Source organism: Blastomyces gilchristii (assembly GCF_000003855.2).
Source record: "Blastomyces gilchristii SLH14081 genomic scaffold supercont1.31, whole genome shotgun sequence".
Lineage (NCBI taxonomy): Eukaryota > Fungi > Ascomycota > Eurotiomycetes > Onygenales > Ajellomycetaceae > Blastomyces > Blastomyces gilchristii.
In genome coordinates, this window is record NW_003101652.1 from 14,670 (window position 1) to 86,758 (window position 72,089).

A 72,089-nucleotide genomic window follows, 5' to 3' on the forward strand; every position below is an offset into this window, starting at 1 on the left:
TCATTGAGAATATTCTCAATCTCTCACTCAAGCTCATTATCTTCTTCTATGATACCTGGTGACTGTCAGTCAGAAGTCAGTTAAGAAGAGAACAGATTGATAATAACACAGCAGAGCAAGCTTGTGTGAAATACATTATGAATCTCTGATAATATGTTAAGACAGTAGTTATAGCTATCTAGAATTTCTATCACTTTATACTTGATATGATGGTAATCTAGTATATAAGATGAACATATGATTCATATATTCTTAAGATTCAATCATATCAGATCTTCTATCTTATATTATTCAGTAGAATCTTTATAAACATTAATTTAATTCTCTTGATCTTATTTTACAGTTGTTATGAAGACCTCTGCTTAATCACAGATATCTCAGAGCTTTATTATAATATTATCAGTGATCTGAATTAAACTGCAGAGATTCAGTGTGAACTGTGTATTCTCTAGAAGATTCAACACTTTCATGTAATATTTATATGTAAGAAAGAACAGACTTATATCTATTAAAATAGTATCTTGACTATTGATAGCAATCTCTGCATGTAGAAGAAGATTATATCAATCATCTTATAAGTGATTACAGAACTTATAGAGATAATTCTTCATAGTCTGAATTATCTGTTTCAATATATCATCAGTCTCAGAGTGATAGACAGTTAATAGATAGTATATAATCTTGAGAACTTGACAGATTCTTGTTCAGAGAGTACTCATGAATTAACAGTCTTAATCTGATACTATAGATCTCAGCAATTCATACATCTGATAGAATAAGCTCTGTAGAAAAGCTTCAGTGACTTGTTCAGTATTCATCTTATTACAAGATTTCAATATTATATCTTTGCTCAGTTGATTCACAATAATCAGAATATTTCTATAACTCTTACTCTCAGATAGATTAATAGTGAAGTTAATTACTACATCTCATCAGATTCTATCAGAGATATTAAGTGATTTCAATAGATCTTTTCTATGATTCTTTCATAAGATAATAGAAGAACAGTAATTACAGTTTCAGACAAAGTATCTGATACTGTTTAATATCTCAGATTGATAGAACTCTTAGAAGATCATTCTATACAGTTGTTCATAGTCTGAATAATTGATTATATATAAATCATGCATCTCTTACATTATCTAAGTGTGTAAGAGTTCAGAGTGAGAAACCCAGTGTCATTTACAGAATTATAGAGTGTTATTATCATCAATTAAACATTCTGAGATATCAGTTCTTATATGTAGTTCTGAGCAAAATCAGAGTGCTTCTTAATATACTGCTTCAATGAGAGTCTGAAGAAGTTCATTCATCTGAGCTGCTGTATATCACAGTTCATTCAGTGTAGAGAAAGTGAAGATATCAATGACAGTTCTAACTGAAGAAGTATGTATAGTTCTAATCAGAGAAATATGTATAGTGTTATAAACTGTTTCATCTTAATTAACTAGTATCTTTGAGTTCAAGAGCTGATGCTCTCAGTTCATTCAGTGAGTATCTGTTACATTGAATAATATATCTTACTCTCATTGTGAGAGGGTATCTATCATTGAATTCTGACTGTCAGAACAGTAGTGTATTATAAAATAAAAGCAGCTTAAGAACTCAGATCATCATATCTATTATTCAGTGAGTTTATAGATAGTTATGAAGTATTTGAGATTCTTATAATCTGTGATTATCTCAAATTCAGAGATATTTTGAAGTTCAGAGTTTCATTCTTCTAAACAGTGTATAATCATAAGAAGTTTCTTATCATAGATCTCATAATTGTATTCAGTGAGACTCAGTTCCTTAGATATAAAGATACATAATTATAGAACATCTTCATCATTATATTATAATATCACTTCTTCTATTACATAGTCAGAGAAATCAGTCTCAATAACTGCCTCATGATCAGAATTGAATATTATCAGTAGAGAGATATTAATGAATATCTTCTTCATCTATATAAATACAGCTTTGATGTTCACTGACTATTGAAATACTGAGTTCTTCTTAGTAAGGTCTGTAAGTGATCTTATAATATCTGAGAAGTTTTATATAAATCACTGATAGAAGTTAGTGAATTCAATAAAGCTTTATACATCTTTCACAGTATATGAAGCTTCTCATTCAAGAATGATAGAGATCTTCTCAGAATTCATTCAAATCTTCTTATCAGCTTCTATGATGAAATGTAAGTATTTAGTACTCTTAACTTCAAAATTATACTTATTAATATCAATTGATAGTTCTGCTTCTCATAGTTATTATAATACTCTTTATACATACTCTTGATATTCTTTTCTAAATTTATCAGTGAAGATGAGAATGTTATCTAGATAAGCAGATATAAACTTATCAAGAAAATCTCAGAGTACTTAGTTGATATACTTCTGAAATATACTGAAGATATTAGTCAGTTCAAAGAGTGTGACTATTCATTCAAGAAGATCATAACATGTTCAGAATGCTGTAAGTCATTCATCTCCTTCAGTGATATAAATCTTATGAAACACAGTGATGACATCTAGCTTTGTAAATCATTGAGCTCACTCAATTCATGCTAGGATTTCATTAATGAGAGATAAGAGATATCAATCTTTCTTTATCAATCTATTCAGACCTCAGTAGTTCACATAGAATTGAAGTTCTTCATCTAGCTTCTTTGTAAAGAGAATAGAAGCTGCAGTGAAAGAGTTGCTAATCTATATAAATTTCTTATCTAACAGATCATTGAGTGTCTTCTGAAGAAGAAGAAGTTCATCTCAAAACATATTATAAAGAGAATCTCATGATGGTTCAGAGTTCTTATCATTCTTCTTTTTCAACTTGATACTGTGATTCACTCCTGAATCTCATAAGAGAGGTAGATTTGTAGTATTATTATCTTATCAGAAGATATCTAGATATTCATGATATTATTAAGAGTAGACTGGCCGCCGGAATCATGAATTTCACGTTTGGTCTCATTTGATCTGGTCTCATACATTTCTTAGCGTGAATCCCGCTGGGACTGGCTATCAAAAAAACATGTAAAGTGACTATATATCAGATCTTAAAATGAAATCATGACTTGAAAAAAATGAGAAAGTGGTCTTATTTGGTCTCATTTAGTCACATTCTTGGCATAAAGTTACTATTTTTAGACATTTTAAGGTTTTTTTTAGACTATTTTTAATTTTTTAAAAAGTAACACTTTTTGGTAACACTCAAATGAGATTTAAAGTCATTTAAAGCAATAAAAATAATTTAAATTGAGAAGTGAAAATCATGATCTCATTTGGAAAATGTGATAAGAGTAGACAGTAAGTCTCACTGAGACAGTATGAGACTACTATCTAATGTTAAAACTGTGTAATGGGATCAGTCGAATTGATAATGAGACTATCAAAAAATCTGGTCCTGGTCTCAGACACGGTCACACGGTCAGTCTAATTAAGAGAGTTTTGTATGAGAATCTGTTATTATAATACAGAATAACTTTTCTAGAGTCTTTTTAATATCAGTCAGACTGGCAGAATAGATTAATAGATAATTCTGCTATCAATGATTCTTTTGATGACTTCTTTTTCTAAGCATTTTGTAGATGTTGACAGAGATCTGTGTCAGATTCATAGTCTTGTAAATGTTATTCTTGTGAATTCTATCATTGTTAGAGAATATCAAGCTTCTGTTTTAAGCATTTAATAAGATGTCTTGTTCAGATAGTCAGGCAAGTTCTAATATAAGATTATAATCAAGATTATCAACTTTATATACATAGGCATCTTCACATTGATATTCTCTTACATCTATGATTAGCTTCATCATGTAATCAGTATAAATGTCTTTTAAATCATCAAATCCTGTGAGAAGTCAGAGTCTTAATAAGAGAATATGCTGAAGATCATGATGTCTTATAACTGAAGATTTTATCAATGCATAGTGACATAGACTGCTGTCTATCATGGCTTTCATATTATACATATTATCAATCACAGTAGATACAAGAATCACATTCATTATCATTTTCTCTTCAAATCATTGTTATCTGATCTCTTCAAGCTTCTGTTTACAAATTTGAACAGAAGCTAATCTTTTCCCTGTTTCATTGAGACATTCTTATAGTTATCTTCTGAATCTTTCTTCACTGTAATATGATTAGTACAGACAGATGCTGATTCATTCTTTGAATGAGAAGACACTGATCTTTCTCTTGATTGAGAAGATGCCAGTCTTTCTCTTGAGTGTGAAGACACATAGATCAATTAGCAGTTGAAAGTGATATATTCTAATCAGTTACAGTTGATGCATACTTCACATTGATATTAATCAGCAACTTCTTCAGAAGTGATCTCAGAGATTCAGAAGCCTGTTTGAATGACAGAGACTCTTACTTATACATAGACATTCAAGTCTACTCAATTCATGACATCTGCATCATTGTTATTCCTCAGTATGAGTGTATAAGTTACTGAGATGTAACATCTTCTATCACTGTTCTGTATACTCTTGAGCTTGATAAGACAGTCATTTATTGTCTGAAGCTGTGTGCAGAAGTCTTCATAAGTCTGGTCTTTGTCTACACTTATAAGAGTCTGTAAGAGTTTGAAAGTTAATATCTTCTTAAGCATGCTAATCTTCATTCAATTCTCTCATGATTGATCACCTGCTTCTAGAATCTTGATGTTGAAGTCAGAGATGAATGTTATAAGAGAAGTGTTTCTCTGTCAGATACTCTGTAATTAATCTAATACTTTCTGTTGTATAGCAGTGTCTCAGAACAGAATATCAAGATGTTTTATAATATTATCAGATGTTCACAATGCTGGTTCACATGCTTTCATTTATGAATGAAACTTCTGTTTCACACAATCTTTCAATCATTCATTAATATATCAATCTTAATTAATTAATAAACTGATGATATCTTCATCTACACTCAGTTTCACAAGCATTTTCATTCTTCATGATGAGTAGAGAGTGAGATCAGAAGTATCAAAATATACAGAAGTATTTAAGTATTCTTTCAGTGCTTTTATATTTGATTCTGTAGATGTTAAAATCACATAAGTTAATCATTGAATCTCTTTATATTGATGTTATTAAGTTACATGCATATCAGCTATTTATTGTTATTGTAGTTTCAATGTTGCTCAGAGTCACTGTGACACTGTATCTATGCTCATATTTAAGAGTTCTTTCATATTATTATTCGCCATGATTATATCATTTATTAAATGTGTGATATCTGTGAAATCTGAAGAAGTGTAATTGTATGAATATCTCATATGTCTGAGTATCAGAACTCTCAGATTCTTCACTAACATTCTCTTTGTAAGATTTTATTACAGGGTCAGAATAACTGATGAGTAAGCTTCTATCTGAGAACTCAGTGTCTGCTTAACTGTTTAACTGTTTTTCTATTTCTTACACATCATTACATATTTAAATATCTCTCAATGAATAATTGTTTCTGATGAGAAGACAATGCATGAATAATTATTTTCTAATAAGAAGACAATGAACATTTTTCTAGTATAAGAGGTCTACACTGAATAGATCAGTATAATATTGATAGATCTTATATAACAAAGAGAAAAACATTAAAGAAGAAAAAGAAAGAGAAAGTGTAGAAATCAGCAATTGAGATGAATATTTATAAACATATGTGATGGTGTACACAATGGAGCTTCGGGGTGGAAGAATCTATACGCGTTCGTGGCGGCCGAGGATCGGTGATTGAGAATGGCCGAGAATCGGGGTGTATGTATTCACTAGTGAAATGGAAGAATCTATGAAGTGTAACGGAATAGTCTATATGATTGATCAGGCGCAGCCCGCCACACTGATACTGTGAATTCACACTCACACTAAGAAACACTATACCTATTCTGAAAGTCATCAGTCACTGCTTTTTAAGTGTTTATTAACACATGATCTCATCTTTCTGCTTGCATAACTGCTTGTGAACTGCTCACTCTGTTTCAGTTCATTCATTTGTTCAAGTCGCTCAGCTTGAAGTGCTTCATTTCTGATACTCAAGTATAATGACTGTCTGAATATTTATGACTTTCTTATTCTATAAATACTATCATGTCTTTCTTCTCTTTCTTCTTTCTTTTCTCTACCTTTTCTCACTTTTTCTTCAATTGCTGTTGATTTCTCTTTAAGTTATTATATACTCTTATTACCAGTTTTCTCTCTCATCTACTGCAGCTCTCTTACAGATGATTGATCAACTTCAGTCTTTCTTTATAGAATCACTTTTCTATCTACCTATATATCAGTGACAGTCTGATGCACTCATCTGAATAATATATCAGTTAAAAGACTCAAAGTGCTGAAAGCTGACAGATCACACACTGCAGATTAACTGACTTCACTCAGAAAGCTAAACTACAAAGCTATATTAAAATAATATAATATCACTGATCACACATTCAGAATCTACTCTGTAAATACTGAGAAAAACAGATGAACAGTTCAGTAGAAGCTTCAGCAGTCAGTAGTGATCTCTATGAAGAAATTGAATTTAATCTTCTTATAAAGATAAGCTTCTGCTGTGCTGAACTCAAGACTATAAAAGAGAAGTTCTTCAAGAATCTGATAGCAGACTGAGTCAAGACATACTTCAACTGACTTAAGAACACTCACTGAGACAGTATTAAAATAGTATCAGTCTTTAACAGTTACTGACAGCTTCTGAAGACTCTGTATGTAAAGTACACTAATCATGATATAAATAATGAGATAATGCAGAATTGTCTGAATATAAGATTATCAGAATATCTGATATGATCTCAGCTGACAGATATTCTATACAGTATAAGAATATTATTATCAAGAGATGAGATCTTCAGTGACAAGTGAGAAGAAAGCTGTTCAGTATTAAGAATAATGTGTACTGCATTCTTCATGCTCATTGAACACAGTGTATGAAGATATATGCTGATAAGAAACAGTGACTCTATATTACTACAGACATTCTTCTGTTCTTCATCTTCAGTGAGAGACTGATCTCACTGTTCAACACCTGAATCAAAACAGATGATAAGAAAGTCAGAGATAAACTATCAAAGAAAGTGTTACACATCATTAGCAAGAACTCAAAGTGCAAGATCAACTGTCACTGTCACTGTTTCTGAGAAACAGAGACTCTCAGTCTCTACTTGAAGATAAGATTCTGAATCAGTCAACAAGATAATAGACTCATAGTATCAGAGAAATACAAGAGAACTCATTCTGACAATAATAATAAGAAATATCATGATATAAAGAAGGCATGAATTATAGCTTCTTAAAGAAGCTGTTACTTCATCTGAGACAAAGTATTCTATAGCAACTACAGAATGTGCAGTGAAGACATTATATACAATACTCTGAATAGTGATCTGAATAGTCATATGAGTAATGATACAGACTTTAACTCAGAGTATATTAATATAGAAAGTAATAGCACTGGCAGCAATTTCAGAGAATCTCTGTTTAGTAAGCTCATGTAAGAAAATGATACTGACACTGAGTTAAGTGTAGAGTCAGTGAAAAGTGACTACATCAGTGATATATCTGCTGATAATAATATCAGTGAACTTGACTGTTTCATAGAGAATATGACAGATGATAAGTATAATACAGACTTGAAGAAGACTGAGACTCTTGTCTGACAGTATATTAAATTTCATATTATTTGAAGTCTCTTGACTGATCAGCTGAACATTCTTCTGATCAAGATCACACTTCTTTATATAAAGAGTGAAGATAAGAAGTCATGAGTATAAGAATCTACAGCTTTCTCTCTTTTTAATCTCTGTGCTGTTTTACACTTCAATGACTGACTGACTGCAGAAAAACATTTATTATCAGTTATAATTCAGAGCTGCTTCTGAATCTTCTGAGTCATCTTCTCTTAATAATAATAGATGACAAAATCTTCATATCTGAATTCAAAAAGCTTGAAGATATCTACTGATATCTCATCATATCATATCTAAGTGATATGAATCTAAAGATTAAGGCAGAGATACTGAACTTACTGATATTTCATCAGTCTGAATACACAGAGAATGAATACTGAACATCAGAGAGAATGTCTCTTAAAGAATCTATATAAAACAGTTATCTCAAATATCTTGATCTGATGACTGAGCTTAAATATAGTCTGACTCAGTATGTCTGATAATACTCTCTTATCAATATTATTAACAGTATATATCTTATCACTCTTCTTGATTCTCTCTTCTATTCTCTCTTTCTTTTCATTCTCTCTGATCAGACTGTTTGCTGATCTACTGAATTCACAGTCAAAGCTCTGTTCTCTGTTCAGAATTAAGTCATCAATTATGAATTCAATGCAGTACAGTACTATCTAGACATGATCATCTAATTCAATCTGAAAGCTACAGTCATGAAGCTCTCATTAAATGAAGTGATTCAGAAAACAGTTTATAAGCTGTTCTTGAACACTGATACTACTGCTCTTACAGAACTTAATAATGAGCTGAAAAGAAAGATTACTAATAACTTAAAAATTAGAGAGCTTACTGAGTGTAGTAAAGAGCTGACTGAGAAGCTGAGAGTAATGAGATTCTATTTCATATTGACAGCATAAGATAAAACTTCACTGTATAAGAAGAAAATAAAGACAGTTTCTCAGTTGAACTGTAGCAAAGTTTATCTTCACTTTAAGCTTATTAAGTAACAGAGATAGTGACACTTTCAGCATGCTGATACAGAGTGATTTAATCAGTAACTTTATAATAGCATAATCTGTGATTCTCTGAATGAGTGTTCAGTCTCATTCTCACTTCAGATCTTAGAATGAAGATAGATCATTGAGCTGACATGCACTGACACTCAGAAACTGACTGAGAATGAGCAGCTCACACACTGATATATATGTATTATTATCTAGTTCAAGCTGCAGTGTCAGAAGAAGATTCAGTATTAAGATTATCACAAGAAACAGCAGTTATCACAGCAATATTTTCAGTATGACTTATCTCTAGATACTGTGTGAGTGAAAGAATATATTTCAGTGAAGCTGAGTGAAAAGCAGTGTTTATTCTATATCACTGATATCTTATTGCTCTGAAAAGAGTAAATGAAGGTCTGAAAGCATATAAACAAGTTCTGAAATCATATTAAGAGTATTCACTGCAAGCAGCTGAAGATGTACTTCTTCAGATAAAAACTCTGTGAAATCTGTAAAATACAGAGTATCACCTTGATTTCACTCTGTCTCATGAAATTCAAGAGTCATACTCAGAGTGTACACAGCCCCTGTTTACATTCATAGGTTTTTACAGAGAATGTCTGATAATTAAATCATATTTCTATTATTTCTAATCTTTTCTTACTTTTAATACTTTTGCTACAAAGTGCCCTGCCATCAATACATAAGCACAGATTATTAGATAAAATCAAACAGGAATAATCTGTAGAAATGTGAAAGAGCAGATTTATTCACTAGAAACTCTTGAAGAAACTATGAGGTCACTTTTTCTCTAGAAATGATATTTGCCATGACCAGGCACTGTTTTTGACTTATTCATGTTTTCTCATCTTTTAATTTCTTTCAGTGACTTCATTCTAGAGGAAATCTTGCTATGATATCATGCAAAAACTTATCATATAATTATGCACAGCTCAAATTTTAGTTGTGTAATTTTAGTTTATAAGGGTTATTAAACTATGTTTAACAGCAGAATAAAAGAGATTTCTCACCAAATTAAGGTTTCCCGGCATAAAGGCTGCTTCTGTTGAAAGATACTTCGAGCGATCGGCCATTCTACTGTAGTTGTTTACATTCTCAAGACTCTGCGATCCAAAATCGTGGAGCTCATCATTTTGACAACGCACAACTCATTCTCTTTTGCAATCCATTTCTGACACCCGCCTATTCTTGTTTCTTGCTCTCTCCTGGGAAATTGGCAGGCACTGGAATGGCAGGCACTGAAAATCAGCTTGCATTATCTCCCAGCTAGTATTCAAAGACAGCTGCAAGCCCAAAAATAGTTCTCTTCCCAGGGCACGGGGCAGAATATAGCCACGGCCATATCCTCGAAACCGTGGCCTCATGGTGCGTATATACCCACCTTCCCTCTTCAACCGTCTACCAGGTAAATGTTTTCTTCCAGTGTCGACCATGGCATGAGATGCGAGGAATAACGCAACTATGCACCAAAATGGTTGACTGGTAGAGAATTCTCACCAGCTCTATCCCAGAAATCTTCCTAAAGCTCACCTGTAATTGGTGAGTCTTCAGTGGCTATTTCAGGTGGGTTTTTTCAGTGACCTTGCTAGTTGACTGATATATTTACTCAGACTCATGCTTCAGTTCTCACCTGACTTAGAAAGTTGCTTCTATGACAGATTTATTAGAATTTTCAGATATGTGAAGTTGCTGTTGACTCACTTCTTAATCATTCTGTAAATGAATTCAGACTGTGATATATCATGTGAATAGTTGTGATATATTTAGTATGACCAGGCCACAGATGTTCTGAAGAGTAGAGGATAATTTTCTTTTAGAAATGATATCTAGTATGATCAAAGTCATTGATCTATTCTTCAGAGCATTAATAAGCTGGTCATGTCAATGTCATCTCTAGAGAAAATATCTCTATTCTTCAGAGTATTAATGAGCTGGTCATGTCAAATGTCATCTCTAAAGAAAATATCCTCTATTCTTCAGAGCATCAATGAGCTGGTCATGTCAAATGTCATCTCTAAAGAAAATATCCTCTATTCTTCAGAGCATCAATGAGCTGGTCATGTCAAATGTCATCTCTAGGAAAAATATCCTCTATTCTTCAGAGTATCAATGGGCTGGTCATGTCAAATGTCATCTCTAGGGAAAATATCCTCTATTCTTCAGAGCATCAATGAGCTGATCATGTCAAATGTCATTTCTAGGGGAAATATCCCCTATTCTTCAGAGTATCAATGAGCTGGTCATGTCAAATGTCATCTCTAGAGAAAATATTCTCTATTCTTCAGAGCATTAATAAGCTGGTCATGTTAAATATCATCTCTAGAGGAAATATTCCATATCCTTCAGAGCATCAATTTCAAGAACTAGAGAGTGCATCAGCAGAGTTAAAGAACTTTATTCAGAAATCTGCATCTAGTGATACATTATTACAGATAAGATTCTATAAAATTTTCATCACAGCTGAATAACTTGCTAAATTATGAGGGAACAGCATGAATTTCTTCTAAAATCCCCAGGCTCATGGTGTTTAAAGCCATATCTTTTGAAGGCAGAGCCATACATCACTGAATGGCTTCTAAGTTCTAGGTTATTGAATCAGATTCCAAGCAACGCAGACACTCTCAGGTCGGAGTCCCTTCTCTTGAGCCATGCAATATTCACAATTTTGAACCCTTTATCTGTGAGCTCATTTTCTTCTGTTATTTTGGTGATGCTTCTGGCCTTATCATCTGTCAGGTTAATCTCGCGGGTCGGCGTGCGGTGTACCACGATCCCGAACTGTGGTCTGACCACTTTTGTCTGGTCGCCCAGGTCCCTTAACCATTCACTATTCTTGTTGGCTGCTTCCTTCAAGGCTTCATCCTTGAATCAGACAATGTATCCAGTTTTCATTGTTCCTATTCTGACAATTTCAGCAGCTTCTGTTGGCTTGTTCTTGCGCAGTGCCTTTACCACTCGGTTTTTGACTTCTTCTGCTGGCAGGTATCTTGTGAGAGAGTCTTCCGTCTTGTCGCTAGGCGTAGGTGTGATCACTGTGCTGATCCGGATGCATAGTAGCGCGTCCTTCTGGTCCCTGTTCTTTGGCTTGGAGGGCGGGGGTGGTGTGGGGTTGGGGGGGTGTTCACCCGCACCTATGGCGGCGATCGATGCCCACGACGGTTGGTTGATTTGAGTTTTCAAGGTAGTTATCTCTTCTTTAAGATCCGAATTTTGTGCCTGTAGTATTTGTTGGCCTGCTTTCAGCTCTTCGCAGTCCATCTTTAGAGTATCAATTGCCTGGCTTTGTCAGGTCGTTGTATCCCTCAGCTCTATCATGAGTCTTGTAAGTTCATTGAGTCTGTTCATGTTTAACTCATTCTCTCCAGTGGAGTCCTGGGGTCCACTTGTTGTTTTCAAGTTGTCAGCTTTTTGAGTCAACACCATTATCATTGCGTGGATGTTGTCTAGCTTTGTCAAGAATGTTGATCTGAACCCAGGTTCACTTTTCAACATTGCTGCAGCCTGAGGGACTGTAGCCTTTTTCTTCAGGGCATTCGACGGTTCTAAGTCATTGTCTTCAAGCCTTGTTGAGGGTCTCATAGTCCAGTGAGGTCTCGGATTTGCCTCCTCAGGGTCTGGTGCAGTGTGTGACGCGTTCTTTGATGTGTCATCCAACACGTTTTCGTGGTTTTGATTACTTGTTGTACAGATATCAGTCGATTTTGTGAGCTTGTCTTGTGCCACGAGGGCTTCCATACCTCTCTCTCTTTCAGATCGAGTGTATTCCATCATCCCATCCCATCGCAACCTTCATCCGGTCTGCCCTTGATGGTCCGGACCAGAAGGGCGCCAAGGCGTGACTGGGATAACTGTGATTGGTCGGTTTACTTTATTCATCGCAATCACAAGGACGCCAAGCCGTCACACTTTAGTGGCGGGTTTTTTCAGCGACCTTGCTAGTTGGTTGGTTTATTTACTAAGACTCATGCAAGTCAGGCTTTAACCGTGCCATGCTGCGCCACAGTGTATGAAAAACCACATCATAAAGAAAATATTTTGAATATAGTAATCTTCAAAAATTAATTAATAATCATCATCACATCTATCTATAATATAAAGATTATCTATATACTCATTAGAAGATGTAAAATTCACTGTAAGTTAAGATTCTATAGAATTATCTTATTATGATTAAGTAACTGTAGATTTTATAGATTTAATTTTAATTAATTGAAGAGTCTTATTAAATGTCTTTTTCATCTCATCTGCTCTACAGATTGTAATCTTACAATTGATATTGTTAATAGTGAGAACTTCATCTACTTGTATCTGTCTATAAAAGAATTTAATAATCTAATATCTATTTACTTAATAATGATCTGTAAGTTCACTCTCACAGTGTGTATTCAATTCTGTCTGAATTATACTACTCTTGAAGATCTTGTTCAATCATCTTATTAAATCAGATATAAGAGTATTCTTCACATCTTCTAAGATCTTGACTGCTGTATCAATTTAATGATGTAGTTTTGTAATCATCTCTGAGAAGATTAATTATCAGAAGACAGTTAACAGTTAATCTACAGATGATGAGATAAAGTGATTATATATATTATTATTATTATTATATATGTTGAGATTCAGAGTATCATCAATAGTAAGAGATCTTAATTAATTAAGAATTATATCATAATTAACTGAATATATTCTATAATTGATAAAGTCAGCTCTTATAGTATCAGATTTGAATACTTACAGTTGAATACTCTTCAGATTAGTAAGAAATTATCTGTTCTTATACTGCTTATATCTGTAGTAAGTAGTCTCATTAACTGTCTTTATATAATAATGCTTATACTGCTGAAAAGATATATTATCAAGAGATTGTAGAATATAACTTATATAAGATAAGAATCTGAATAGAATAATCTTATGAAGATTACAGTATTGAATAAATTCTTCTATAAGATAAGAATTATGATTATTCATTAATAGTAGTTAATAACTGCTTATTTAATGCTTTTTTATCATCTTATTAAACTGCTTGATTCATTCAAATTCAATCTTATCATTTATAAAGTCAGACTTAAATATAGTAATAACATAGTTATCAGATAAGTTAAAGTATGTATATTAATTCTCTAAATGAATTTTTGCTTTCATTATAATCAATGAATTTAATACTATATTATCTGCACTTAATCTGCAGAAGTATAATAACTGTATAATGAAATTTATATCTCTAAAGACAGTTATAACTCACTGTTTATATTCTTCTTTTTCTTGAAATTCAATCTCATCAAAGTCGTAGATATCACAGTGAAAAAATTGATATTAATTAAAGACAGCTTCATATTAATTAAATCAGTTGATAATGAAGCTCATATTCTTATAAGACACTTATTTTGAATTCATGAGTTTTTACTTGACTTATTTATAATCTGATAGACATTTGATAAATTGATATATTTATATCTTACTTACTGTGAGAGATGCAGTCTCTGAATCTGTATAATACTGTCTCAATATACAGTTTATAATAGCTTTGATATACTTAATAATAAATGAGTAAAAATTAATATTTAACTGATGAATTCATATCTTAATTATCTCTTTCTGACTGTCATTCAATACTCAATTCAGTAAAACTCTTATAGTTCTTGATTTCTTTTCATTGATTCTCTTATATAAGATAATATATGAGACTTTGAATTCTTATAACAGAGATGTGATTTTTAATTTTGAATTATTTTTATATATGTTAACAGCTCTTTGTAACTGCTTCTCAGTGTAATTAGAAGATTTAGACATGATTATAATTAATGATAATTATTTAAAGATGAAGAATGAAGATATTGAAAATATTTTCTATACAGTGTGGTTTTCTGTACACTGTGGCGCACTCACTACAGAGAGTGAGTAAGCATGGCACGGTTAGTCTTCATCTCAACAATTCAGCTGCATCTTCTTCTTTTTTCGCCAGCGTGGCCCAGTTGGTAAGACTGGTAACCATGGCCGCACACATTAGGGGTGTGTGGGTTCGAATCCCACCGCTGGCACCTGCCACTTCTTACCCATGAAAGCCCCCATGTAATAGGGGCTGAGCCTAATTAGTAAGGCTTGGTGCGGGGTAGAACTCTCTACTGCAAGCCAAGCCACTAGTTAAGTGAGATCCTGCGAACACCCACCAGGGCCGGCATGGGGTGTCAATGTCCCACTATCCTACTGTGCACCTGTCAAGGTTCTAACAATATAGAGTCAAGCCTAATGTAGTGGTTATACACTACTTAAGCAAGTCCCTAACTAGGGCTGCCATCGGAGCCTAGCTCCCCCTCAAATACAGGGAATGATTTTGAAAATCACCCGACTAGCAGGCCTAGATGCGCATCTAGGCCCTAGACAGGGCATCCTGATAGGCTAGTGCCTGCAAGCTCACTGCCAACCCCTAATACTGGCAGAGAGGACTGCAGTCATCAAGCCTATGATTAGTCCCTAACATGGGGTGAGGCCACAACAGCTGATTGGTAGGCCTATGGGCATCTAATGGGGCCGAGATCAGCAACCGGAAGCTTGGTGTGTATGCCACCAAGTGGGCGGTGGCAGCCACTAACTAACACCCCTGGAAATTAGTGGCTGGCCTGAGAGGACGGACACGGTGGTCAGTTAATTATAGAGGGTTAAATGTAATTAGCTTAAGGTGCATCCTGCGGGTGGCTAGCGCCTGTAGTCAATCAAATTCAATTTGATATGAATAAAACTGAGTTAATTCACTTCTTTCTGAGATTCAATGAGAAAGAACTATCTCTAACTCTTTTAAATAGAGAGATTAAACCCAGTGTAAATATCAAATGATTAGAAGTGTGATTAAACTTCAAGTTGAATTTTAAATATCACATTTAATAAAGAACTGTTAAGGCAGAAAGACTATTAAACAACATAATCAGACTATCAAATACAGAGAGAGGTCTATTCTTCCAGGCTATGAAACAGTTATATATAGTCTGTATTACATCAGTAGCTGATTATAAAGTTCAAGTTTGATGAAATAATCAAGAGAATTTCACTGAACTCTTTCAAAGTCTGTAAAACAGAGCCTTGAGAAGAATTCTGAGAGTATTCAAATCATCTTCTATTAAAGCAATGAAAATTGAAGCTTCAATTCCTTCTTCTGCTATTAAATTTGAGAAGGCCTGTATAAACTATACTCTGAGAGTTGTAAAGATGAGCTTAAATCATATAATCAGAGAAAGAGTCTCTTCTTCATTTTTATTAATTAACTCTGGAAATGAACTGGATTGAAATAGATTTCTTAATTGAAATGAAAATAATTCTTTAAAGAAAATATCTTCTCAACTGTACAGACTATACTCTCTGATTAAAAATCAATTTTCTTCTTTAAATATTGAAAAAGTTGATTATGAGAAGTTATCTCTCTGAAGAGAAAAGCTTGAATCTCTTATAGACTTATAAATAAGTGAACTATCAAAAGAGAAAGAATATGAACAGTATTTGAAGAGAATTTCTATAATCAATATAAAAGACTCTATTCTGATTTATTCAGATGACTTAAAAAATGAGAACTTGAATAGATTAGGCACAGACATTGCTTATACTGAAGATAATATTAATTTTATCTCAGATTTCTGAAATCTAGACTCTGAATATGAAGTCTTTGATGCTGAACTATTTGCAATAGTGAAAGCTTTCAAACTCATTGAAATAAAATCTCATAAAAGAGGAAATTGTTTAAAAGAGACATGAATATTCTCTGATAGTCAAGCTGCTTTAAAAAGACTTAGAAATAGTCAGATTTATAATGATCAAATGAATCTTGAACTGATCTTAAGCTCTATTTTGAAAATTCAAAAGAGAAGAATATTAAAGCTGATAATTCATCTGCACTGAGTTCCTGCTTATATGAATATTCATGACAATGAATTGGCTGATTCAGCTGTAAAAAAGGGTGCAGAATTAAGCAGATCTATTCAAAAAATTGTGTCCTGGTCTTTTATAAAGAGAAAAATAAAAGAATCTTGTTTAGACAAGTGAAATGAAAGCTGGCAGAAATAAAAGAAGAGTATACATTATTCAAGATTTGAAACAAAACCCAAGTGAAAATCTTGTTCAATTAAATGTAAAAAGAAAATATTCTCATCTATAATACAGCTGAAACTAGGACATGGCTATTTCAAATCTTATATACAAAGATTTGATGATAGATTTGACTCAATAGAATGCTTATTCTGCAATATAAATGAGAATTCTGAGTATATTATAATGCACTGTGCATTATACAATAGTCTCAGAGTCAGATTGAAAGAGAAGTATGATTTAAATCAATTAAATATGAGATTCTTATTCTCAACTGAGACAGGAATTAAATACTTAATAGACTTTCTATCAGAAACTCAAGCAGCTATAAGAAAATGACTAAATTCAGAATTATCTGAATATGAAGAGGAGAAAATCAACCAGATATAGTCTGTTAAAACAGCTATATACTATCTTTCAATAATTTGTTTTGTTACAGTCTTTCTTTATTTTATCTTTTTCTTTCAATTTCTTTCTATCTATCTATTTAATGTGTCTATCTTTAAGACTGTGTTCTCTTTTCCTTTGTCATGATATTGTCAAATGATTTCAAAGTATGAGATGATGTTAAAACACTGCAATTTATAAACAGTTTTTGTATTCTGAGCTGGAATTTTCTGATTTTGCATATCTGAAATTGATGAATGTATAATAGTTAACTTTACAGATATAGGAAAAACCCTGAGAACTAAAAGTTCTCAGGCAGATGTCATAGTCTCTGACTGCATACATCTATAATTGAAGAATAATAATAATAATAATCTTCTTTTTTCCATTTTTATTTTCATATCTGACTTAGAAAGTTGCTTCTATGACGGAATTATTAGAATTGTCAGATATGTTTTACCATCCTTCATAGCCCACAAATGCGAAGTTGCTGTTGGCTCGCTTCTTAATCCATTCCAAGCTTCCTTCTGTAAATGAATTCAGACTGTGGCATCCATGGATGATATCATGACCAGGCCACGGATGTTATGAAGAGTAGGGGATAATTTTCGCCTAGGAATGATATCCGGCATGACCAGGCCATGCCTACTCCGATTCGGGATCTCCCTGAGTCAGCAGTTTCCCTAGGCCAGCAGTCTCCCTAAGCCAGCAGTCTCCCTAGGCCAGCATTCTCCCTAGGGCCAGCAGTCTCCCTAAGCCAGCAGTCTCCCTAGGTCAGCAGTTTCCCTAGGTCAGCAGTCTCCCCCAAGTCAGTAGTCTCCTCAAGCAGGCAGCCTCTCCTAGGCCAGCAGTCTCCCTAGGCCAGCAGTCCTCCCTAAGCCAGAAACCTCCCCAAGTCTTCCTTAAGCCAGACGTCAATCACAGTATAATTCTTCAGACAATTGTCTGATTGTCTTGAATATGTTTTCCTTTCTACAATTCTATAAATTTTTGATGGCCCTGCCCTTCAGGTCCACATTGTTCTAACTTTCACCACCCGCTATTCTTACTGACATTTCGTTCGCAATCCATTCCGCCCGCAGCTCATTTGGCTCTCCTACGTAGCACTCTGGTTTCAAAGAAGCCGCGAATGTTGCCACGCGTGATTTCTTTCAAAAAAATCAAATGACTAAGCTTCCTTGACCGTTGATTTCTAGCAACAGTAGTGCTTTCTGTTGTTGTTTCTCACTCAATATCTCTCTATTCTCACTGAGCATTTTTATACTGAGGAGTAACCCAGGGGCATTCCATGTATAGCCTTGAAATGAGACAACTACTCTGTCGATGGATTGTGAAATGGCGATGGATTGCGAGCGAAACGAAATGGGATTGCAAGCGAAATGGATTGCGGGCGAAATCGGATGGCGTGTAAGGAATTGTACGTACAGAATCGTACAATACATCTCAATCAGGTAAAAAATAATGATTAATATTAAGTAGGAGGTTGGTTCTAGGAACGAGTCGCAGCAAAGGAGAGAGGAAGAAAGGAAACTAGCTCGAAGCATCTCTCCTGGGTAAAATAGAGGGATTACAGATCTTTGTTGTATGTCACGTGGCGCCTTAACAGCATGCTTCGAGAGAGGATATATACTGCGCCCGGAAAATTAGAGATTCCGGATGCTGAGTGGCGAATTCTACCAAGCTGTAAGAATCTCTTTTGAAAATCCAAGCTATCCCTATTTTCTATATAATTTCGATCCACCCTGGGCACACTGCACCCCAATACCCATGCTGGCCGAACGGCAGCGATGCCAGCCTTTTACAGGCACTACTAGGTTCAGCTCAAACCATTCTTGAATTTTCCTCAGCAGTGAAATAAATGTGTTGGCAGCATGCCCTGCAACTCTTTTTGATGTGCTTGTAGAGGCTGACAGTTCTTGGTCGCCACAGAACTACAGATATCAGTTCAAACGCCCTTGACACTTCCCATTTGTGTATGAATAGAAGATGAAACTTTACATAATTAACTGACAGGCAACAGTAGGAGTAGTCAGCAACCTGTTGTCGTTTGCTTAGTAAAACTCACTAATAGGCAATGAGGCCATCAGCAAGATTAGTCAGCATTCTATTAACATCTCTCAGTTGTGTCCCTATATTCGATGAGCCGCATGGGCGGAGAAGAATAGAAATACATGTTCAGAATAGAGATTAATTCAGTTGACTGAGAGTCAGCTAGAGTACAAACCTGAGGACTGAAGTTCTATAAGGTCAGAGGCACAGTGGCAGAAGAAGATTGATAAAAGATCAGAGACTACATCATGTGATCACTAGCACAATGATCAAGGAAAGAGGTAGTATGACCAGTGCTTAAGAACATGTGTAGTAGGTTCAGTGACCTAGGTTGCCATGCTGAAGGCTGGAGCTAATAGGTCTGACAGGTTCATGAATCACAGTTCATGAACCTGATAGACTTAAAGACAGCTAACTTGTAACCATACTGATCTGTGAATGACAGAGGCTATTGAATCAATTTCTGTAGTCCTGTGATAATTAAGAATTCACAGTTAAAGACTCTCAGAATCTCTCTGCATTTTAATCATATATAACACTTAATCTTTCTCTCTTGTTTTTATTCACTATGAGTATTCTGTGATACAGACATCATCATCTCTTTATTAATGTTTAACTGATATAATCATTCAATTCTGTAAATCTTGTAGCTGAATAAATTAACAGTCTATCTAGATTTTATATATTATATATCTCAATTTCATCATTCTGAATAGGTACCAGCTCAGGTATATTCATAAGACAAGGTGTAAAATCATAGAAAAGCAGTAATTCTATAACTCTTACTGACTTAATAATTCTAATTATTTCATTACTCAATTCTTCAGCTTTCTCTCTAAATATACTTTAGAAAATATTCTTTAAAAGAATGTAATTATTATATCTGATTTAATCATTCTTAAGATGAACTTTGCTTATCAGTCTCTGATAGACTGACTGTGTGACCGTGTCTGAAATCAGGACCAGATTTTTTAATAGTTTCATTATCAATTTGACTGATCTCATTACATGGTTTTAATATTAGATAGTAGTCTCATACTGTCTCAGTGAGACTTACTGTCTACTCTTGTCACATTTTTCAAATGAGATCATGATTTTCACTTCTCAATTTAAATTATTTTTATTACTTTAAATGACTTTAAATCTTATTTAAGTGTTATTAAATCTTATTTGAGTGTTATTAAAAAGCATTACTTTTTAAAAAATTAAAAATAGTCTAAAAAAAACCTTAAAATGTCTAAAAATAGTAACTTTATACTAAGAATGAAACTAAATGAGATCAAATGAGATCACTTTCTCATTTTTTTCAAGTCATGATTTCATTTTAAGATCTGATATATAGTCACTTTACATTTTTTTTTGATAGCCAGTCCTAGTGGGATTCACGCCAAGAAATGTATGAGACCAGACTAAATGAGATTAAATGTGAAATTCATGATCTCAGCGGCCAGTTTAGTCTCTAATGAGAGTGAAGATTGAGATCAAATAATACAATCTTCACCTTCACTCAATTAATCACATTAATCAGATTGTGTAAGAGGTCTACGCCGAATAGATCGGTATAATATTGATAGGTCTTATATAACAAAGATAAAAATGTTAGAGAAGGAAAGAAAGAGAAAGTGCGAGAATCAGCAATTAAGATGAATATTTATACACATATGTGATGGTGTACACAGTAAAGCTTCAGAGCGGGAGAATATACGCGTGTTCATAGCAGCTGAGAATCAGTGATTGAGAATGACTGAGAATCAGAGTGTACATGTTTAAGAATAAAGTGATTGAGATCTGTGAAGTGTAACAGAATAGTCTATATAATTGATCAGGTGCAGCCTGTCACATTAGCTCTCTCTTTCAGAAGTAGTTCTCATCAGTCAAGAGCTGCTGTTTCAGATAACATGAAACTCAGAGTTCAGGTCAGTTAATCATAGCTGACTCATTTCACAAGATATTGTCAGCTGTGATTATGAGGTCTCTTATCAAGAATATTCTCAATCTCTCACTCAAGCTCATTATCTTCTTCTATGATGCCTGGTGACTGTCAGTCAGAAGTCAGTTAAAAAGAGAATGAATCAGTGACAGTGCAGTGAAGCAAGCTTGTGTAAAATACATTATAAATCTCTGATAATATGTCAAGACAGTAGTTATGACTATCTAAAACTTCTATCACTTTATACTTGATGTAATGATAATCTAGCATACAAGATGAATGTGTGATTTATATATTCTTAAGATTCAATCATATCAGATCTTCTATCTTATATTGTTCAGTGAGATCTTAGTGAATATTAATTTAATTCTCTTAATCTTGTTTTACAGTTGTTATGAAGATCTCTGCTTAATCACAGATATCTCAGAGTTTCATTACTATATTATCAGTGATCTGAATTGAATTGCAGAGGTCTGGTATAAACTGTGTAATCTCTAGAAGATTCAACACTTTCATGTAATATCTATGTATAAGAAAGAACAGACTTATATCTATAAAATGACAGCATGACTGTTATAGTGATCTCTGTGTGTAGAAGAAGATCATATCAATCATCTTATAAGTGATTACAGAACTTATAGAGATAATTCTTCACAGTCTGAATTATCTGTTCTAATGCATCATCAGTCTCAGAGTGATAGACAGTTAATAAACAGTGTATAATCTTGAGAACTTAACAGATTCTTGTTCAGAGAGTGCTCATGAATTAATGACTCTGATTTAATACTATAGATCTCAGTAATTCATATATCTGATAGAATAAGCTTTATAGAAAAGCTTCAGTGACTTGTTCAGCATTCATCTTATCACAAGATTTTAATATTATATCTTTGCTCAGTTAATCTACAATGATCAGAATGTTTCTACAACTCTTGCTCTTAGATAGATTGACAGTGAAGTTAATTGCTATATCTTGCCAGATTCTATTGAGAATATTAAGTGATTTTAATAGATCTTTTCTACAGTTCTTTCATGAGATAATAGAAGAACAGTAATTGCAGTTTCAGACAAAGTATCTGATACTGTTTAATATCTCAGATTAGTAGAACTCTCAGAAGATCATTCTATACAGTTATTCACAGCCTGAATAACTAGTTATATACAAATCATGCATCTCTTGCATTATCTGAGTGTGTAAGAGTTCAGAGTAAGAGACTCAGTATCATTCATAAAATTATAGAGTGTTATTATCATCAATTGAACATTCTGAGATATCAGTTCTTATACATAGTTCTGAAGAAAATCAGAATGCTTCTTGATATACTGCTTCAGTGAGAGTCTGAAGAAGTTCATCTATCTGAGCTGCTGTATATCACAGTTCATTCAGTGTAGAAGAAGTGAAGATATCAATAACAGTTCTAACTGAAGAAGTATATATAGTGTCATGAACTATTTCATCTTGATCAACTAGTATCTTCAGATTCAAGAGCCAGTGCTCTTGATTTATTCAGTAAGTATCTATTATATCAGATAACATATCTTGCTCTTATTATAAGAGAGCATCTGTCATTGAGTTCTGACTATCAGAATGATAGTGTATTGTAAAATAAAAGTAGCTTAAGAACTCAGATCATTATATCTGTTATTCAGTGAGTTTATAGATAGTTATAAAGTATTTAAAATTCTTATAATCTGTGACTATCTTAAATTCAGAGATACTTCAGAGTTCAGAGTCTCATTCTTCTAAACAGTATATAATTGTGAGAAGTTTCTTGTCATAGATCTCATAATTGCATTCAGCAGGACTCAGTTTCTTAAACATAAAGATATATGATTATAGAATCTCTTTATCATTATATTACAATATCACTTCTTCTATTATATAGTCAGAGAAATCAGCTTCAATAACTATCTTATAATCAGAATTAAATATTATCAGTAGAGAAGTATTAATGAACATCTTCTTTATCTATATAAATGCAGCTTTGATATTCACTGATTATTAAAATACTGAGTCTTTCTTAGTAAGATCTGTAAGTGGTCTTATAATATCTGAGAAGTTTCATATAAATCACTGATAGAAGTTAGTAAATTCAATGAAGCTTTATACATCTTTCACAGTATATGAAACTTCTCATTCAAGAATAGCAGAGACTTTCTCAGAATTCATTCAAATCTTCTTATCAGCTTCTATAATAAAACTCAGATACTTGATACTCTTGACTTTAAAATTATACTTGTTAATATCTATCAGTAGTTCTGCTTCTCATAGCTGTTATAATATCTTTTATATATACTCTTGATATTCTTTTCTGAATTCATTGATAAAGATGAGAATGTCATCTAGATAAGCAGATACAAACTTATTAAGAAAATCTCAGAGTACTCAGTTGATATACTTCTGAAATATACTGAGAGTATTAACTAGTTCAAAGAGTGTGACTATTTATTCAAAGAGATTATAACATGTTCAGAATGCTGTAAGTCATTTATCTTCTTCAGTGATACAAATCTTATGAAATACAGTGATAATATCTAATTTTATAAATTATTGAGCTCACTCAATCTGTGCTAGAGTTTTATTGATAAGAGATAAGAGATATCAATCTTTCTTTATCAATCTGTTCAGACCTCAGTAGTTCACACAGAATCAGAGTTCTTTATCTGATTTCTTTGCAAAGAGAATAGGGGCTGCAGCAGAAGAGTTGCTAATATATATGAATTCTTTATTTAATAGATTATTAAGTGTCTTTTAAAGAAGAAGAAGTTTATCTTGAAACATGTTATAAAGAGAGTCTTATAATAGTTCAGAATTCTTATCATTCTTTTTCTCTAACTTGATACTGTGATTCACTTCAGAATCTCATAAGAAGAGTATATTTATAATATTGTCTTATCAGAAGATATCTAGATATTCATGATATTATTGAGAGAGTTTTGTATGAGAATCTGTTATTATAATATGAGATAATTTTTCTAGAGTCTTTTTGATATCAGTTAGACTGATGAAATAGATTAATACATAATTCTACTATTGATAATTCTTTCAGTGACTTCTTTTTCTGAGCATTTTATAGGTATTGACAGAGATCTGTGTTAGATCAGTATTCTTGTGAATATCATCTTCATGAATTTTATTATTGTTAGAGAATATCAAGCTTCTGCTTCAAGTGTTTAACAAGATGCCTTGTTCAGATAGTCAGATAAGTTCTAATATAAGATTATAATCAAGATTATCAACTTCATATGTATAGATATCTTCATATTGATGTTCTCTCACATCTATAATCAGCTTCACTATGTAATGAATACAAATGTCTTTTGAATCATCAAATTCTGCAAGGAGTCAAGCTTTTGATAAAGAGATATACTGAAGATTATAATGTCTTATGACTGAAGATTTTATTATTACATAGTGGCATAGACTGCTGTCTATCATGGCTTTCATATTATACATATTATCAATCACAGTAGATACAAGAATTGTATTCATTATTATCTTCTCTTTAAATTGTTATTATCTGATCTCTTCAAGCTTCTGTTTGTGAATTTGAACAGAAGCTAATCTTTTCTCTGTTTCATTGAGACATTCTCATAGTTATCTTCTAAATCTTTCTCTAATGTAACATGGTTGATGTGAACAGACACTGATTCATTCTTCAAATAAGAAGACACTGATCTTTCTCTTGAGTATGAAGACACATAGATTAATCAGCAGTTGAAAGCAATGTGTTCTGATCAGTTACAGTTAATACACACTTCATATTGACATCAATCAGTGACTTCTTCAGAAGTGATCTCAGAGACTCAGAAGCCTGTTCAGATGACAGAGATTCTTGCTTATATATAGATATTCAAGTTTACTTAATTCATAACATCTGCATCATTGTTATTATTATTATTATTATTATTCTTCAATTATAGATGTATGCAGTCAGAGACTATGACATCTACCTGAGAACTTTTAGTTCTCAGGGTTTTTCCTATATCTGTAAAGTTAACTATTATACATTCATCAATTTCAGATATGTAAAATCAGAAAATTCCAGCTCAGAATACAAAAACTGTTTACAAATTGCAGTGTTTTAACATCATCTCATACTTTGAAATCATTTGACAATATCATGACAAAGGAAAAGAGAATACAGTCTTAAAGATAGACACATTAAATAGATAGACAGAAAGAAATTGAAAGGAAAAGATAAAATAAAGAAAGACTGTAACAAAACAAATTATTAAAAGATAGTATATAGCTGTTTTAACAGACTATATCTGGTTGATTTTCTCCTCTTCATATTCAGATAATTCTGAATTTAGCCATTTTCTTATAGCTGCTTGAGTTTCTGATAGAAAGTCTATTAAGTATTTAATTCCTGTCTCAGTTGAGAATAAGAATCTCATATTTAATTGATTTAGATCATACTTCTCTTTCAATCTGACTCTGAGACTATTGTATAATGCACAGTGCATTACAATATACTCAGAATTCTCATTTATATTACAGAATGAGCATTCTATTGAGTCAAATCTATCATCAAATCTTTGTATATAAGATTTGAAATAGCCATGTTCTAGTTTCAGCTGTATTATAGATGAGAATATTTTCTTTTTACATTTAATTGAACAAGATTTCCACTTGGATTTTGTTTCAAATCTTAAATAATGTATACTCTTCTTTTGTTTCTGCCAGCTTTCATTTCACTTGTCTAAACAAGATTCTTTTATTTTTCTCTTTATAAAAGACCAGGATATAATTTTTTGAATAGATCTGCTTAATTCTGCACCCTTTTTTGCAGCTGAATCAGCCAATTCATTGTCATGAATATTCATATGAGCAGGAACCCAGTGTAGATGAATTATCAGCTTTGATGTTCTTCTCTTTTGAATTTTCAAAATAGAGTTTAAGATCAGTTCAAGATTCATTTGATCATTATGAATCTGACTATTTCTAAGTCTTTTTAAAGCAGCTTGACTATCAGAGAATATTCATGCCTCTTTCAAACAATTTCCTCTTTTATAAGATTTTATTTCAATGAGTTTGAAAGCTTTCACTATTGCAAATAGTTCAGCATCAAAGACTTCACATTCAGAGCCTAGATTTCAGAAATCTGAGATAAAATTGATATTATCTTCAGTATAAGCAATGTCTGTATCTAATCTATTCAAGTTCTCATTTTTTAAGCCATCTGAATAAATCAGAATAGAGTTTTTTATATTGATTGTAGAAATTCTCTTCAAATGCTGTTCATATTCTTTCTCTTTTGATAGTTCACTTATTTATAAGTTTATAAGAGATTCAAGCTTTTCTCTTCAGAGAGATAACTTCTCATGATCAACTTTTTCAATATTTAAAGAAGAAAATTAATTTTTAATCAGAGAGCATAGTCTGTACAGTTGAGAAGGCATTTTCTTTGAAGAATTATTTTCATTTCAATCAAGAAATCTATTTCAATTCAGTTCATTTCCAGAGTTAATTGATGAAAATGAAGAAGAGACTCTTTCTCTGATTATATGATTTGAGCTCATCTTTACAACTCTCAGAGCATAGTTCATACAGGTCTTTTCAAATCTAATAGCAGGAGAAGAAATTGAAGCTTCAATTTCCATTGCTTTAATAGAAGATGATTTGAATACTCTCAGAATTCTTCTCAAGGCTCTGTTTTGCAGACTTTGAAAGAGTTCAGTGAAATTCTCTTGATTATTTCATCAAACTTGAACTTCATAATCAGCTACTGATGTAATACAGGCTATATATAACTGTCTCATAGCCTGGAAGAATAGACCTCTCTCTGTATTTGATAGTCTGATTATGTTGTTCAATAGTCTTTCTGCCTTGATAGTTCTTTGTTGAATATGATATTTAAAATTCAACTTGGAGTTTAATCATACTTCTAATTATTTAATATTTACACTGAGTTTAATCTCTCTATTTAAAAGAGTTAGAGATAGTTCTTTCTCATTGAATCTCAGAAAGAAGTGAATTAACTCAGTTTTATTCATATTAAATTGAATTTAATTGATATCTGCTCTAACAAAGATTTCCTTTGCAGCTTCTTCAATTACTTTCAAATTCTCTTTGATAGTTTTTGAGCTGTAGACTAGACCAATATCATTCATATAACTCAGAGATCACACTATTCTCATATTTCTATTATTAAATAGATATGCAGTGTATGTTATAAATAAAATGAGTGAGATTGAAGATCTCTGTGATACTCCTATTTTTATCTCAGTCTTGTCTTGTTTCATTTCATCAAAGAAGAGTTATATACTTCTTTTAGACATAAAACAGTTAACTCATTTTATTAGAGAAAGTGACAGTTTTAATATCTTCAATGTCTGAATTAACTTTGACTTTGAAACATGATCAAATGCTTCTTTTATATCAATAAAAACTGCAGTTGAGACCAGATCCTCATGCTTTGCTATTTGAATATCATGAACAACTGAGAGAACAGTGTCAATTGCAGAACACTGTTTTCTATCTCTCATTTGTTCACTGAATAAAGAGATCATCCTATAGAGCTTATAAAAGATAGTTGAGTAGCTATTATCTTTTCTAAAACCTTTCCTAGGCAGTTCAATAGAGATATTACTCTATATGACTTAGGAATTGAAGTTTTTCTATTAGGTTTTACAAGAATCACTTCAGTGGCTTCTCTCCAGCATTTAGAATGATATCCATTTTTCAAGAGATTGAAAAAGAGCTCAAAATATTCATTCTTTAAGTAGGAATATGTATTCTGAATAATTAAGTGATTAATTGAATCAGGACCTGCAGCAGTTTTAACAGAACTTGAGAAGATAGCTGACTCTAATTCATCTTGTGTAAGATCAGGCCATTCTCAGTCATTTTCATTAATGTAGTTGAGAAGTGATATATTCTCTTCCTCTGAATCTGAATCTGAATCTGGTGAGTTCTGAAAGAGAATTCTCATGAAAGCTTGACATTTTTCCTCAAAAGAGTTTACTGTATATGATTTATTCTGAAACTCATATTCTAAGGCTGGAAGTTTTGCTACACTTCTTGTTTTAGTATAGTTAAAAGCTTTAAAAACTTCCTTTTCTTATACTTCTTCAAGAAATTTATTCCAGCAGTCTGTTTTAGCTCTTTTAATATCTGAAAAATATTCATTTCTGACAGCTTTGAACTCTTCATCAGATATTACATCATTCTTTCAATTTCTTCTAGCAGTAGCTAATTCTTTCCTTTTAGATGAGATATTCTCATTTCATCAAGGTTTTGAATACTCAGAAGATTTTCTCTTTGAAATATTATCTCTAACACTTGTTAGAATAATAGATGTAATAAGCTTCACTCTATTCTCAAGCATTTCATTTGAGATATCTTGACCAGAATTTCAATATAGCTCATTCTGTCTTTCAGATTTTAACAGTTTTATGCTTTCTTTAACTGCTTTTCAATCAGCTTTTTCAAAGTTATACTGATTAGAGAGAAGAGGATTTTCACTCATTTATTTTTCACTCAGTTCAATATCAAATTGAATAATCTCATGACCTGATCCTGATGTCTCATTTGAATTAATAAACCAGTTTACAAGTCTTCTTTTCATTAGATTTTGTGACATGAAGATTAGATCTATAATAGACTTCTGTTTCATGCCTTTTCTAAAGAATGTTTATTGATCAGACTTATTAACCAAATCTATTGAATGCTCAAAGATTCATTCAATCAGATTATCAGCTCTCACTGCTCTCTTACATTCTGAATTTCATCAGAGATGATGTGCATTGAAGTCTCCTGCAATTATAGAGTTTCTTGATGAAGTTATGTTCAGAAATCCTCTATCAATTATTCAGATATTGTTATATTTCTTCAATGACTTTTCATTATAGATATTTATGAGCTGTATAGTATCAAACTCATTTTCTTTATCTATAATATCACTCACCAGAATATCAGGGTCAGACATGATATCAAATCTTAGATTAAATTGATATCTTGATCTCTTTCTTTCATAGATCACTACTCTTGACTTTATCTCAGACTTTTGAGGTAAAAAGCAGTAGTAGCTTGAATGAGAAATGACATATTTTTACTCAGTATCAAAATTCGGCTCCTGAAGCAGTACAAAATCAACTTTTTATTCAAATACAATTTGAAGACAAGAATAAATGCAATTTGAGTTTCTATTCACATTATTTTGAATAAATATGATTTTTGAAGAGTTTTTAAACTTTTTTTATTGTTTTTGTTGTATATTCATACTAAAAGAGAGTAGAGTAGAATCTAATCACTATTATCAGATAGTAGATTATAACTGTTCTGAAAAGTAGGAATCTCAACTGCTTACATTATATCTAGTTTATCACTAGAGTCATTTCTCAATTCTCTAATCTTAACAGAAGTTTGAGGATTCAAATTCTGTTTACATTTAGCTGGAGAATTGGAGTTTGAAGACTTAGACAGTTGAGAGTTTCTTCTTTTTGAGCTTACAGTTGTGGATTTACTGACTTAACTATTCTCTTCAGTTCTAGATTTACTCTGAGCTTCATCTTTTCTCCAGTTCTTTTGAGTTCTTGAAGCAAACATACATTCTTTTGAGCTAGATGCATGTTTTTCTTTGCAATTAGAGCATTTAAGCAGAGTATGTTGATATATTTCATCTCTTTTTGAGCATGTTTCACATTTATGCTCACTAGTTTTGTGATCTCTGATACAGAATGCACATTTTGAGTCTCTGAAATAGAAGATTGCAAAGTGTTCATATCTTTGACAGTTTGAACACTGTGTTTGAGCTTTGAGATTCATTCTTAAGTCTTTGTATTCATGAACTCTCATTTTCAAACCTGTTACTCTTACTTCAGAGATCTTTGACTGTTTCATTGTCTTTGTATATACTAGAACAGAGACATTTCTTCTGCTTTGTCTGAACTCAATTGAATTTAGTCATACAGGCTTCTTTCTCAGTTGAATAGAGTTGTATTCTTCTAATTCATTTTTGAGAAGTAGCATTCCTTCTTCACAGTCAAAAATTTCAACTGAAATATCATAAAGAATGAATTTGTCTCACTTTTCATCTCTCTCAGATAGAATTATTATATTTAACAAAGATTCTACTGCTGATTTCCAGAGATTCTCATTCTGAATAAGAAATTCAGCACTGAATTCAGGCATTGTAGTCAGAATGATGAAGTTTTCAAAGAAGAATGGCTCAATTGAAGCTATAACTGGTTTTTGAACTTCAATATCAGTCATTAACTGAGAAAAGAACTGTTGATTGATTTCATTTCTAATTCTGAAAATGAGATTTGAGTTTAGCTTATTTCTCTGCAATATATTCTGATTTGAGACTTTGAGAATAAGTCTTCTATTTCTGGAGATTTGAAGATTTTTCTCTTTTTGCATTTTTTTCTCCACTCTTCTATCACTAGAAGTATGAGCAGTATTCTTCTCAGTTTTCTCAGAATTTTGAGCAGGTTTTGAGATAGCAGATTTAGAGACAGCAGGTTTAGAGGCAGCAGATTCAGCTGCTTGAGCATATGTTTTCTTCTGATTTAAAGAAGAATAAGAAGAAGAAGTAGAAAAGAAAGAAGAGCAAACTGAAGAGTCAGTGATTGTATTAGGAATTTTCAAAGTTTTTTGAACTGTGTTTGAAATTCCAAGTTTGAACTTGATCACTTCCTGTAGTTGTCTAGCCTGAGCATGAAGAATTAACAGAACTTCTTCATTCATCTCACTCAGACACTGCTTTCTAAGAATTTTACTTGCTTTTTCAAGTTTCTGTATTTCAAGAACTTGTTGTTTCTCTATTTCTTCTTTCTTTCTTCTCTTCAGAATTTCAATCTCAGAAATAGCATTTGAGAAAGCATCTTTTTTCACATCAACTGAGTGTACTTTTGAACTTATTGTTCTTACTCAATGAAAAGTTGATCAGACTAATTCAATTGAGATATTTATTAAACTCTTTTGAATTGAAAAGTTGATCAGACTGTTTCAATTAAGAGGTTTCTAAGCCTGTTTTCAATTGAAAAGTTGATCAGACTATTTCAAAAGAAGACTAGCAGACTTTTGTGTATAAACACCTGATTTTTTTCACACTAGTTCAGTAACTAGGTTAGATTTTTGAAGAGAATCTAATAAACTAAAATTGATTTTTAAGATAAATCAATAAAATCTTTACAATCTCTTTCTTGAGATACAGTGAGGAAAAGTATGATATCAATTGATAGTAAATCAGATAATATGACAGTTTTTGAGAGAAAAACTGACAAAAAATAAATCAATTTTTTGCAGAGAAATTGATTAAAACTATTCAATTTTATTCTAAATCATTCAATTCTCCTCACACAACAAGTGTGCAACTCAAATCAGTTAATAAAGAGTGTAAAAAAGAATTAAGTATTAATGAAAGCTCTTCAGCCACTGAAAAAGTAATTCTTACTTAAAAGAATATGAAATTATGACAGAAAACAACTCTGTTTTTAATTCTTTGTAAGAATATTGTATAAAACTCAGAGAAAAACACCTTACTTTTTCAAGAGAAGTAAAAAACTATTTCTAAGATCTTTTTTTTTTGCATTAACTGCTGCAGAAGAATGAGATAGAAACTGCTAAGATATGCACTACTGTATACTCTCTATCAAGACTTTCCCTCTTCAGAGTCTTGATATTATAGAGAATATAAGTCTGTTTCTATATAATAATGTAAATATTGCCAGCGGGATGTAGAGGAACTGGTTATTTATATCTCAAAATAGAAGACTTTGTCAATGATTATATCAATATAGAGTTAATTCTCAAATTCAATAGAAACCTAGTGTTACTGTTCTCAATTCCTTGCAGAATCTATTGAATATTGAGATATTAAAACTAGATTTAATATATCTCACTGTGCAGGGATCAAAGGCTCAGTCAGACCTTGGGGTATACTGATTTTATAGTTGTTGATGTGCTGTTGACTTGTTGTCCGTTGATTATGTGCTTGATATTATCGCCGAGGTATCTTTTTGTATTTTTCTGCCGGGGATGGGCCAGATTGGGAAGGGCGGTACGAGGGTGGGACTTGGCGTTGGTGTTTTGGAACATCAAAGATGGACAGGGTTTTCGCGGAGGTCGCTCCTCAGATATCTCCACAACTACAGATCGGGGATCTTCCAAAATCGAGAAGATTGGTGCATACGGCTAGGTCTCTTCACCTTACAATTTGTATGGCAATTTGGCCCGGGGTTGTGGTGTGGTAGGGGAGAATGGGGGATAATCCCACGCAGGAGTTCCGAACGACGTCTGGTTCACGTTTGGCTGGATAACTCCACCACCACACGGGGTATGCGGTCGGCGATGGGGTCAAAATGCTCGTATGATCGAGGGCTTTTCGATGGATCTATCGGCGGGTTCTTATTCGAAAAATCGAGCGAGTTCGTGGTGGAGCGGTTGGTTGATGTGTGTCTATCTTTGAGGTCTGCATCATTGTTATTCCTCAGTGTGAGTGTATAAATTACTGAGATGTAATATCTTCTGCTACTGTTCTGTATATTCTTGAGCTTAGTAAGACAGTTATTCATTGTTCAGAGCTGTGTGCAGAAGTCTTTATAAGTCTGGTCTTTGTCTACACTTACAAGAACTTGTAAGAGTTTGAAAGTTAATGTCTTCTTAAGCATGCTAATCTTCATTTAATTCTCTCAAGATTGATTATCTGCTTCTAGAATCTTGATGTTGAAGTCAGGAATAAATGTTGTAAGAGAAATGTTTCTCTGTCAGATACTCTATAATCAATCTAATACTTTCTATTGTATGACAGTATCTCAGAACAGAACATCAAGTTATTTCATAATATTATCAGACATTTACAATACTGATTCACATGCTTTCATTCATGAATGAAACTTCTGTTTCACACAATCTTTCAATTGTTCATTGATATATCAATCTTGATTAATTAATGAACTGATGACATCTTCATCTATACTCAGTTTTATGAGTATTTTCATTCTTTATAATGAGTAGAGAGTGAGATCAGAAGCATTAAAATATGTAAGAGCATTTAAGCATTCTTTCAGCACTTTTGTATTCAATTCTGTAGATGTTGAAATTATGTGAATTAGTTATTGAATCTCTTCATATTAGTATTGTTAAGTTGCATGTATATCAGCTATTTATTATTGTTATAGTTTCAACATTGCTCAGAGTCACTGTGGCACTGCATCTATACTTGTGTTCAGAGATTCTTTCATATTATCATTAGATATGATTATATTGTTTGTCAGATGTGTGATATCTGTGAAATTTGAAGAAGTGTAATTGTATGAATATCTTATATATCTGAGTATCAGAACTCTCAGGTCTTTCACTGACATTCTCTTTATAGAATCTTATTCTGAGGCCAGAACAACTGATGAGCAGCTTCTATCTAAGAACTCAGTGTCTGCTTAACTATTTCTCTATTTCTTATGCATTGTTATATGTTCAGATATCTCTTGATAAATAATTATTTCTGATGAGAAGATAATGTGTGAATAATTATTTTCTAATAAGAAGACAATGAACATTTTTATAGTGTAAAAAGCCTATGCTGAATAGATCAGTATAATATTGATAGATCTTATATAACAAAGATAAAAACATTAGAGAAGGAAAGAAAGAGAAAGTGTGAGAATCAGTGATCAAGGTGGATATTTATACATGTATGTGGTGGTGTATGCGGTGGAGCTTCAGGGCGGGAGAATATACACGCGTTCATAGCGGCCGAGGATCGGTGATTGAGAATGGCCGAGAATCGGAGCGTACGCGTTCGAGAATGAAGTGGTTGGGATCTGTGGAGTGTAACGGAATAGTCTATATGATTGATCGGGCGCAGCCCGTCACAGATTGTAAGATACTTTATTCACTATAATATTACAGATATTAAAGTCTGTGCAAAAGCATCATTGAAAGAGATAAAATAACTCACAGTGAGTTAAGAGACTTCTGAATGAAAGAATGAAAGTGATCAGAGAGTAAGTAAAGTAATAACTACAGTTCTCTCTTATACTGATAGAGAAGATGTTTCTGAGAGATTTCATTGACATTTTACAGAGCCTTCTATGACATAGTAAAGAATCTAGCAGTGTGTCAGTAGTAACTTAATGTACAGTAATCTAGGTTCTTCTCATACTTCATGATGTCTGTTACCAGATTTTTCCGCCAGGATGAAAACATAGATGAGTTTTCAAGTACATGACTGTTATATATGAGGAGAAAATTCAAGTAACTAATCCTCTCTATTCAGACTATGATATAGATATATAGAGGTTCTTTCCTGTCAATATCTTTGTCAATCAGACTCTTAAACATGATCTGAGAAGTGAAGTGACTATATACAGTTCAGACAAGATTCACAGTCTTCATCTTCAGTATAAGTAATTTGAGATGAAACTGAATAACAAATTCAGCCTTAGGCTTAGTATAGATGATGTAGCTGCACACACCTTGCATAGTTACTAAAATGACATCATCTTCAAGATGCTTCTTCACATAACTATCACAGACTGCATGAGTTGTCAAGATCTTCTTGAAAAATTCATCAATCTCTTACTCAATGAAATACTTTACCTTACTAGCAGTTATATTAAATATGAATTACAGAGCTAGATAGTTAATAGCTAAAGACTTGTGTTCTGAGAGAATAGTGAAAAGTTGAAATCAATTAATATATCAACTTGAAGAGTAATATAACACATACTATAGCATTAACTGCAACATGAAGTTGAGACATGATTAATAGAGAGATACTGCAATATTAAGTGTGTAACTACAGCAATCAAATTTGGCCTATTAGTTAAAATATAGTGACAGTGAATTACTTAAGTCAATGAATTATATGATATCTCTAATCTGAATAAGACCTTATAGTAGAAGATAATTTTTATATTAATAATTGTAAAGATATTAGCAGATAGAAATTTTAATACATCTTTGAATTAACTGAATCATAAAACATATCTAGTAATAAAAAACAATTATATTTAAACAGAACAAATATTAATCAGTGAGTATTACTGTGAAGATGAAGTAAAGAAATAGTAGTTATAAAATTACTTATTTTAAGGTTAAAAAGAGTTTCAGTAGTTTATTCTTTGACTAAGTAATTAACATATGAATCTCTCAATTCTTTCATCTCTTCACTGCTCATGAAGAGTTGACTATAAAATTTTCTATCTAGTAACTCTTGATAACATCAGTGATAATCTGATAACACATTTCACAGATTGCATTAATAATGAGAACACATTTTAAGCAATATTAATATTTATACAGAAGAGTTCTTCACTCTGATGAGATAATATAACAGATCTGACATTTACCTTAATACTTCAGCTCATGAACTTCAGTTTCAAGCTTATTAACTAGCTCATTCTTTCTAGTTATTTCTGCATGCAGATGCTGTACTTCTTCTTTCAGCACTTTTCTCTTCACATACTTCATCTTGAAAATGTGATGAATTCTCTGATTTGTGGTTTTCTAGCTTAATATTAGCAAAGAAAGAGGCTCATCATAAGTTATACAAGAAAGAGTCTTATTAAAATCATATTCAAGTTGAGTATTTCACATTTTTTCAGTGACTGTTATGTTTCAGAGAGTGCTGAGTCATTAAATAGAGTTTTATACACTGAATAGCTGTAGTCTGTACAGAGTCTCTTTTTTCACAGCTTTCATATTAAGAACTGATGTTCATTCATCTCTGTATCTGAACTGATAATGATAGTGTTATGAAGCCTGTTACAGAGACTATCAGCTGATGTTATAATTGAAAGATGATTGTGTTCTAAAAAATACAGCTTACTGAAAATGACTCATGCTGTAAGAAGATGACTTCAGATACAAGACTGTGAGTAAATAAAGAAGAATAATGAAGAGCATCAGTGAGGGAAAATAGATTCTTTTATGATTACTCAGTCATCTTCAAGTACACAAAGGCCTCTCAGCGGGTTTCAGTCTCGCGGTATAGAATGAAAAGTGAAAAAGAAATTGAAAGAAAGATGAATTCAAGAAGAAAGAAAGCTCATATATATACTCAGAGCTGAGAAAGCAGTCACATAAGTTCAGGCTGTACTGTCTCATCTGTTAAGAGTCAATAAGCCTCTCTGAACATGTGCAGAGAAATAGCATTACAGAGTTATCACTGATAGTCAATATCTTAAAATGCAGAGAAAAAGCCCTAGAACTGAATGAGTCTGTAATCTTCATAGTCAGTGAATGTCATTTGCTCTTCTACTCTGCAGAGAATTCTGTGACTAACTTCTTACAGCAGTATCAAATCACTCTGTGATTGTTATGTATATCTTCATATAATAAGATACTTCAGAATTGCCCTGTTATCTCATAAGTGAGTCTGAGAATTCAGTATCTTTTTGACCAGTTATCTGAGAGGCACTTTTCACAGCTGTATCTGTCTTAACAGGCATATCAAGACAGTTGCTAGAAAAACTACTTCAATTCAATTCAGAAGAGAATAGTGATATACTTATTAATATTTCTTCAGCTTCTACTGAAAGCTTAACTCTGTTATTCAATAAGATCTTCTTTACAATTCTGTCAAAGTCATCTTCTGAACTTTTAAGTGACTGAGACTGTTAACTTACAGACTGAGAAGAAATGAAAGATATAATAAAGAATAAATCTCTACAGTCACTCTGAAATGCAGTTTCAGCTGTGAATAATATAGTATTGAGAAGTGAGAACTACTTCTGACTTCACTTTCATATTATATTAAGTGCATGAACATCTTGTTTCTAATAATTCTTAATGAAAACACTCAACATGAAGCAAGATTCAAGACACAACTGTATATTAGCACTTCTTGTCAGAGAGTGCAGTGAGATAGATATCAGATCAAGTAAACTTAGACTCTCATTCAGTTAGTATTGATCAGGTGAAAGAGATAATACTATATTAAATCAGTACTTGAATTAGTCAAGTTCTCTTCTCTTCTCTCTCTCTCTCTGATGACGCGTCAGAAAGTCAAACTGACAAACTGTCAGACTCTTTTCTTCAGTCAATAAGACTGAGGTACAAGAGGTAAGAAACAAGAGACTAGACTGGCTACCGGGATCATGAATTTCACATTTGATTTCATTTGATCTGGTCTCATACATTTCTTGGCATGAATTTCACTGGGACTAGTCATTAAAAAAACATGCAAAGTGACTATATATAAGATCTTAAAATGAAACCATGACTTGAAAAAAATGAGAAAGTGATCTCATTTAATCTCATTTAGTCTCATTCTTAGTATAAAGTTACTATTTTTAGATATTTTAAGGTTTTCTTTAGACTATTTTTAATTTTTTAAAAAGTAATATGTTTTGATAATGCTCAAATGAGATTTAAAGTCATTTAAAGTAATAAAAATAATTTAAATTAAGAAGTGAAAATCATAATCTTATTTGAAAAATATGATAAGAGTAGACAGTAAGTCTCACTGAGACAGTATGAGACTACTATCTAATGTTAAAACTGTGTAATGAGATCGGTTGAATTGATAATGAGACTATCAAAAAATCTGGTTCTGATTCCAGACACAGTCACACGGTCAGTCTACAAGAGACTGACATGTAATGAAGAGGCTAAGCTGTCAATGTCAATCATCTGTGCTGAAACTGATGTAAAAGTGTATCTGGCTTCATCTCTGTGCTGTATTAAGCTCATAGACATCATATTTTCAATTACTTTAAATGAAAAGACTTAATACAACAAGATTTGAGACATAACCTGCATTGAGACTTATGATTTTACAATACACATACTCATGAGTACAGCTTGAAAATCTTATAAGAGCTTTGTATACAAGAGCAAGATGAAGTAAAATTCAAAATGCAGCTTGTGCTCTGCTTCTATCATTCATACTAGCTTCTATTCAAAGAGTACAGTGAGATGAGTGCTAGAAAGAAACAATTTCACACTGAATCAGTACTAGAATCAGTCAAGTCTTCTCTCAACTTTGCTAATGTGTCAGAAAGTTGAATCAGTAAACTGCTAGATTCTTTACTTCAGTCAATAAAGTGAGAGACAAGAGACTGACATAAAATGAAAAGATGAAACTACACTCAGAGTCAATTATCTGTATCAGAACTAGTGTAAAAGCATCTCTGATTTCACTCTATACTGTTTTTGCCAGAGGGCGTAGTGAGATGAGTGTAAGTATGAACCAGATGAAAGAGAATTCTGATAGACAGTGCTACCAGTTAAATGAACATGAGCTTGAGATATAAAAGACTATAAAAGATACTTTTCTCTTATTTAAATACAGTCTTTGCTAGACTGACCGTGTGACCGTGTCTGAGATCAGAATCAGATTTTTTAATAGTCTCATTATCAATTCAACTGATCTCATTACATGGTTTTAACATTAGATAGTAGTTTCATACTGTCTCAGTGAGACTTACTGTCTACTCTTATCACATTTTTCAAATGAGATCATGATTTTCACTTCTCAATTTAAATTATTTTTATTGCTTTAAATGACTTTAAATTTCATTTGAGCATTATCAAAACGTATTACTTTTTAAAAAATTAAAAATAGTCTAAAAAAAACCTTAAAATGTCTAAAAATAGTAACTTTATGCTATGCTAAGAATGAGACTAAATGAGATCAAATGAGATCACTTTCTCATTTTTTTCAGTCATGATTTCATTTTAAGATCTGATATATAGTCACTTTAAATGTTTTTTTAATGACTAGTCCCAGCGGGATTCACATCAAGAAATGTATGAGATCAGATTAAATGAGATCAAATGTGAAATTCATAATTTCAGCAGTCAGTCTAGTCTTTGCTCTTGAGCACAGTCGAGAAGATCAATCATTATCACTTTCCGAAACGATGTTCAGCTCTGTTGTAGACAGCTCTACCTGCTCTAAGTTATTTACAGAATAATTTCTAGTACTCAGCTACTATCTTACAGAACACTACTCACTCTTCTACTGTTTCTCTTCACTGAGATCACTATCACTGGCTCTTTTATCAATCATTCTCACAATTACTAACTGATTGTGAGGTGCATTCTTGACTCTTATTTTAAGAGACAGTTTCACCAGATCTCTTTCAGATGTCAGAGAGAAGGTAATGCTATTAAGCTGATCTGCTGCATTCTCAAGAGTAATTCACCTCAGGTACAGTGATGATACATTGAGATCAGAAGTATAACTCTCAATGTCTAGTCTATTAAGATTCTCTAGCTGAGAAGCAATTATATGAATCTTAAGACAGATATAAACTATTATTATATTTATAAAAGTAGAAAATTCATTACTCTTTGATACATCAGTTATTATTTTATCAGAAATTCTTCTAAATCTCATCATCACAGCTGTGCACTGTCTCTTAATCTTTTCACTTATTAATTCAATATTAGTAAATGATGCAAAATCAGTCAAAGTAAGAGTAAGATCTTTAAAATCATTATTAGAGAGATTATCATATTCTAAGTATCTCATTTCTAAGTTAAATAACTTTTAGAAAAGAATTTTTAGATTCTTTTTAAAACAGTTAATAATGATTGAAGAGTGAGAATCAAAAAGAATTAAGAATATATAAAGTAGAATTTGATAGACAGTGAGTGTTTTATTCTATAGAAATTATTAGCAGAGAATTGTAGTAGTAAAGTAAAAGTATTCATTATTATTACTTCTTCAGTGTCATAACTGACTCTGATATCTGTAATTTTATTATTCAACTCCCTCACGATCTACTAGTATTAGTCTTTGATAAATATTATCTTCTTTAAAAGAGTTTATAATTCATATAAAGTTTCAGTCTTCAGAGCTCTCTGAAAAGATTATAATATAATGTTCATTCTCTTTATACAGTCTGTAAGAGTAAAGAGAAGAGAGTTGAATATTCAGAAAATAGAGTACTATTCAATCATATTATTAATATGATTTCTAAGAGTATATAAGTGATTTTTCAACTGATATAGACATCTTGTGACTTTCTTCTATTAAGTTAATTTAAGAAGATACTGATATATTTTATTCAATATCTTTATAAAGCTCTGTCACTCTGTCTTCATGAATTTCTACTACTTGATTGTCATTAGACTAACCGTGTGACCGTGTCTGAAACCAGGACCAGATTTTTTGATAGTTTCATTATCAATTCAACTGATCCCATTACATGGTTTTAACATTAAATAGTAGTCTCAAACTGTTTCAGTAAAACTTACTGTCTACTCTTGTCATATTTTTCAAATGAGATCATGATTTTCACTTCTCAATTTAAATTATTTTTATTACTTTAAATGACTTTAAATCTTATTTAAGTGTTATTAAATCTTATTTAAGTGTTATTAAAAAGCATTACTTTTTAAAAAATTAAAAATAGTCTAAAAAAAACCTTAAAATGTCTAAAAATAGTAACTTTATGCCAAGAATGAGACTAAATGAGACTAAATGAGATTATTTTCTCATTTTTTCCAAGTCATGGTTTCATTTTAAGATCTGATATATAGTCACTTTATATATTTTTTTGATAGCCCGTCTCAGCAGGATTCATGCCAAGAAATGTATAAGATCAGATTAAATGAGATCAAATGTGAAATTCATGGTCTCAGCAGCCAGTCTAATTATCATCTCATGTTATTTTTTACAGATAATACTAAATTTATCAGCTAGATTTCTATTTCTAATAATCTTTAAGTAAGCTTGTCAGACAGCTTGAGATGCTCTCTAAGTAAAAATAGCAGTATTAATCAGATGTGGCGGGCTGCGCCCGATCAATTATATAGACTATTCCGTTACACTTCACAGATTCCAACCCACTTCATTCTCGAACGCGTACGCTCCGATTCTTGGCCACTCTCAATTGCCGATCCTCGGCCATCACGAACGTGTATAGATTCTTCCGCCCTGAAGCTCCACTGTGTACATCATCATATACACATATAAATATTCACTTCAATTGCTGATTCTCACACTTTCTCTTTCTTTTCCTTCTCTAACATTTTTCTCTTTATTATATAAGACCTATTAATATAATACTAATCTATTCAGTGTAGACCTCTTATACTAGAAAAATATTCATTATCTTCTTATTAGAAATAATTACTCACTAAGATATCTGAATATGTAACAACATATAAGAAATAGAGAAACAGTCAAACAGTTAAGCAGACACTGAGTTCTCAGATAAAAGCTTGCTCACTAGTCACTCTGACTCTGTAATAAGATCTTATGAAGAGAGTAAAATTTTATAAGAGAATATCAGTGAAAGATCTGAGAGTTCTGACATCTCAGATATATGAGATATTTATATAATTACACATCTGATGATTGATATAATCATGTCTAACAATAATATGAAACTCTTGAACATGAGTATAGATGTGATATCACAGTGACTTTAAGCAATGTTGAAATTATAATAATAATAAATAGCTGATATGCATGCAACTCAATAACATTAATATGAAGAGATTTAATAATTATCACAATAAGAAACTTATGCAATTTCAACATCTACAGAATTGAATATAAAAGCACTGAAAGAATACTTAGATACTTCTGTATATTTTAATACTTTCAATCTCACTCTCTACTCATCATGAAGAATGGAAATGCTCATGAAACTGAGTGTAGATACAGATGTTATTAGTTCATTAATCAATCAAGATTGATATATTAATGAGTGATTGAAGAATTGTATGAAACAGAAGTTTCATTCATGAATAAAAGTATATAAATCAGTGTTGTGAATATCTGATAATATTATCAAACATCTTGATATTCTGTTCTGAGACACTGCCATGTAACAGAAAGTATTAGATTGATTACAGAGTATCTGACAGAGAAACACTTCTCTTACAACATTCATCTCTGACTTTAACATTAAGATTCTAGAAGCAGATGATCAATCTTGAGAGAATTGAATAAAGATTAGCATACTTAAGAAGACATTAACTTTTAAACTCTTACAGACTCTTGTAAGTGTAGATAAAGACCAGACTTATGAAGGTTTCTGCACACAGCTTCAGACATTGAATAATCATCTTATCAAGCTTAAGAGTATACAGAACAGTGACAGAAGATGTTACACTTCAGTCACTCACACACCTGCACTGAGAAATATCAATAATGATGCAGATGCTATGAACTAAGTAGACTTGAATGTCTATATATAAGCAAGAGTCTTCACTGTCTGAACAGGCTTCTGAGTCTCTGAGATTACTTCTGAAGAAGTCACTGATTGATATCAATGAGAAGTATGTATTAACTGTAATTGATCAGAACATATTACTTTCAACTATCAATCAGTCTATATACCTTCTTATTCAAAGAATGAATCAGTGTCTGTTCATGTCAATCACATTGCAGTGAAGAAAGATTCAGAAGATAATTACAAGAATGTCTCAATGAAACAGGGAAAAGATTAGCTTCTGTTCAAATTTATAAACAGAAGCTTGAAGAGATCAGATAATAACAATTTGAAGAGAAAATGACAATAAATGTGATTCTTGTATCTACTGTGATTGATAATATATATAATATGAAAGCCATGATAGACAGTAATCTATGTTACTATGCAATGATAAAATCTTCAGTTATAAGATATTATAATCTTCAGTATATCTTCTTATCAAAACCCTGACTTCTCACAGAATTTGATGATTCAAAAGATATTTTTATTCATTATATAATGAAGCTGATCATAGATGTGAGAGAACATTAATATGAAGATATCTATATATATGAAGTTAATAATCTTGATTATAATCTTATATTAGAACTTATCTGACTATCTGAACAGAGCATCTTGTTAAACACTTATAACAGAAGCTTGATATTCTCTAACAATGATAGAATTCATAAAGATGACATTCAGAAGATCATGAATCTGACACAGATCTCTGCCAATGTGTATAAAATGCTTCAAAAAAGAAGTCACTAACAGCAGAATTATATAACAATCTATTTCACTACTCTGACTGATATTAAAAAGGCTCTAGAAAAGTTATTCTGTGTTACAATAACAGATTCTTATATGAAACTTCTTCAATAATATCATGAATATCTAGATATCTTCTGATAAGATAATATTACAAATATATCTCTCTTACAAGGTTTTGAAGTGAATCACAGTATCAAGTTAGAGAAGAAGAATGATAAGAATTCTGAACTGTTATAAGACTCTCTTTACAACATGTTCTGAGATGAACTTCTTCTTCTGCAAAAGACACTCAATGATCTATTGAATAAAGAATTCATATGTGTTAGTAATTCTTTCATTACAGTCTCTATTCTCTTTACAAAGAAACCAGGTGAAGAACTCTGATTCTGTGTGAACTACTGAGGTCTGAACAGATTGACAAAGAAAGATTGTTATCTCTTATCTCTTATCAATGAAACTCTAGCATGTATCAGATAAGCTTAATAATTTATAAAGCTAGATGTCATCACTAGACTGACCGTGTGATCATGTCTGAAACCAGGACCAAACTTTACAGTTATCACATTGCCTAAAAGCATTACTTCTGATCAGGATTTGTGTTCATCACATTGATTTCAAATCACATTATTTCAAATATTAAAGGTTTCAGATTCACTTTTCAAATAAAAATCCAGTTTCAGATAAAGAATATGTTTGAATTCTTAGTTACATTTTCATTCTGATTTCATTATTGAGAATAGCATTAAATGAGATCATGAAATCACTTCTCACTTACATAATATCATAATATAGTGCTCATTTGTTGAAAATTCAATAGAGAGTATTATCAAATATTGTTACTTTTCTGAACACAGATCATAATTCATATAATTTTAATTATGAAAAAAATATAAAATACAAAAAAAAATAAAAATAAAAAACAAAATAAAAACAAGAAAAAATCAGAATGAACAAAAAAAAAAAAGAGAAAGAAAAAAAAAAGAAAAGAAAAAGAAAAAAATAAAAAAGAAAAATAAAAAAAATCAAGATCACAGAGCTGCAGTACTCTTAAAATACTCACTTCTCAGAGTCTTCACAATGTTTATTATTAACTGTGTATTTCTCACAGTGAGAGTAACATGATCACAATGAGTCATTGTCTTAACATCATCTAATAAATAATTAGTATATATCTGTATAAATGTGAATATTTAGAAAACATACACTTAAAAAGTGTGGTCAGAGTGAACTCTGCTGTCACTTGAATAATATTAAGAATAAAATGCTGAAATTAATAATTTCTCTCATCAATTTCACAGATAAGGCAGGTGAAGATGATCTTGAGAAATATAAGATTCTCTGACTTCTGATAAAAATGAATCTCACAGAGAGACTCTATTTTCATAATATTAAAGACTGAGTGTTATTAAAAAGTATTACTTTCATGCAATATATATACACTTACTACAACAATTCACTCTCTGCACATGTGACTGAGAGTTGTGACTTTTTCACATTGTATGACTCTCTCTGAAATGCTGGTATCAGTTTGCAACTCATGCAGTCTCTCAGTCCAGCACACACTGTGTGTATACAGCTCTGTGTACTGAGGCCATGTTGATTATTATGACCTGGCGTGATACTCACTTTTCACAGGCCATGTTTCATTTGAGAGAGAGGGGGAGGAAGACACAACTGTGATTTTATTGAGAAGAAATGAATAATTAGTAATATTGAATATAATTTAATTCTTCTGCATTTAAAATTTGATTAGTCTATACTCTTTAATTTGAGGGTTTCTAAGAGTGTTTTAATAGTTTTCATATCAGCTTGAACTTAGTGATGAGTTGAAGAAGAAGAGAAAGAAGAGAAGAAAGAAATGAGAATAACTTATCTTTATAATATGAAAACAGAGAATTGCTGTAAGTATTCTTTCTAGTAATAAAGATCTGTTTTCTGCATGTATCTCTGATATAGATTATATGATAACTGTATACAAAGAATATCAATACTGCATGTATTGAATGAAGATGATGTTGCTATGCAACACTGTAACTGTTTTCATATATCTCTGAAAGCTGTTAATATTTTCTTTCTCTCTTTATATTTGATAAGTCAGTAATATATTTCAATGCACTTTCTCTTTCATCATTATTATCATCATTATTATCATTATCATCATCAATAACATCATCACTATCATCATCATTATTATCATTATTATCATTATCACTATCATCATTATTATTATATTATTTCTGACCGTCTCTTCTACCTTCATCTCTTTTCAACACTTACTGAAATTAATTATATTATTTCTCTTCAAATATTCTGCAGTTCTGCAGATCATCAAGGCGCGTGAGCACTGTCACAGATTGAAGAAAGAGAAGAAGAAGATGTTCAAGCAAGAAGAGACAGATTATAAGACATATTATAATATCTTGAAGAGACTCTGTAAGAGAGTAGAATGATAATGATTTTAAGTAACACTTCTGATAGATTTAGACTGAACTGAGTATAGAAATAATGTGAATGACACTGCTTATAAGAGATTGAAGAAGAAGATAGTGAAGAGTCTTATACAGCAGTGATAAGATCAGAAGAAGTTCTGAGAATGATTTAAGTTCAAGATAAAAAGAGAGAGAGAGAAGAAGAGTATTACTGTAAATAAGCAGTGATAGAAGAAGATTGAGAGAGTGTTAAAGTAGAAAATAAAGAAGTCAAAACTGATAAGTTTTTTATTTATTGAGAGATAATGATTTTTAATAATACTTCTATTCTCTAATTAATTAGCAGGAGCTGACAGAGAAGAAGGGAATTGAGACCTTGTTCAGGTCTTGAATGTGCTTCATAATTTAGAACATTGAGAAGACAGCTCTACTCTCTGAGCATGTCAATCTACTTGCTGCTGAGGTGGAACCTGAGGCAGCAGATCAGAAAATACAGGATTTTGAGATGCAGATTGATCTGACTGAGAGAAAGCAGTGAGAATTCTTCTCTGAGAAGGCAGTGAAGAGAGATTTTAAGATGATTATCATCTCAGATAAGAAGAAGAAGAAGAAGAAGAAGAATGAGAAGTGAATTATAAAGAATAATAAGAAGAATGAGAAAGAGAAGAAGTAGATTTTTTTCTTTTTATATTAGTTAGTTATAAGTTTAAGTTCATAATTATTAATAATTAAAATTGATTTTAAGTTTTCAAAAATTATTGTACAAGTTGTAATCAAGTCAGGAATGATATATATATATATATATATTTAACTATCATGATTCACAAATCACTATAATGTATAAGTATCAACATTTTTTCAATATTGATATTCACAATATTAATATATTTTTAATGATATTATTTGATAATGCAATTTGATAACACTCTCTTTTACAATATTAATATATTTCAAGAAATATGACAGAGATTAATCAAGATTGTTTATTTACTTTTATATATCAATGATATTCAATCTGAGTTAGTACTAAAATTATAACTAAGCTAAGAAATAAGATTATTTTCTCTTATATTAATTCTTCTTACACACATCAGTGATTAGTTATTGAAAATAAATTATTATCTTTCTCAAATTATTATCATATCTTCTGAATTTACTTCTTTCACTTCTTTTACTTCTATTGAAGATTCATAAACTCTTTAAGAAATCACTGTAAATTACAAAGTCTATATTATTTACAATTCAATACAGAATACTCTCTTTCAATTATAATGAATGATTACTTCATTCTTCACATTTAATTTCAGGTCATAAAATTTATGAAAAACTCAATACAAACACTGAGATGAACTATGAAATAATTATCAACAGATTGTATTACAGATTACTGAGAAGTCATCTCTCTGCTACAATCACTGCAACTTTATTCAGAAACATTCATCATGAACTGATTATAATTCTGAAGGAATTTCTTGACATCTGAAGTCATCAGAATGCAGACAATAAAAGAAAAATAATCAGAAAATTACTACTGAGCTGGTAAGTTACTCTATCAGATAACAATTTTTAATAATACTAACTTTCTAATTTGAAGAAAATTATGTGAAAACAATTATATATCAGTACTCTGATTTCACAACTCTCATCTGATAACTTCTGTGAATAATTACTTTGTATATATATATCTCTGAATCTTTCTCTTTAATCAATTGAAAACCCTGAATTCTGAAGACTTTTTCAAATGCTTAATTCAAATCTTCATATTTCACATTGATTCTGTCTTCAGTTCAATCTCAAGACACTACAAAGTCAATATACAATATCTAGAATCAGAGTTAAAGAATCATCAAAGAGTGTCTCTCACAGTGAATGCATAAACTAGTATAAACAATCTTGCATTTATAAGAGTTACATGTTATTATATTGATGAGAACTGAACTTATCAAGAGATATTAATTGAATTTGAATCATTGATCAGTAGTCATACTGAGAATTATATGACAGAGATATTAATAACTGTGATTAAAAATAACTATTGAGATATTAGTCTCAGTCTTCTTACAATTACAACTGATAATACTACAAATAACTATACTATGATGAAGAGCTTGAAGCAAAAATTGGCTTTGTATTTTTAAAATAATAAACAAGGTCATATCTTCTGCATTGCTCATGTGATTCAACTTGTAATACAAATACTGATAAAGAATCTTAATATCAAGATGAAGAATAATGAGATGACTGATTCTTGAGATGAGAATGAGATGAAAGTGATTACTCAAGTAACTTTTATATTCACTTTATAAAAGATAATATTTTTTAATAACACTTTTTAATATTGCTTTTTAATAACACTTTTTAATAATGCTACTGTTAATTTTGAATAGATTGACTAATAATTTAAATATCACAGATTTAAAACATTGTTAATGCAATTTATATCTTCTCTAAACAATAATAATGATTTCATGATATTCAATAAATAAATAAATCAGTCATATCACTGAATATGCTACAGAATGTTAGAATATGATGAAGTTCAACATATGAAATAACTGTTCAGACTCTTCAATTATGTCAGATAATTGATCATTGAGTGTAACACTCTGATTGAGAAAAGATTCAGATATTGAAACTTTCTGATATGAAGTGAACTCAGTTGAAATATATAATTGATTTACTGTTTCAGTTTTATAAGATAATAAAGACAGTCTCAATCACTTGTACATCAATGCTGCAGTCAGTCTGATAAGTGTATAACAGTTTATTTACTCATCTTGAGAAGCAGTTGAATCACTCAAAAAGAAATTCAGTCTGAGATAATGCTATAGCACAGGCTATTATTACTGTAAGAGATAAACTGATATATTACTACAGTAAAACTGAACAATCTTTTACAGAGTACTATACTATAGCAGCTCTACTAGATTCCTTCTATTGAGTTAATATCTACACTTCTCAAGATTGAACAGAGAAGAAATGAGACTTATATATTAAATTAGTCTGAGACTACTACAATGCTAACTATCAGAGATTTGAATGAGCAGATATTCAAGATATGAAGACAGTGAAATATAATTCTCTAGTAAGTAATGATCTTTGATAATACTCTATATCTCATAGAACTATAATACTAACTTTGAAACAGAACTTGTATACATTGATTACAACTGAAAATCAGGCAAAACTATATACTTGTAAAACTGAATTTGACTGCTATCTTCAAGATAATTCAATAAATTTTTGCATCAAATCAATTCTAGAGTTATGAAAAATTATTGAGAGTATATATTCAACTGTTGTACTGATGATATGTGATATTCTGACAATTTCATTGACAGAGGTAGAAATGAAGTGAAAGTTCAACTCAAGTTAAGATATTTATCACTATCACTGAGAACAATTATAAGAAGAAATAAACAAGAAACTCATGATTGTAAAACATGAAATTATCAGACAGTTTAATATCTCTGATCACAGTATATCAGAGAAGTGTAGTTTTCATGAGAAAGTGAAGAATACACTTACACAAGAATGTATTTAGTTGTTTCATGAGTGTTACTAATAATTGTTATCAAATTCTGATTATATAAGCAATCACTGAATGAACTGAATGAGACTGATTTTGATCTTCAGTCTCAGTCTTATTCTGATTTTGAAAGAATGATCATCTTTCACAGTTTATTCTGAGAAATTACTCTCATTTCACTGTTCTTGAATTAAATCTGATCATTTTTCATGTCATTTCTCTCAGAAATGATTCATTTTCAGATTTTTTTGAGGCTTGGTCCTGGTGGAACTCACGTCAAGAAATGTATGAGATCAGATCAAATGGAACTAAATGTGAAATTTATGATCCCGCCAGCCAGTCTAGTCATCACTGCATTTTATAAGATTTGTATCACTGAAGAAGATGAATGACTTACAGCATTCTGAACATATTATGATCTCTTTGAATAAGTAGTCATACTCTTTGAACTGATTAATACTCTCAGTACATTTCAGAAGTATATTAACTGAATACTCTGAGATTTTCTTAATAAGTTTGTATCTGGTTATCTAGATAACATTCTCATCTTCACTGATGAATTCAGAAAAGAATATCAAGAGTATGTACAAAGAGTATTACAATAACTATGAGAAGCAGAACTATTAATTGATATTGACAAGTGTGATTTCAAAGTTAAAAGTACTAAATACTTAGATTTTATCATAGAAGCTGATAAGAGAATTTGAATGAATTCTGAGAAGATCTCTATCATTCTCAAATGAGAAGCTTCATATACTGTGAAAGATGTATAAAGCTTCATTAAATTCACTAACTTCTATCAGTAATTTATATGAAACTTCTCAGATATTACAAGATCACTTACAGAACTCACTAAGAAGAACTCAGTATTTCAATGATCAGCAGACACTGAAGCTGCATTTATATAGATGAAGAAGATGTTTATTAATATCTCTCTGCTGATAATATTCAATTCTGATTGTAAGATAGTTGTTGAAGCTGATTTCTCTGACTATGTCACAGAAGAAGCTATATTGTAATATAATGATGAAGATATCTTACAATTATATATCTTCATATCTAAGAAACTGAGTCCTGCTGAATACAATTATGAGATCTATGATAAGACACTTCTTATGATTATACACTGTTTAGAAGAATAAGACTCTGAACTCTGAAGTGTCTCTGAATTTGAGATAATCACAGATTATAAAAATCTCAAATACTTTATAACTATCTGTAAACTCACTGAATGATAGATACAATGATTCAAGTTTCTAAGTCACTTTCATTTTACAATACACTACTGTCTCAGCAGCTGGAACTTGATGACAGATGCACTCTTATGACAAGAACAAGATATGCTGTCTAATGTGACAGACATGTACTGAATGAATCAAGAACACCGGCTCTTAAACTCAAAGATATTAGTTAATCATGATGAGATCACTTAGAACACTATATATACTGCTCTGATTAAAACACTTTCTCTCTGAACTGACACTGATATCTTCACTTCTTCTACACTAAATGAACTGTGACATACAGTAGCTCAGGCTGATGAACTTCTTCAAACTCTCACTGAAGCAGTATAATAAGAAGTGTCTCAATTCTCTTCAGAATTATATATAAAGACTGATATCTTAAAATATTCAATAGATGACAGTAATACTCTGTGATTTTGTGAATGATACTGAGTCTCTCACTCTGAACTCCTACATATCTGAATAATACAAGAGATGCATGATTCACATATAACTGATTATTCAGATTATAAATAACTGTACTGAATGATCTCTTGAGAATTCTACTGATCTAAGATATTAAATAGCATCAGACATTTTATCTGAAACTGCAACTGTTATTCTTCTATCATCTTGTAAAAGAACTGTAGAAAAGGCCTGCTGAAATCACTCAATATTTCTGATAGAATCTGATAAGATATAGTAATTGACTTCACTATTAATCTCTCTAAGAGTAAGAGTTATAGAAACATTCTGATTATTGTGAACTGATTGAGCAAAGATATAATATTGAAATCTTATAATAAGATAAATACTGAACAAGTTACTGAAGCTTTTCTACAGAGCCTGTTCTATTGAATGCATGAATTACTGAGATCTATAGTATCAGATCAGAGCTGTCAATTCATGAGTACTCTCTGAACAAGAATCTGTTAAGTTCTTAAGATTACATATTATCTGTTAACTATCTATCACTCTGAGACTGATAATGTATCAGAATGAACAATTCAGATTATAAAGAATTATCTTCATAAGTTCTGCAATTACTTATAAGATAATTGATATAATCTTCTTCTACACACTGAAGTTGCTATCAATGACTGAGATGTCATTTCAATAGATATGAGCTTATTCTTCCTCATACACAGATATCACATGAAAGTATTGTATCTTTTAGAGATTACATACTTCACACTGAACTCTCACAGTTCAATTCAGATCACTGATAATATAGTGGTAAAGCTCTGAGATATCTGTGACTGAGCAGAAGTCTTCATGACAAGTATTAAACAGAATTAAGAAGATTGAATCAATGTTTATCAAGACTCTGCTGAATAATATAAGATGAAAGATCTGATATAATTGAATCTTAAAAATATATAGATCACATACTCATCTCACACACTAGATTACTGCTATATAAAGTATAAAGTGATAGAAGTTCTAGATAGTTATAACTATTATCTTAACACATTATCAGAGATTTATAATGTCTTTTATATAAGCTTACTCTGCTGCACTATCACTGACCTGTTCTCTTCTCAACTGACTTTCAACTGACAGCTGCCAGGCATCATAGAAGAAGATAATGAGCTTGAGTGAGAGATTGGAAATATTCTTAATAAGAGATCTCACAGCTGTGACTGATAATATCTTTATAAAAATGAGTTGAGTATGATCATTTAATCTGAACTCTGAGTTCACATTTATCTGAAACAGCAGCTTCTTAACTGATGAGAACTGCTTCTGAAAAAGAGAGTTAATGTGACAGGCTGCATCTGATCAATTATATAGACTATTCTGTTATACTTCACAGATTTCAATCACTTCATTCTCAAATGCATACACTCTGATTCTCAGTCATTCTTCATTGCTGATTCTCAGTCACTATGAACATATATAGATTCTTCTGCCCTGAAGCTTCACTGTGTACATCATTACATACACATATAAATATTCACTCTAATCACTGATTCTCACACTTTCTCTTTCTTTTCCTTCTCTAATGTTTTTCTCATTATTATATAAGATCTATTAATATAATACTGATCTATTCAGTGTAGACTTCTTACATCAGACTTTCATTGTTATAGAGACATCTCAAAGATATATTTTAAATTAAATCAACTTTTGATTTCTTATTAAAGATGATAAATAAATTATCTCTTTAAAGAAAAACATGAGCTTTATTAAGCTGTAGTTCAGTGTGAGAAATTGTGAAAGAATTTGAATTATATGTACAATATATCTGTATTTTAACTGTTATTATAGTAGATAAATGCAAGTTGAATGATACTAGATCAGTAAAATAAGTACTCTTATATAGTATTTATAATTCTCAGATACATACTCAGTAACACTCTTTATTATTGATAATAATAATTGATTTTCAAGAAAGAGCAAAGTCAGTTAGTATAAAATATTATAGAACAGAGTTCAATAAACTGTGAAAGTATCACTCTTTGATCTTTTATAAGATTTAATCAACTTGAAATATTATATGTTTCTTATAGTTGAGTTGAATATATAGATTCTAATTACTTTTTAAAAGAGATCAGAGCTGTTTAACTTCTACTCTTTATCTGTATTACAGCTTATTCACCTGTACTGTGTTACAGATAAGTCTTATTCACAGAACTGCTAACTGAGAAGAGTGTGAATATAGTCTGAGTCTGTTACAAAAGTGAGTTCAATCTTTGTAAGTCAGAAGTAACTGTTTGTATATCTTCATCAGATTATATAAGTGAAGAATATTATATTAACTCTGAAGAAATTTGTAATTGAGTCTTTAGCTTTAATTCTTCTGAAGTAATAAGTCTGTCAAACAGAATGCTTATAGATTAATCTATTTTATAAAGTAGAAGCAGAAGCTAGGTTAATTAGTATTATTATAATATTTTATTTAGATGAAAATAGCTAAAACTATTCAATGTGATTAGGAAAAAGTCAAATAAAAAACACACTGAGAGATGATGAGCTGTAAAAGAGAACTGAGAAACTATATCAGTATTCATGAATCAGTGTAATCTGTACTCTAGCTAATACAATTAAAGCACAGCTTTTCTATTACTACAAGTAGTCAATTCATCATATTATAGGTTTCACTGATAGTTTCTCTCAGATCTCTCACATAATACAGTAAATATACCTGTCTTCAAGATTGACTGATTCAGATAGTGAATTGTGACCACTGCTCTAATTTTCTGAAAATTACTGTTAGATAATCACAGTAAAAACAGGGAAGAGTGACATATCAGATGTACTGATTCAGAGCGAGTTATCCGAACCTTATCTAGTTATGTATAGCTTTGCTTAGTCATTAATGTGACCCCGGTGTCAAAACCTGTTAGCCGTTACGGCCGTTGCGGTTAGCGATCTCACTAGATCACATGACCCATCACTATATTATGTTCTTATAGATAGATCTATTAATACAACCTTCAACTATTCTACAGATTATAGTCTGAATGACATGTTTTTCTTTTTAAAATATTACATCAACATTTTTGACATGAATAGTTCATCTTTTTTGAAAAGACTCTCACTCTTTATTAGAGATATTTCATTTTTCCTGAATCTGCTAATCAGCAGATTTATATACTTTATATTTTTGAGAAAGCACATTCTTCATTGTGAAGAATATCACTTTTTTTTTTTTTATATCTAGAAGAAGCAGAGTCATCTTAATATGAGTGATACATCTGTTACTTCAGAGTTCAGCTCAAGGTTCAGAATCACATGCTTCACTAGATAACTTATTGATAGAATGATCACTTATTATGAGAAGGCTTCTGACTTGCAAGATCAGACTGAGATCAGTTTTTGCCAGAGTATGAAATTTAATGATGAGATAATGAAGAAACTTCAGAATAAAGAAAAGCAGAGTTAATATTCATCTGCAGAATCTGTTTATTTTAACTCATCAAATTTTCATCATCTCTCATTCTCAGAATGCTGACTTTTAATAATGATTTGAATTAATCTATCTATTGCATCACAGGCAATCTTATGAATCTTATACAGATGATGCTACAGAATCAAATAACTACAGCTGAAATCACTCAACATCTCACTATATCTGTTTCTGCACAAAGAGATACTATGAGAGATGAGTTGTGAGAATATCAGAAGAAAGTCAAATATGCACTAGATATCAAATCAGTGATCATATTTGATAACTCTAATTATGAAGTCTGATGTGTTGATATGTTAACTGATGTGAAAGTTATTGATAGAACTGATATTCTATTAAGAACTTAATAAGAATTCTCTTTTACACATCATATTAACTCTGAGAAGTGAAGGATTCATTTCAAGTCACTATATAGATGTATGCTATTGAGTCTTGTTGAAAACATTTAAATCACTATTGAAATCTTGAAAGCTGACAATACTGTAACTCTGTGAAACAAGATCAATGTTAAATATATAATATCACTGACTGAAGAATGAGTTAATGTCTTCAAGAAATTGATAAAATTATAAGTCAAGAATAATGATTATCTTACTTTTCAGAGACATTTTCACTATCTTGTTATCTGTCATAAGAAGCTCTGTTAGAGTACTGAGAATGTATATTATAATCTTTTTCCCAACAATCTGCAGAATTATCAAAGACTATTTATCAAGATATATTTGAATGAGTTTTTCTTCACTGATCAGAGACTCATTATCAACATTGATATCAATGATTTGATGAAGCAACTGATCAATTGTACATTCAAGAAGATCATCACTGAGCAGAAAAAGCAGTCTCAGACTGATTCTGTGACTGTGAAAAAGAACAAGAACAAAGATGAGAATAAAAGCACATCTGTATAAAAGTGCACTCACTGCAGAAGATATGAATATACTGTTGATAAGTGTTTCATCTTACACCCTGATAAAAAGAAAAAGAAGATGAATAAGAAGAATGATAATAAGAAGAAAGAGAAGAAGAATGACTTGATGAGTTCTTAATCAGCAGCAAATGCAGTAATTACAAAGATTGAGTTCTATTTCTCTTTCACAGTCACTGAAAAATCATTCTCTAGATCTTGATATTTGAACACATGTGTAAGCCTGAATATGATAGATGAGCTTCATTCTTTTTCAAATATTAAATCTTTTAATAATAATATCTCTGTTGATTCTGTCACTGAGAGAACTGAGTTTATCAAGAAGATTGAGACTATCATCTTGAAGATTGAGAATAATAATATTAACTTATAGAATATTCACTATATCTCTAATATTACAGTTAATCTGCTCTCATTTGTAAAGCTTGAAGATCAGGGATTTCAATTTACATTGTCTTTCACTATTCTCTCATTTTTCATTTGCAGAGTCTCAAATGATGTTATTTTTTATACAGTTCAGACCACTCAGAATAATATATATAAGATTAATAAGTAAGAGTTTAATGAGAATCTCAATTATCTGAATAAGACAGTCAAGTATATTGCAATGATGTCTCACAAGTACAATTTTAACTGAAAAGTTAATCTTTCTGTGACTGCTATTACTACTGTTAATAACATTGATTCTGTGAACATAAGAACATAGACATCAAAGATATCAAAGACTCTTTTGAATTGATACTACAATCTCAGTCACATTCACAGTGATGCTATAATTGCTATAGCTAAGAATTCTCATACTGAACTCACTATTAAAGATTCTAAGACTAAGTTCTTTTGCAAAGAATGTGTCAAGACAGGTATAATACAAGATTATTCAAAAACACTGATACCTAGATCTATTCAACTCATTGAGAAGATTCATATTGATCTTGCAGGTGATGAATATACATTGAAAGATCTTTCTGATCACTTCTTAGAGTTCTATCAGAAGATTAAATACTGAATACTTATCATCTGTGATGTGACTTGCTACTATTGAGTATATTTTTTAAAGTTCAAGAATGAGGCTGTTCAATACTTTGAGTTATGACTCAGATTCATGAATAATCTCAGATATACAGTCCCTGCTTTTCTACAGACTGATATTGATGATGTTTTCTGATTCACATGTATACACACAGTCATGAATTCATATAATATCAAATAGAAATCAACAGCATCACATTCATCACGTCAGAATGATGTTTCTGAATATGAGATTCACACTATCATGAAATGAGTTAGAGCTGCTCTTTTGAAAGATAATCTCTCTAAGAAGTTCTGAGTAGATGTTCTAGAGACAGTGATTATAATAATTAATAATACTCTCACATCTACAGTTCTTTATAACTTGAAATTTTGATTCTCTACTGCAGAGACTTCTGTGATTCTAAGTTCATATAAGATTTCTTGATATACACTTATAAATACTCTGCTGAATATGAGATATTTTCACTGATTAAGTGCAGAGATTTTTATTCACTTGCATGAATCTCAGAAGTCTGTGAATAAGCTCTCTTCATATGCTGATTTCTATCATATCATTGAATTCAGTGATACTTTGATATATCATCTATAGCATTCTGAATCTGACAAGATTATTGTCAGTAGTGATGTGAGATTTCTGATTACTAAAAAACTGGTTATTATATCTGTGAAACTCATTAATCATGTTGTTGAACTGAAGCCTAATATTCATCTGATTGATGATGAAGATGCTTCTGATATTGATGATCTGAATTTCACATGATTGCAGCCTGTGAAATCACTGACTACTTATACTTCAAGCTCTGTTACAGGTAACCTTCTGAAGTTCTATAAGAACATCACATCACAGTCAGAGAGAGTAGAAGATTATTGAAAGAAGTTTATACAATGCAAGATTACTGACCTGAAGAGATGTAATACATGAAGTTTGATTTCTAGATCTGATATTCTGAGAAGTGAACTGATTACTCTGAGCTGTTGAGTGTTTCTTAAGAAAGATAGACCTGTGAACTTGAATACTGATTCTGATGATATTCTTAGAAAATCACATTGAGTGATTTATAATAACTGACTTAAGAAGAATTCTAGAGAAGAGATCTATGCTTCTGTTATCACTGATACTGCTAATTGTATTCTTTTTGTAATAGCAGCACTACACAGTTGAACACTTCATCAAGTGAATATAGTGATGATATATCTTTATAAGCATCTCACTAAGAAGGTCTATATAAGATAACTTATCAGTTTTGAGACAGATTCACTGAAAGCACTTGTCTGTGTGATTGAGAGTAGTTTATATAGCCTGGACCCTGCAGTGAAGATCTGATATAATTACTTAATAACTCTGTTAAGTGATCTTGAATTTACAGTCAGTATCTATGATTCAGCACTCTGATATCATACATTCAGACATCATCTCTATATAACAATCTACATTGATGATCTTAACATTATATCTGAAGTTTCTGAGAATGCTGATTGACTAGTGAGTATACTCAGTGAGAAATTGAAAGTCAAGAATCTACATCAGTCAATCAGATATTTGAGTATGAAAGTCAATTGTTCAGATAAAGGAATTGATTTAATACATCATCAATATATCAAATATCTTATTAAAGATTTCTATCTTGATGATACAGCTGTTATCAGAATACTAATGAAGGATGAATTTCACATTGATGATTTCTCTATATCTGAGAAAGAGACTGATTTTACAATTCAGTGATATTAACATGATATGAGTTACTTGCAATATCTTACAGTTAAAATATGTTCTGATATCACTCACACTGTCTTGCTACTCACTCAACAGAACATTGATTCAATATCTCAATATTGAAAGGCTCTATTACATGTTATACATTATTTGAAAGAGATCATGAATCTGGGCATTTTCTATGAATGTGACCTGTATGAGAGGTCTGTTTCTACTGTTTCTTTCATTTCTACTGTTTCTACTGTTTCTATCATTTCTACTGATCTCTCTGTTATCTCTGATTTCTCTGATGATTTCTATCTACTCTTCAGCTACTCAGATTCTGATTGAACTGACTTCTTGAATAATGATAGAAGATCAACATTCAGCTACATTTTTAAGCTTGCAGACAGTCTGATTTTATGATATTCAGCAAAGTAATCTTGTGTATCTCTAAGTTTCAATGAGACTGAATATATGGCTCTTAGTGAGACAGTCTGTGAGATAACATGAATTCAGAACCTCATAATTGAGCTTGACTTTATCACTACATCTTCAATACAGATTCTCACTGATAATAAGAATGTTATAGATCTCACAAAGATGACAGTTATTACAGTCTGAAGTAAGCACATTGACACATGTTTTCATTTTTCATGTTAGTAGTTGAATCAGAGAATCATTGATTTAGAATATATTTTCACTGCTTAGATGACAGTGAATGAACTCACTAAACTTCTAGACATTGTAGTATTTGCATGATTCATGATTTTACTAGGTCTTACAGATGTAAAAGTTGAAAATGTGTAATTTTACATTTGTATTTGATTTTAACAGACTATCTTGATGATTTGAGTGTTTTTATATGTGATTCTTGTTATTTTGAGAGAGAGTGTTAACTGTTACAGTTATTGCAGTTAGTAATCTCACTAGATCATATGACTCATCACTATATTATGTTCTTGTAGATAGATCTATTAATACAACTTTTAACTATTCTATAAAACTCACTATGTTCTTTATTATCATGGCTCTATCATGACTTGAAATGAAAGAGAGATGAGTAGAATGATTTTCTTAATAAGAGTTAAGCTGATCTAGATTAAATATGTCATCTGAGAAGTTCAGTAACAGTACTATGTTCTCTGATTTATCAGACTAAGTGAAAATATTTCAAGTTATATAGATATTAATAGTGATGATTAACATTGTCTAGAGTAGACTGACCGTGTGACCGTGTCTGAGACCAGGACCAGATTTTTTGATAGTCTCATTATCAATTTGACTGATTTCATTACACAGTTTTAACATTAGATAGTTATTATTATTATTATTCTTCAATTATAGATGTATGCAGTCAGAGACTATGACATCTACCTGAGAACTTTTAGTTCTCAGGGTTTTTCCTATATCTGTAAAGTTAACTATTATACATTCATCAATTTCAGATATGTAAAATCAGAAAATTCCAGCTCAGAATACAAAAACTGTTTACAAATTGCAGTGTTTTAACATCATCTCATACTTTGAAATCATTTGACAATATCATGACAAAGGAAAAGAGAACACAGTCTTAAAGATAGACATATTAAATAGATAGACAGAAAGAAATTGAAATGAAAAGATAAAATAAAGAAAGACTGTAACAAAACAAATTATTAAAAGATAGTATATAGCTGTTTTAACAGACTATATCTGATTGATTTCCTTCTCTCCATATTCAGATAATTCTGAATTTAGTCATTTTCTTGTAGCTGCTTGAGTTTCTGATAGAAAGTCTATTAAGTATTTAATTCCTGTCTCAGTTGAGAATAAGAATCTTATATTTAATTGATTTAAATCATACTTCTCTTTCAATCTAGCTCTGAGACTATTGTATAATACACAGTGCATTACAATATACTCAGAATTCTCATTTATATTGCAGAATAAGCATTCTATTGAGTCAAATCTATCATCAAATCTTTGTATATAAGATTTGAAATAGCCATGTTCTAGTTTCAGCTGTATTATAGATGAGAATATTTTCTTTTTACATTTAATTAAACAAGATTTTCACTTGAGTTTTATTTCAAATCTTGAATAATGTATACTCTTCTTTTGTTTCTGCCAGCTTTCATTTCACTTATCTAAATAAGATTCTTTTATTTTTCTCTTTATAAAAGATTAGAATATAATTTTTTGAATAGATCTGCTTAATTCTACACTCTTTTTTACAGCTGAATCAGTCAATTCATTATCATGAATATTCAAATAAGCAGAAACTCAGTGCAGATGAATTATCAGCTTTGATATTCTTCTCTTTTGAATTTTCAAAATAGAGTTTAAGATCAGTTTAAGATTCATTTAATTATTATAAATCTGACTATTTCTAAGTCTTTTTAAAGCAGCTTGACTATCAGAGAATATTCATATCTCTTTCAAACAATTTCCTCTTTTATGAGATTTTATTTCAATGAGTTTGAAAGCTTTCACTATTATAAATAGTTCAGCATCAAAGACTTTATATTCAGAGTCTAGATTTCAGAAATCTGAGATAAAATTAATATTATCTTCAGTATAAGCAATGTCTGTATTTAATCTATTCAAGTTCTTATTTTTTAAGTCATCTGAATAAATCAGAATAGAGTTCTTTATATTGATTGTAGAAATTCTCTTCAAATACTGTTTATATTCTTTCTCTTTTAATAGTTCACTTATTTGTAAGTCTATAAGAGATTCAAGCTTTTCTCTTCAGAGAGATAACTTCTCATGATCAACTTTTTCAACAGTTAAAGAAGAAAATTGCTACAGGCACTAGCCACCCGCAGAATGCATCTTAAGCTAATTACATTTAACCCCCATAATTAACTGATCACCATGTCCGTCCTCTCAGGCCAGCCACTAATTTCCAGGGGTGTTAGTTAGTGGCTGCCACCACCCACTTGGTGGTGTACACATCAAGCTTCCGGTTGCTGATCTCGGCCTCATTAGATGCCCATAGGCCTACCAATCAGCTGTCATGGCCTCACCCTGTGTTAGGGACTAATCATAGGCTTGATGACTGCAGTTCTCTCTGCCAGTATTAGGGGTTGACAGTGAGCTTGCAGGCTCTAGCCTATCAGGGTGTCCTGTCTAGGGCCTAGATGCGCGTCTAGACCTGCTAGTCAGGTGGTTTTCAAAATCATTCCCTGTATTTGAGGGGGAGCTAGGCTCCGATGACAGTCCTAGTTTTAGGGACTTGCTTAAGTAGTGTATAATCACTACATTAGACTTGACTCTATATCATTAGAACCTTGACAGGTGCACAGTAGAATAGTAGGACATTGGCACCCCATGCCGGCCCTGGTGGGTGTTCGCAGGATCTCACTTAACTAGTGGCTTGGCTTGCAGTAGAGAGTTCTACCCCGCACCAAGCCTTACTAATTAGGCTCAGCCCCTATTACATGGAGGCTTTCATGGGTAAGAAGTAGCAGGTGCCAGCAGTGGGATTCGAACCCACGCACCCCTAATGTGTGCGGCCTTGGTTACCAGTCTTACCAACTGGGCCACGCTGGCAAACATTAGATAGTAGTTTTATACTGTCTCAGTGAGACTTACTGTCTACTCTTGTCACATTTTTCAAATGAGATCATGATTTCTACTTCTCAATTTAAATTATTTTTATTGCTTTAAATGACTTTAAATCTCATTTGAGTGTTATCAAAAAGTGTTACTTTTTAAAAAATTAAAAATAGTCTAAAAAAAACCTTAAAATGTCTAAAAATAGTAACTTTATACCAAGAATGAGACTAAATGAAATCAAATGAGATCACTTTCTCATTTTTTTCAAGTCATGATTTCATTTTAAGATCTGATATATAGTCACTTTACATGTTTTTTTGATAGCCAGTCTCAGCAGGATTCACGCCAAGAAATGTATGAGATCAGATTAAATGAGACTAAATGTGAAATTCATGGTCTCAGCAGCCAGTCTAGTCTAGAGCTCATGTTAGCATATGTTAGAGTGAGATTCATGATTTCACTGAACTTACTTTAATTCAGAGAGATCAGTCATGAATGAGTCTGTCTGCAGCAAACTCTGCTGTTATAATAATAAGAAATACATGAATTGTAACTTTATGAATTACAGAGCTCTGAGATGATATATCACTAGTTCCGCGCCAAAAAAGCAGATCAGTAATCACAAGTACTGTGTAGTTGATAGACATGATCATAGCTGTACCTTTCATCAACACCTCATAGGCGACTGAGCTAACTCAATCAGCACAAGGTGTATTAAGATTGAGAGGAAGAGCACATCATAAGATCAAACCGAGCTTTACTGCTGAGGACAGAAAACCATATCCTAGAAATAATTGATGCAGTGAAGTGTTTGTAAGAGATTCAGCCTGGATTTTTCTCTGCTGAATCATCTAGACATCACGGTTAGCAATGACCAAAGCAGGGGACAGGGAATAACATGTCTCAAGGGCTAGTGGAAATGCTGTACATATTCTCAAGAGATAGTAAAATGCTGGTGTATCTGAAACAAGAATTCAGTATTTATCATCATTATCTCAGTTGAAGAGTCTTCTCATCTTCAAGCTGTAAGCCTGATAGACCAACATCAATGACAACAGCATTGACACAGATAAAGAGAATGAAGATTGATATCTCAGACAAATAATGAGACTGAGAGTAATGAATAGTAAGCAAGATGAGATGCACTGTACTTAGTATGATGAGTGCTGCTGACAGAAGTGCATATGAGATGTTAGAATACATTTTGTAAGAAAAGACAGTCAAGTTGATTCATTTTGAAATGATCTGTCGCGGAGTGACATCTTATGATTTATAACTATCAGACAGCTACTCTCTGTGCACCTCGAATGGGGGCTTTTTGATAGTTGAAGGGGTATGTCATCCTCATTTCAGCAAATGTTGGATGGCAGTTGTCTAGGGCTTGTACGAGTAGTTACACTATTGTTGTTGATATGTTGTGATCCCTTTGCATGAGGATGGTACGGACTCAAGCTGGACATGTATATCGCACTCGCTCTCCCAGAGTGATCGACGCAAGTTTACTGTGCCCTCGACACAGTCTAGCACCCCTGGCTGCACTTTGCATACTCCTATTACAGCCACCATCCCGCATGGCATGTACTACAATAGCCTAAGTGACGAGTACAACAGCAGCATCGACCACGCTGTGATATCTGTTAATGCCGTCTTTATTGGGAAAAGGAGGTCCAAAATGCTCATTTTCGGGCTCAATATCACTCTTGTCCGGAGTCTAGGCCATCACGGCGCAGCTGGTAGTTTTGGGGAAAATTCATCTCACAGCATGCGGGGTTGTAGAGGTCAAAGCAACTATAACGCAACATCAGTAGTCGTTCTTCCAGAACGGGGGTTGTCTTTCGTTGAGAATTATCGAAAGAGAAAGCAGCTTAGGTCGAACCATATTCGGCTGGGTCCATCACAACAGCCCCCCATACCATCCGAATCATATGCGAGAATGAGATTGGACGCTGTGTTAGTTTAGGATAGATCCATGAGAAAATTCCCTGCTCTTCCCATCCGAAGTGTGGTGGAGGGGGAGAGTTTGAATTGTCATTGGAGATTCACCCGTTGAGAATCTGAATAGAGATTTTGGAACCAATAGAAAGTAGTCTGTTGGCCAGCTGGCCAACAAACACCAATTAAATGATAGCTCGTTGGCATGGATCCTTCCACACGCATCCAGCCTCTCAACAGAAAGTAGCTAAATTTCAAATCTTGTCAAGAACTCTTTTTCCTTTTCTTTTGCCACGAGTTTAACAGTGCAAATATGACGGTTGAATCGGAAATCCTATCACTATTGACAGCGTTACTACGAGTATCGCCAGAGATGCTAAAAGCTCATCGTACGGAAGTAATTCCTGCACTCGAGACAATTGCAGAACGAGTTGGAGTAACAGTTATTCAAAACTCCTCCGCTGCATCGTATCGGCAAACCGCAGCTCCCGATGAGTGTTCATTGCAATACGCTGCTTATGAAGAAAGCAGTTCTACCTCTTCTATCAGTGATGGCTCAGCCCAGCAGACCTCCGCCGATTTAGACACAATTGAAGAAGTGGATTCGATCTCTTCTCCCGCCTCTGTCAGTGATGGATCACTCCAGCAAACCTCTGGCGATTTAGACACTATTGAAGAAGGGGATTCGACCTCCTCCCCCTCTGTCAGTGATGGATCACTCCAGCAAACCTCTGGCGATTTAGACACTATTGAAGAAGGGGATTCGACCTCGACAGCTCCTGGATAAGATACAAGAAAACCTCGAGAAGATTGTCAAGTTTTTCAATCATGGTTCGTCCGACATAATCGCAAGTTTCCTTGCCTCGCTGGCTGTTGAGGACGATCGCCTTTGCGATATAAAGAGCATTGTTGGAAAGAACAAGCCAAGTCACAATGACAGATACATTCAGTGCCTTGCCCAACGATCGCTAGCGCTTGAGTATAATCAATGGGAACTCGAGAGACAACAGGCAGGAGGGACAAGGCTAGATGGTGTGTCCAAGAACGCATCGTCGGCAAGGAACAAAAGAGGCGGGAACTTTACATACTACGTACAACATGTTCGCCAGTTCGATGACAGTCAAACAGCTTACAAAGCGCTTAAGCGTGGAATTAAACAACTGATGACTGAGGACAAATGTGGGTTCCCCGGAATAGAGGTGGCAATCCCGTTTACGTACCAATATTTTGATACTCTGTCTTATAACGAACTTCACACATTTGCCTCCCTACTCCGACAGAAAATGGGCATACTCCGTACCCTCAAACAAGCTTCGTCCTGGGTTGAGGATGGCCAGTCAATATACAATGGTGAGATTGACTATTCGCCATGGAATGCCTTTTGCTTACGTTTTACGTAGGATACAGGAAAAATAAACGACCTCACCTTGAATTAGAATCGTCCTTTCCGAGAACCAAGCGCCCACGCTTGGCTGCACCACCCATATCTGAACTACCCACATGGGGACCTGTAGAAGTGGACAAAAATAACCCAGTGTACCAACTAGGCGTTGACGATTTGTCGAATAGAGGTGTAGTAGAGAGTTAGTCTTGCCGATACTATTCGCAATACCCTCTGTGCTGACATTATATATATATAGGTGCCCTCGATCAAACCATTGACAATGAGTTTGTTCCACGGACTACCGAACCTTCCGCCCAGCCTAATATATCACCAGTGGTGGTTTCTGGCGGCAGCGGAAACATGGACAACCATCCCCTTCCTCATGCTCTTGGATACAATGCTCCGCCTGAGAGCGCGACCACGGTCGAATTGCCAACGGATCACCGGCGAAATTTAGTTGAAGATACAGCTCAAAATGCGGTCGGTCGACCTTTCTCAGCGTCATTACAGTTGGTGCCTACGACTTCGACCGCTGAAACATACCTGCCATACACCGACTACTGGGTAACACAGCCTGACGACATTGGCACTTCGTCCGCTGAAACCTACATGCCATACACCGACTACTGGGCAACACAGCCTGACGACATTGGCACTTCGTCCGCTGAAACCTACATGCCATACACCGACTACTGGGCAACACAGCCTGACGACATTGGCACTTCGTCCGCTGAAACCTACATGCCATACACCGACTACTGGGCAACACAGCCTGACGACATTGGCACTTCGTCCGCTGAAACCTACATGCCATGCACCGACTCCTGGGTAACACAGTCCGGCGACCTTGACACTGAAACTCATATGTTCAACACTCAGTTGCTGACAACAACTGCCTCTCAGCCGCAGTTGAACATGGTCAATATCCGAGGTTATGGCAGTGTTCACTCACATGGGCACAACAATGAATCTCTGCAAAGCCATCATACTTCATCATTTCGCTCAGAAGCTTGTAATGCTTAAATAACCTATGTACTGTACATCCTTATCCATAATCACCGCCTTAGTGTGATAACCACAGCACCAATCTTCGCTTCTCCTTCAATTCTGAAAACTGTATGCTTTGACACAAGTATGGCATTCTTTCAATTCCAATCTACTTTTATCTCTTTCCCGCCTTCATTTCTTGCAGTCACTTCTGCGTCATAACCCATAAGTGGAACAATTATAGTGTCAACTAGTCCTCCTGATCTCCAACTTCCTTTAAAAACAGCCCCATGCGAAGATAAGAAGGAAACCTTGGATAACAACTTTTCCTATGTATAATTAGAATACTATCTATATTTCTGAGGAGTGTTGCTGCACACCAGATAGACTTTCTTCACCTCATCCACCACACATTTAACACTCTCATTAACAGGTAGTTCAAATTCAAAAGCCCATCTTTGTGAATCAGAGATCACTGTGTTAGAAGTTGCACTTCTTGCTTCTTCAACAGAGGCTTCTAGCCAGCTCGGAAGTGGTAGATATGTGATAGAACTGGTGTGTGGCATGGCGCTAACTTGTGTCGCACTCAGGTGAATGCAGTCAGCATTTCTAAATTCAGAAACAATCAGTATTAAATAAGAAGGCTAGGAAGACAAGCGCACATTTTTTATTTGATTTCAGAATCAAGTTTAAATTTTGGGGATTAAATGATGAAGTGCGATCCTTGATATGTTATTGTGAACTTTCTCGACGAGGTCGTGAATTATTTATTGGAGGGGCATTAGTGCCAAATCCAAATAGCCCCTCGTCACGTGATGGGCGACGTCGCGCCGCCGTGCAAGTTCTCAGTGCCAAGTCCGAAATCTATGCGACCCTTGAACTTCTCAAATCATCACCGATCAATTCCAAAGCAGCAAGCGTCTGCGAGTATTAGAATAATCCTGCGAGAGATGCCCTCAATGAATGTCCTAGTATGTCCATTTGTTCTTCATTCATTGGTAGATGATTAATATGTCATAGAACTTCGTGGAGGTTCAGTTTGCCCAGCCCGACGCAACCGCCAAAGGCGATTAGGCTGGGTTACGACATGTGTAGTAGGATGCGCTAGCGTACCTCCTAGCGTAGTGCAGCGAGTCCATCAAGCCCAACATATCTTCGGTTACCAGCAGCGTCCAGTCCATATTTGACGCTCCCACGCAACAGCTACTGCCCCTCACATATCGGCGCACATAGTCCACGTGGAGAGCCGTCCCTCATCCCTTCGCATGACCAGATGTTGCGGTCTTGCGATGATGACTCATCTGCCACCAAGCCAACCACGAATTCCTCCAACCTTCACTTAAATATTTTCTTTCCTCTTACAAGGCCACAGCTTGGCATTCAAGCCAATGTAACTCCCATGACATCATCAATTGAGGACATTAGTTTGACCTGGAAGGGCGCGGGAACCGACTTCCTAGTCTCAATTGATAAAAATTGTCAGGAGCATATTTCAAGCATCTGTCTGTGGCTTTTTTTCTCTAAAAGAAGATATGAAAAGCCTTATGCCTTTAACCTTATCATCGCAAAGATATATGTTCTGACGAGGAGGGGTAGTAGGATTGATTTTGGTGCCCAAAGTCAACTGATCTCAGGCCGCAGTTTCTCCGCTTTGGTCATCATCTTGATGAGTCACCTCTGTTCATCTGCAACACGGCGGGTTGGTTGGCGTACATTAATCCTAAATGGGAATAGCCGACCTTCCTCAAAATACAATTTCAATCCCGTATTTTGCTCGCGCTTATTACCATTCCCTCGCGATCGAATAGGATTAATCTCCACCCGGTTCCTTGCTTGTACAGGTCCCAATAGCTGCATTGCTACCATATCCCGAAGGAAGATAGTCCCATGCAGCGAGTACCAAGCTACATGTTTGTCTCTTGCTTGTTTTGATGATCACCACTCGCCCCGCAGGCTGGCCACCCGCCTCGTTGATGACCCGGGAAGAATCAAGGGGTGGGCTGCCAAAAATGGCTATGCCGCTTAGCAGCCTGTGGTTTCTGTTTGTTTTTTCTAGTCTTGAGATTGTTTCACCTTTTTGGCTGTTCATCTGTAAGCATAAAAAGATAGGAGCAACCCATAATGTCTTGGTCTGTATGTTAATCTACTTCGCTGCCTGGTCTTTCCCAGAGGCCTCTCCAATTAAGCCCTCCTGAAAAACCCGGTACCACCGACGAACATCCATTAAAAAATGAGTATACCTAGCAATATCTGCTGCAGTCACTAGGAATTCACTTTCACAGACAGTGATGCTTTCTACCCCCCCAAACATGGAGCCACCGAGCGACATCCTCAGATATCGCGACGCACGGATTCTATTGAGATTTACATATTCCTGGAGACTCCATGGGGAGAGACACAAGTCTAGTCAACGCGTTCTTTTCTGAAGAGGTTGGACGAATATATGATGAGAACATCGATTATGTCCATGTACCAGGGAATATTATCTTACCGAATACCAAATGTTGGATGGTTATAGATTTATCAGTTCCGCAAAGATTGACTTTGGACGAAGTACCTATCTTTTGCTACCGCGTGGTGAGAAATCATGATGGATCCTCCCTGTATGAACCATTCCATATTTAGCTGCTTTTGAAAGAATATCAAATTCTAACTTTTTTACCAGCCGTTTTCAGCATGTGAATTTTATCGGTGCTCGGAAGCACAGCAGCGTGTTTCCATGGGGACGTTTCATTAGTATGTGGGATATCTTTTTACCAGTATTCTTTGTTATCACGAACAGGGACGTTGTTAACACGAAGTTGAAAAAAAACAAAGTATCCGATATGTCCGACAATGAAGACGACGACAAGGAGGATAATGGTGATGCTAACTTACCCACGGCGCCCCAGTCCACCGATTAAAAAGAGCCCATTGAAAGGCTTAGAGCGGCTCGGCCGACCAAAACAACCACTGTAGAGTAGATAAAGAGGGCTGTAAATCAGGTAACTTCTCGGTGGCATTTCATTATTGTGCTGGCATTTTCTCATAAGAAGCTTCTATAGTTTTGTTGATGGAAGGTAGCGATTATGCATTCAAGTGCTCTCTAGCCACGATTTATATGCTGGATATCATTAGTCATTATGTTGTAGTGTCATGTGATTGTATTTAAATTCATTGAATCTATACATCAACAATGCACTCTTTAGTATTTCTATTAGTTCGTCCTGGTTCTGTCATTTTTACCAGGAGGAGAAATTGAGCCCTTTTCCAAGAGCGACTAGGCTAAACAAACTACTCTATAGAATATTTTCTTAGCGTGCCGCAATGATTTCAAACTTGTGGCGCAGTACTGTAGCTAATAGCCCACAACAGCAGCAGAATGGGCCGCTCTGTCATTGCTGGTTCACGTGACAATCAAGGAGCAATGGATGTAGCGGCGGCCGCCTTGGTGGCGTTGCCCTAGCGATCGCTCCGCCTGCACGTGATCTCTTATGTTATATAACATAGCTAGCTGCTCTCATAATAATAGAAGAATCAACCTTTCCCACTTACAGGTTATAGCCCGGACATTCACAATTTTTCTTTTAATAAGACCTCTTATACATGTTTTTATAGAAGGATTACACTGTAGTTAATTATCTGTGAATTGATTCACTTTTCTATATTGATTTGAATAGAAGATATTCTTATTACTTAGAATAAGCATGCTTTAATAAGTAGACATATCTAGAGATTAAGAGATTATATTCTTTTTTCAAGTTAATAACTGAATGAGATTAATCTCATCTGAATCTCTTTTCTTACATCTATACTCAGATCATAATAACTGATGAGTGACTTATCTACTTCTCAGAGTGATAGAAAGAAGACTCTATACTCTTATTCTTATACTCAGACAGCTTAACAGGTCTCTATTAATAAAGAATCAGATAAAGATAATATTACTCAGTATATAAAAGTCACAGAGAAAGTTATAAAGTTATTTACTAGTTAAGATACAGATACTCATCATGAATCTGAAGATGAAATCTCAAGCTCAAGTACTATGTATATAATACTTATAGAAGTGTATTCTGTCAGCAGTTCTATGTCTAGAATAAGTTAAGATAACATAATATTTATATCATTTGATAATCTTATAATATTCTGTGATAGAATAAGTATGTGTCAGAAGATTACCCCTGCTGCAGATAATTTCAAATCTCAGATTTACAAATATCAAAAGAATGTTTAAAAAGTCATAAATACTAAGACTGTAATTATATTTGACAGTATCAATTATCAGATCTGATGTATAGAAATTCTTATGAATACTGAAGTTATCAGTGAATTCAACATTCTTATAAAGAATTAATATGTCTATTCAGAAGATATCAGTCAAGATGTATTAATATAATGTGATGAAACTGAAGCAGTGACTAGTCAGTAGCATTATGTAGAGATAGTTGTTTGAGAAGCTGTATAAGTGAGCTTAACTATCTTGCTTGAATAGTGAGCTTATAGACTACAGAGTTATTATAAGAATATCACAAATATGATACTTAGTATACTAAGAAGATTATATAAGAAATGCAGTAACTCTTATATATATTTCAGTAGAAGAAAAATGAATCACTGACTTCTTTGATAAGAAGTCAGCATCTAGCTATTCTATATAGATAATGAGTGAATACTCTTCTCTCATTTTATAAGTGAGAATAGCTAAAGTGATATCTTAGCAGTGTCTCACTGTTAAGAAAGAGTAATCTGCTGATCTTATATAGAAGTGAGATTCTTATATTCATTAATTAAATCTTTCTATAATATATTTAAATAATGTTATAGAGTGATTGAAAATCAGTTTGAATAATCTATGAGATGAATGAAATCATCTGTATGAAAGTAATAAGCTGTGTGAAACTGCAGTGAGGTCTTGATATAGTCAGAGATATGATAATACTCTTCTCTTTAAAAGCATAGTTGTGATGTTCTCAAGATTACTGAATTAGAAATTATCTTTGTTATATAGCAATAGTTATCAATCAATTTGATAGTGTATATACTGTGCATGATATAAAGAAATAAATGAGTTTTTCTGCTGACTGTATAGATCTTTCTTTTTTCATCTTCATTCAAATTAAATATGTGATAAGTGAGTTTCTTATATCTTGATTTGAAATATGAAAAATGTAGTTAACAGTGACTTATAGATCTCTTATTATATTTCATTCTATATATGAAATTCTCTGTAAAAGTGATATATTTTAGAGATAAAGCTAACAGTAGTAACAGGATTTTTTGAAAAGATTTTTTCTCTCTGTGAAATATTTTTCTCTCTTTCTCTCTCATCTGTAATAGTGAGTGCATGAGAGTATCATTCTTGAGAGATAATAAGAGACTTATTCTGATATTTTCTAGTAAGTAATAAACATCTTCATGATGCAGCTGCAGCCTTCATAGCTGTTAAGAAAGTCAGATTGAAGATGAAGACAGTAATGTCAATGAGCTGTGAGAGTACTACTCTTATTACTACATCTTCTTCTTCTTCTGCATCTCTTACAGCTGTGGTGATAGTAGTCATGCCTTGCAGTGAGATGTCATCTCTTCTGCTGACTGATTTGTCTGTGTCTGATCTATTCTCTACTCTTCTCATCACTGTTGCAACACTGCCTTCTCTCTCAATTAACACAGTGATATATAACTCTGTGTGATTATTTAGAGAGAACTCTGAAGAGAGCTTGATTCTAAGAACAGTGACTCTGAGAAGTTTAATTCATAGTTTCTCTTTCATGATATGTCTGAGCTCTGCTCAGAATACTACTGAGTTGAGTCTGTAGAGTTCTGCAGTTTCTTTGTCTTCTCTCTGTGAGAAGACTTCAGTACAGTCTCTGATCAGTATTATTACTTATCTATACTATGCTAAGCAGCTGAAGAAGAGAAGGATTTTATATACTTACTTCTTCTCTTACTTCTATTATTTTCATTGTATCTGTAACAATAACTTCTATCTCTCTGTAAGTATTATCTCATAGAAAGATGTCATATCAGCTCTGATAAGAAGCTCAGATACTCAAGTAGTACAGAGTAAGAGTCTCAGAGCTTCAAGTATTGACAGATTCTATCAAGACTGAAGAGATTTCTCTTACTTATCTATAAAAGAAGATGAAAGTGTGAGTCTCTAAGATGAAAAAACATCTCAGAATGACTAATCTTAAGAAGAAATCAGTCAGTACTACTGTTAAAAGTACTGCAGAGATCAATTATTAATTGAAGAGAATCTCACTTCAGTTGAAGCAGATAACTGAGATACTTTGTAAGTTAATAAGTTAATACTTTCAGTATCTCTTATACTCTTCTGCAGTATACTTCTCTGTAATACTGCAGTACTAACTTCTCAGTAGATAAAGATATCAGTACTGAAGACTTCAATAGTGAAGAATAAGTTTGATAAGAATATGATTATTGATAAGTAGACTCTGATTTCTCTTTTTACTTTTTCAGTGAGTAGTAACTCTATTAGAATAGCAGTGATCTATG

The 72,089-nt window shown here is 32.7% G+C and overlaps 5 protein-coding genes and 2 pseudogenes across 7 annotated transcripts; 3 read left to right on the top strand and 4 right to left on the bottom strand.

The window, feature by feature from the left end:
• Window positions 1-11,278: 11,278 nt before the first annotated feature.
• Window positions 11,279-11,941, bottom strand: BDBG_17906 (uncharacterized protein; the record flags this gene model as incomplete). The annotated part of the gene is made up of 2 exons (XM_031725525.1): window positions 11,279-11,545; window positions 11,591-11,941. 2 exons carry the CDS (start codon window positions 11,939-11,941, stop codon window positions 11,279-11,281), a joined length of 618 nt encoding a protein of 205 aa, XP_031581083.1.
• A 27-nt stretch (window positions 11,942-11,968) lies between these two features.
• On the bottom strand, window positions 11,969-12,451 carry BDBG_17907 (uncharacterized protein; the record flags this gene model as incomplete). The annotated part of the gene is made up of 1 exon (XM_031725526.1): window positions 11,969-12,451. One exon carries the CDS (start codon window positions 12,449-12,451, stop codon window positions 11,969-11,971), a length of 483 nt encoding a protein of 160 aa, XP_031581084.1.
• Window positions 12,452-14,640: 2,189 nt separating this feature from the next.
• Window positions 14,641-14,721, top strand: BDBG_17908 (annotated as a pseudogene). Its single transcript has one exon. The product of its transcript is annotated as a tRNA-OTHER (tRNA).
• A 17,352-nt stretch (window positions 14,722-32,073) lies between these two features.
• Window positions 32,074-32,522, top strand: BDBG_17909 (uncharacterized protein). Its single transcript, XM_031725527.1, has one exon. It carries the CDS (start codon window positions 32,175-32,177, stop codon window positions 32,322-32,324), a length of 150 nt encoding a protein of 49 aa, XP_031581085.1. The 5' UTR covers window positions 32,074-32,174; the 3' UTR covers window positions 32,325-32,522.
• A 28,679-nt stretch (window positions 32,523-61,201) lies between these two features.
• Window positions 61,202-61,282, bottom strand: BDBG_17910 (annotated as a pseudogene). The gene has a single exon. The product of its transcript is annotated as a tRNA-OTHER (tRNA).
• A 2,251-nt stretch (window positions 61,283-63,533) lies between these two features.
• On the top strand, window positions 63,534-65,627 carry BDBG_08872 (uncharacterized protein; the record flags this gene model as incomplete). Its single annotated transcript, XM_031723767.1, has 4 exons — window positions 63,534-63,923; window positions 63,964-64,570; window positions 64,621-64,803; window positions 64,861-65,627. The coding sequence occupies 4 exons, from the start codon at window positions 63,534-63,536 to the stop codon at window positions 65,625-65,627; spliced, it is 1,947 nt and encodes a 648-aa protein (XP_031581086.1).
• A 311-nt stretch (window positions 65,628-65,938) lies between these two features.
• BDBG_08873 (uncharacterized protein) lies at window positions 65,939-66,772 on the bottom strand (the record flags this gene model as incomplete). The annotated part of the gene is made up of 2 exons (XM_002620658.1): window positions 65,939-66,200; window positions 66,705-66,772. The coding sequence occupies 2 exons, from the start codon at window positions 66,770-66,772 to the stop codon at window positions 65,939-65,941; spliced, it is 330 nt and encodes a 109-aa protein (XP_002620704.1).
• Window positions 66,773-72,089: the final 5,317 nt, after the last annotated feature.

Excerpts from the sequence above, each read along its gene's own strand:
- BDBG_17909 (XM_031725527.1), top strand. The coding sequence starts at position 32,175 with ATGGACAGGGTTTTCGCGGAGGTCGCTCCTCAGATATCTCCACAACTA.